Raw genomic sequence first — 72,089 nt, 5'->3', positions numbered from 1 at the left:
CCAATCCCTAAACATATCAGGAGTCCCTTGTCCCTTTTACATTATCACCTCCCTCCTCAGATCAGCTCCTTGCTATTATTAACTTGGACACTCACCAGACTTTCTTATTTTTCTTTTAATTTTGTTGTATTTATCTTATTAATTTTTTAAAAATTTTAATTCCAGTATAGTTAATATATGGTGTTATATTAATTTCAGGTGTATGATATAGTGATTTAACAATTCTATACGTTAGTCAGTGCTCATCACGACAAATGCACTCTTTGATCCCCATCACTTATCTCACCTGTTCCCCCATTTCCCCTCTGGTAACCATCAATTTGTTCTCTGCAATTAAGAGTCTGTTTCTTGTTTGTCTTTCTCCCTCTCTCTTTCTCTCTCTCTCTCTTTTTTTCTCCTTTGCTCATTTATTTGTTTTTTAAATTCCACATATGAGTGAAATCATATGATATTTGTCTTTCTCTGACTGACTTATTTGCTTAGTATTATACTCTCTATCTCCATCCATGCCTTGGCAAATGACACGATCTCATTCTTTTTTATAGCTGAAGAATAATCCATTATTATATGATATCCCATTATGTTATTATTATTCCATTATAGCATTATATTATTATTCCATCATATAGATTATATAATACATTATATATATATTTTTTTCATTATATATATTATAATTATATAGAAGATACGAGTTTCTAAGAACAATATTTTAGTATGAATGTGTACCGTGCGACATTTAAAATATGCTCACATACAAAAATACACAATTTGAAATTCAAATTTACTGGACATTGTATTTTTATTTGCTAACCTGACAACCATAATTATAGATCAACACCTATGAAGGGAAGAAAGAGGAATCAAGATTGAGAAGATAAACAGTTTGAAAGGGATGTGGGAATGGCAAAGCTGTGGCTCCCTCTGTCTCATCACTCACAGATGCAAACTACACCTCCTGTCCCCACCCAGGAGTGGCCTGGCATTGGCAGGATGGCTCTCTGCCCCTGAGACAGACCATGAAAAAGCTGACAGCTGTGGGTTACCTGATGACTACACTTCCTTGTGGGCAGTAGAAGTCTTTCCCTGAAGGGAGATTGAGTGATATATGTTGTGTTCACCAGACTTAGTCTTTGCTTTTGATTTTTTCTTGAACATCTTCCTGCCTTCCCACCTATCTATTCAGTCATTTAAAACAGAGATCACTTGTTTTGACTCCATCTGCATCTTACATACAATGAATCAGTCCCTTTTCTGTGTTACCTTTGGATATGCCTCAATTGTTCCTCCTATTTCTTGAGTTATCATTGATCTTTCCATATCTGTCTTCCCTGCCAGATGGCTAAACTCTTGCATAGACTATACTGTGTCTTCATTAAGAAAATATTAATTGGCAGGAATCATGAACCAGGCAGTACATCAAGCATTAGGATACTACTGCTAGCAAGAGCAACTCATTCCAACCCACCTTGACTTCAAAACTAGATGGAAGATGCATTCAATTTAGATAGGCAGCTACCATAAGTATTAGGATGCATGTTATAGCTTGAGTTCCCCAGAAGCAGACTGTGAGATAAAGGTTTGGGTGCAATAAGTGTATTTGGAAGAAGATCTCTGGGAACCTTGGTAAGTGAACAAGGGGTGAAACAAGAAAGGGAAGGTGGCTAGCACAAGGAGGTGGAGACAATTCCACAGCTGGCCTAGATGGTATTGCTCACTCACTCCTTGGTGAGGAGGAACTGGACATTGCAAGAAGGGCCCACTATACTTACACTTGGTATTTTGCTGTTTCAGTAAGGAAAAGTTAGACTGCGCTGTGAAGACAATCTCTTAAGGGGTTCAAGTAATGAAGACTTGTTTTTCCCTTACATTGTGTGTCTACCATGTGTTGCTGTGAAGTAGGGATTTCTGCTCATCATAGGCACTTAAGGATCTAAGATGACCCAGTTTTCATCTCCTAGGGTGACACAGATTGCATCCCTCCAGGTGATTCCACAGCACAGGAGCAGTCAAAAAGGCCCAGTGAATTATACAGCAGCCCCTAAGGCTACAGACCAGAAGTGATATGTAATGTCACACTTCATTGACCAAAGCCTTGTCTAATTTGAAAGGGGGCACTCAAATTCTACCCTTTTGTGCCCAGAAAAACATCAAGAATATTTGTAACTAGCTCCCATGACCACCAAATATTTGTTTCTCATTTCGTCCTGCATTTTTCTCCCAACAGAGACCATCTTAGAAAATTCCACAAATATGACAGTGACACTAGACAACTGGTACTCCAGAGGGGAGTGGTGGCCTGAGGCTGGCCCCGTTGCTCTCTGCCCTGGTTTTCACATTGATGTAATGCAAGGGGATGAGCCAGACTTTCAGGTACCATCTGCAACCTGTGGAGGAGCCTGCAGCCACTATAGCTCACTCACTCTGATAAAGGCCTTAGCAAAGATCTTAGTCTCTAAAAAAACTCTCTAGAAAAGAATAGAAATTGCATCCCTATTCTCAGTTTGAAAAAATGTGCAGAAAAAAATTTTCAAGTCTTTAAGTCCTAAAAACAAACAAACAAACAAACAAACAAACAAACAAACCTGGCTCAATCCTCAGTTTTGAGTCCTTCCAAGAAGCCCTGGAAGACAGAAAATCCCAGCCATCCATAAGCCTCAAGAGTAACCTTAGATGACTGAACCTACAAGCTTGACCAACACTGACACCAGGGCACACTGGCTGTGAAATGAGTTTCAGCAGAGATGGCTGTCTGTGCTTGCATCGTTCTCCCTCCAAGTCTCTGCTCCTCTCTCAGGATGGACAGAAGTGGCCATGCTGGGGATCGAGAGCTCCACTCATTCCGTACGTGACCAAGTGGCTAAGCGCACTGTTCACACACCAGCCTAGAGGCACCTCATGCCAACAACTCTGATGACTCTGATACTGTTTTCCAACTTTCTCAACCCAACTTTCTGCTGAAGGACACAACAAACTTGCTCCTCCAAAGAGGAATTTTGGAGTGGAATTTTGAATGGAATTTTTTTTGTTTTTTTTTGTTTTTTTGTTTAGGTCTCATGGTTGCCAATCTCACCAGATTCATGATTCGGACAGGTCTTGGTGCCTGCCTTTTTTGACTAGGTTATGATACATAGCAGAAAGACAATGATTCCTTTAATTTCCTCAAATTCCATGAAGGTGAAAACAATCATTACTATTGACAGTCAGGGAAACCAGAACCCGCTGCTCTTGGTGTGGCTGTGTAACACGTATTCCAGAGAGTGCCCTGATTTAAGCACTCTACAAAATGAGCCTGAAATTTTAGAAAACTGCAAACTTAGCTGAAGAATGAGAGCGGCTTTTCATAAAGCAGTGACTTGTCCTGGCCCCTTGTTTTGGCTGAGAATGCAGAGGGTGCATTCAGCCAAATTTTCCTTTAGCAGTTCATAAAAACTTGACCGTGCATAATAACGGCTGACATTTATGTAGCACATTTGCATTTCCCAGGTACTCATAGGTTTATCATTTCAACTGTGGTTCCTAACAACTGGTTTCAAATGAAGCAATTCAAGGTTAGCAGGAATCTATGACTTTCCTAAAGTCACACAGCTAGTAAGTGTCAGACCACAGTCTGGGATCTGGAGCCCCGAGCACTCCCTCATCACATAAGGGGGCTGAGTCCTTGGCATTCTTTCCTCTCATAGCAGAACACTGAATGGAGACCCGTGAGAGTCCAAAGAGGGGAAGAGCTGACCAGTGCTCCCCTGCTGTAAGGAGAGGAAATAACCATCCATGCAAGGTGAGTTAGGAGAGAATCTCTATCTCTGCAAATGACAGCCACGTTCAACTGCTACATATAAAAAAAACCAAGAAAATAAAAAGAGCAAAAATTTAAGAACATGTGTAAAAACACAACAATAACAACAGGCAGAGGCTTGGTCATGGGACCAGGGGATGCAGCCAAAAATTCAGCTTTACCACACAGTTAATGGTGTAAGGATTAAATGAGATGGTGTTATACAAAATCTCAATAAACACTGGTTCTTTCCACATCCCTCTTGGGATCAAAGGCGGCTGACAGACACCCAGACACCAAACAACCACTGAAATGATTGGCTCCATTCATAGGATGGAATTTTGCATCAGCCACTCCACTTATATGCCTACCAATGGCTTTCCATATGCCTTTCTGGTCTCTCAGCTCTGCAGCAAACTTCTGCTGCCAGAATGAGGTCCCCGATGGCTTTCTCTCTTGGACAGGCCTTCTCTCAGATGCAGTCTTGTCCCTAATCCTTTCTCATGGAAACAGGACTCCCAGAGGAAAGACCTAGCTGGAAGAAAAGCAAGAGAGAAGGTCAAGTTCTCGCTCTTCATGCCTGTTCACACTTTCCTATCCCTGTTCAGTCAAGGTATCTTTTCCCATCTGGGAAGCAAGCCCTGATTGATTGGGAAGCTAGAGAGAAAAGGTTCCTCAGGTCCCAACTGTCCTTTGATTAAAATTGTCCATGCTGAGTTTACAGGCAAGCTGAGGGAGAGGCCTATACAGGCCAGAGCCAGTAGGGGCTGCTGTGATAACCAACTGCCAAATGTCAGCCCTATACCCTTGACGGTTCCCATCCACAGGGAAGGAACCGAAAGAAGGGAGCTTGTATTCAAGAACCTTCCAGAGGGTTAAGTTCAGATTTGCTGTGCTCATGAACAGAGAGAATCTACTTAGGGTGGACAGTCAATGCTGGCCTTTAGGATCTCAGTATCTTCTAGGAAAATGCAGTTTCAGCCCCAGGTGCAGTGGTGTCTCTGAAATGAGCTGAGCTGTCAGACTCCTTCCCTCCAAATCCCCTGCACTAGGTTTGTGCTGGGATTTCAGCTTCTTGCACTTTCCAGATGCATTGTCAAAGATGCTGCTTCTTCCTAGATATACAGGAAAGAGGGAAGAAGAGAGGGACCCCAGCTGGTTTTAGTCTGCAGTTCTAAGTTTAAAATGATTTCCCTAGGGCCATGCCACCTAATAGAAATATAACCCGGATACATACATGATTTTAATTTTTAATACCACATTAAAAAATGAAATTAATTTCAATAATAGATTCTATTTAATCTGCTATATCAACAATATTATTTCAATTTTTAATCAATATAAGATAATCATTAATAAGATATTTTATATTCTTTTTTTCATTCAAAGTCTTTAAAGCCTGGTATGTATTGCATAGCACATCTCAATTTGGACCAGTCACATTTCAAGCACTCAGTAGCCATACATGGCCTGTGGCTCCTGGCCCAGAGAACGCCACCCCCACAGTACTATGTCCTTCCACAGGTGGTCATTGATTCCTTGCAATAATCATGACTGAATCTTTATTTATTCATGAGAGACACAGAAAGAGAGGCAGAGACACAGGCAGAGGGAGAGGCAGGCTCCATGCAGGGAGCCTGACGTGGGACTTGATCCTTGGACGTTGGGATCATGCCCTGAGCCAAAGGCAGATGCTCAACTGCTGAGCCACCCAGTTGTCATCATGACTGAATCTTATGTTTGTAGTAGGTTTACCAATCCTCGCACAGTCTGCACGTTCTTCAATCCATTTAACCTCATTTGAGCCACTATTGCCAGTAGAAACTGAAGCAAAGCAATGTGTCACTGGGAAGTTGGTAGCAGAATTAGGTCACCTGACTCCTGGTGTAGTGGCCTTCCTGCCCTGAGTTCACCTGGGGTGGGGAAGGAGAGGTGAAAAGTCAAGGTGGCCAGAGAGGCTGTAAGAGATGGATCAGATCTGTCTGTGAATGTACCAAAACCCACTGACTTGTACATGGTAAGGGGGTGAACGGTATAGTAGGGGAATTGTATCTCCATAAAGCTATTAAAAGAGAGAGGAGAGAGAGAGACCAGCCAAATGGACTACTTGCTTTTCAGAAGGAGTGAGGGAGGAGGGGGGCTGTCGATGACAGCACTATCCTTCACCTGTAAGTCTTTGTATTGTCAAACCATGTTAGCCAAAGGGAAATGAACATTTTCTGTAGGTGAAGTGAGGTGCCCCCAAGATCCTGAAATAAATTGTCCCCAAAATTTGCACTATAAATGATAAAACCAGCACCCAACAAGTAAGCACGCGTATAGATATACCTTGAAGGTCCAGACTGCCCCTCTTCCGTAGAAGGCTGGTCAGAGGGGCTGCCTTGCTCACTACTGTCTCCTGGATATTTAGCCCAGGTCTGGGCACATATGGCGCCCTCAGAGAATATCTGTTGAATGAATACCAAGAGCAGAGGGTGCAGGATTTGTCCCGCTGGGGCTGGGAGCAGAATGTCTCCAAGTTGGGCCTGGATTCATCTTACCTTAGTCTAATGTCAACCAACATTAGACCGCTGGTAATTCGTGAGTCTCCCCTGCACTTGTTAAAGGGAAAGAATGTACAGATGATGTACTGCCATATGCTTCTGAGTATTGTACTTCTTCCTTGGGCTAGGGATTCCCTGGCATACAGATTGGCACCTTTGTCTATTTGTGTCTGATTTTTGTTGTGGTGGCTGCTTGTTTTAGCTGAGCTGGTCTCCCCAAGTGCAAATGAGATGAAACCATGGAAAAGTGCATTTTCACCTGGTGGTATGAGCCCCGGCCCCAAGGAGACCCCTTGGGTTGCCTTGATTCTCTGGGAAGGGCCTGAAGCTATTTCCATGCCTTTATTCTAGTGCCCAGTGACTTCAGTGGAAAAGTGTAACTTTGAGAGAGTTTCTGAATCATATCTCACAAGTAAGAAAGTGCAACATAAGTAAAAACAAAAAACAAAACAAAACAAAAAACCAAAAAATGCACATTTGGAGAGATTGCTGCTGAACACATGACATCAGATACCAGGATGCAGATACCTGTGCCCACCCTGACCCCATGCCTATGCACCCCAGCCAGCCAGAGAGGGGCCTCCAGCACCTTTCCTGCTGTAGCACCCCGGAGGTCAGGAAAGGGAGTAGTGCTGACTCTCCTGGATACACTCAGCACCAAACCTCCCACCCTATGCAAAGGGTGGGGACTAGCGGGAAGCAGGAAGCGCCACAGGCCGGCAGCGCCCAGATAGATAGCAGGAGAGGGCCTGAGTGCTCGCTGCATGCCCCCAAGCCGGGCGGTGCCAGGAAATTCCAGGCCAGCCAATCTAACTGGCCTTTCAGAGCTGCTAAGCTGCTATTTTGAGGGTTGTGTCCAGGGGAAACAACTCAACAAAAGCAAAACAATTGTTTCAGAGAAGGAAGTTCAGGGAGGGCTCAAGAACCCCCTTTGCACCTTCTGGGATGCAGCCAGGAGCTCTGGGTGGGGCAGTCACTATGACACCCTTTGGAACACTGTCCCAACAGTTTGTGATCCCTCAGAGCTGGAGCCAAAGCTGGGGCTCCCTGAAACAACACGATGGAGAGGGCTCACTGTGCTCCTTCGGGTTCTTTGAATCTTTTGACCCCTCATTAGCTGGTTGCTCTGGGCCTCTGCTGGCACCGACTGTGTACCTAAGTCTGTGGGGCAGGTGTCCCTAAAGGAGCCGAACCCCGGGTACTCACTTCTCTGCCATGTCCAGGGATGAAATTTGCAAGTTTTTGGATTCATGAGCAAATGGCTAAGAAAGAATTCTTGAGATCTTTTTGGTGTAAAAAAAAGGTGATCTTGTTATAGCACAGGACAGGACCCTTGGGCAGAAAGAGCTGCACTGGGCTTGTGAGGAGGGACTGACTATACACTCCTTCCTTCCGTAGTGAGGCTTAGGGAGAGCGTAAGTCTCTAAGGACTCTGGCAGTGAGGCTCTCAGGACCTGGATGGGCCAGTTGCTGCCAAGATAAGGTCACCTTTAAGCACGAAGGCATTAAGACAGCCTCGAGTTCCTCGAAGAGGGCCCCCCTCCGCATGTTTCAGGTATCTATCTGCTGTGAGCTGTGAGGGGGTTTAATTTAAGCTACGTTTCTCTTGCCTTTGTTTCCCTCATCATCCAGGGTGATTGCTCTGATTTTAAGGTTATGGTTACCCCACCCTGTTTGCAGGCCTGCCAGTGTGAAGCCTGGGTCCTCCTCTGGTGTCACTCTATGTCACTAATCCTTCCTGGGGCCTCTTTCCTCAATTGTAAAATGAAGTCATGGGTGAATAATATTCCATCACGCTCCAGTGCTGCCACACCATTCCCGGGACCCAGTGCCACTTCTGGCTCCCACTCACAATCCAGCATCCCCTGGGTGCCAATTATAGAGGAGGGGAGCAGGAAGCCATAGGGATATACATCCAGGGTTTATTTCCCTTTTGGTTCTTGTGCTGGTCCATGCCTCCCCTGGGACCATGGATACCCTGGATCCTTTACGACATTCAAGCCCCAAGTATCTGTTAGGGGTTCAAGGGAGCTTCTTATGTCTTTGCTTAGGGGCTGGATTGGGAACCTTACGGAAATGAGACCAGGAGAAATACTGAGCACTGATTCTAGAAAAGCACATCCTGCCCCTACCATGGGGATGGTTAGGAAGACATGCTGAGACAATCTCATGGGAGTTCTGGGGATTCCCTGAGCTGGGGCTGGTGCCACACGGTCTCTTCAAGAGCACGATGGCATTGGGACAGTGAGATGCAAGACTCAGATTCATATCTGCCTGTGATCACTTACAGTCATGTGTCCTTGGAGAAGCCACTTAGCCTCCCTAAGCTATGGCATCTTCATTTTCATATACCTCTGAGGTTGCCAGAAGCCAGGTCATGGGTGGGGCTCCTTTCTCTTGGACACTCTGCTCATACCCAGTAGGGAGACTGATGGGATTGCCCTCCAGAGTTCCATGCTGCTGGCTTGGCACCAGCTCCAGAGGGGAAGTGAGGGGGACCCTCCTATTCCAGGTGGACTCCTGGTCCCAGGCTCCCACTGTGTGGATGGAGGCAGGGATGTGCCAGCAGAAGGTTACTGATCATCTGAGTTTGTGGAAAGAATATTAAGAAAGCTCAGTTCCACAAGGAAGAAAGTGGTGAATTAAAAAAAAAAAAAAAGAAAGAAAAGGAACGAAAAGAGAAGGAAAGAAAAGCGAGGCTTGTATCTTGGGAGGATTTGATGTGATGAAGGAAAGGGTTAGGAAAGCGGCTCACAGAGGTTGGGCCCGCAGGGCTCTATCAGGAACAGGCACACAGGAAACAAAGGAACTGATTGCCTCAATAATGCTGTAAATTGCAGATCATTTTCAAAGAGGCAAGTGGATCTGAGGCACAATACAAATGTAAGCAGTTACTTTGTTCTGGAAAAGCTGACACAAAGATCTCCTAGCTTCCCTCTGACATTCTTGGTGCCCTGTTCTCCCCTGCCTCTTGTGCTTGCAGACAGCTTGCTGAATAATAGCCCCGAAAGGAGGCATGACCCAGGCTGCCCAAACACAACATGTTTGTCTTGGTCTGAGATAACTCACACCATGCTTTGCCCTAGAATGAACCCTTCAGAGGAACGTGAGGATATCACGGTGTGTGGGAACAAGGCTGATTGGAAATTTGGGGGCAAACGTCTTTTTGAAAGTCTGCTGAAGTGGGCTGAACAGAACTTCATATCTTCAACTGGGAAGGCAAGCCAGGATAAGAGAATATTTACTGCAACTGGGATTACTTGTGTTGGGTGATTTAGGAATATGCCCCAGTAATCTGGGGACCCAGATTCTTAATACGATGATGTCATGGTAACTCTTCAAAAGACACAAGAAGAGCTGTTTGCCCAGGAGAAAACAGATACTAGTGTTGGTGAGGTGGCCCACTCTCAGGCAGCAGCTGAGAAAATCAGCCACGGCTCCCAATGGTGGGAGCCTGACCTCTTCTACGACCGCAGGAGCAAAGCCCACCTCAAACCCCATGAAGACAGCATACCCCTGGCATGGAGTGCTCTACTAGGACCACCCAAAGTGGGCAGCTGCTTTGGAAGCCACAAAACTGAGGGAGGGGTGATCTGGAACACCCCAGGGGCTGTAGGTGGAATCCCAAACAGGACAACTTTAAATTAGGAGTGGATGCATTCAAGAGAATGAAAAGGTAGAAGAGAATAAGAGAGAGAGAAAAGAGAGAGTGCAGAGTGCCAGAGAGTGTATAGGAATGCTGTCCTTCTAATGCCCAAGTCACAATGCCCTCTGTTCTGGGGGTCATCGTCTAAAGGAACAGTAGAGTAAATAAGGAAGGACTGTGGTATTTCCCCATTGTTCTGCCTGGTGACAACTTCCTGACTCGTCCATAGGACATTTAAAGATGTAGCACTATGTGCTGGGATCTGGCATGCAGGCAGCTTCATTCCGTACATCTTCTCATTTAATCCCATTTCACCCTCACAAATGACGGCAAGAATGGCATTATTTCCATTTTTATAGATGGAGAAATGGGGGTTCAGAGAGGTTAAATGATTTATTCCAGGTCCCACAGCTTGTGAGTGGAAGAACTAAGTCTCGAGCTTCCTTCTCTGTGATCCAAACCTCCCAATTCCCCCAGGCCAAGCTACTTCTTCCCTGAGGGCAGGGACCTTCCACACTCAGAGGTACCTCCCTCAGTACTTGCATAGTCAATTCAGACTGGCTTCTGTGGTCCAAGCAGTTTAGAGTAAGGCCTCAGGCATTTGTGGTGGGTTAAAGATGGCACAAAATCTTAAGACATCCCTCTAGTGAGGGGTAGGGTCTGTGTCTTCTCTCCTTAAGTCTAGTGGGCCTTATGGAGTCACTATAGATTAAGTAATGCTGTGTGACCTCCAAGGCCAGGTAAGAGGAAGCCTTGCTTCTTTGGCCTTCGTTCCTTAGAACATTCAGCTTCTGGACATTGGCAACCCTCTGTAGACCCAGGCCCTATTCGGTGACAAGCAGGCCATGTGGAGACAAGCAGTACACATGGGTACTTGTGGTGGCAGCTGTAGATAAGCTCCCAGCCAACAGCCTGGGCAGAACCTATCAGGCAAGCCAGTCAGTCACCTTGGACATCCTGTCTGGTCCCCTGCAGATGTCTGATGATAACCACTTAAGAGTTTCCAGGTGAGGACTTCCCAATTAAACCCATCTTGAACCCTGACCCTCAAATCATGAGCAAAATAAAATGGCTGTTTTAGGTTACTTGCATTTGAGAGTAATTCATTGTGTAGTGGTAGGCAACCACAAGGGTGCCTCTCACTATCTGTGTCCAGATCAGTTGCATGTAGGGCACGTGGGATAAGGAAGTGTCAGAGGTGGCTAGACTTGTCTGCTCCACTCAGATAGTCTAAGGGAATCTTCCCGACAATGTCTTGCCTGGCAGGTACTCTGGAACTCATAACCAGCAAACTTCCAGAAAAAGAGTCTGGGAACAAACTTTTAATTGATGAATGGCAAACTTAGAACAAAGAAGGGCAGCAGGATCTGGGAACAGAGATGAGCTCAAAAGCCATCCAGATGGATTTCTAAGACATACAGAAAACCAGAGATGGCAGGAGAAGAAAATAGAAGTCAGGAAAGCAAACACCGTGCACACTGGTGTGAATGGCAGGGTGGCATTTTGCTGTTATTGTTGACAGAGCTTCTCATTTCCCAGGCTAGCTTGTTTGAGGATTTGAGCTCTCCTGGGGCAGGGTTCCTGTGAGTCATAAGTCTTCCTAAGGTGAAGAAATGGGTCTCTCTCCTCTGAAAATCACCTTGCCATTTACTGAGCTGCTTGAAAGTTGGGAGTCTGCTCCAGCCTCTGTAAGTATCCATAGATTGGGGTGTACATTTCAATATGTCATGTCTTGTCCCTAAACATGGTTTAGTATAAATCTGATCTAAAACTCAGCATAGGCTGTGTTTCAAAAATCACACATGTGAATTCCCCACACCTCAAAATTCTTCAAACTTCAGTGTAGTGTCTTGAAATTTGACTTCGTCTGTCCTTCCAGCCAGTGAAAACAGTTGGTGGTCCCGCCTGAGGAAGATTTTGTCCTTTAGCTCTAGGTTTTGGAAGAATCCAAACTTCTAGGCCAAAGTCAATCCCCTGGGCCTTGGCTAAAGTAGAGAGAGAACCAAGGCACATACAAGTCTGTGTGGGAATGCCTTCCTTCCTAGGAAGACGGAGAAACCTCTTCTTGCCCTGTAGAAGCATGCGCAAGGAAGTGGGGATGAAGCAATTGGAGAGATGAACTTTGCTTTCAATTCCTTTATTCCAGCAGGCCTTTATTCTATTTGGCTTGGGACTGAGCTCAGTACTACTAGGTAAACAGCTCAACTTGGTCCATGCTTTTTGCCAGTGGAATGGTTGGGGTTTTTGTTTGTATGGGGAAGAGAATGGCTTGACAAGATCAACGATACAGAATTGTGACATTTGTAGATACACAAATGATCCCTGTTTTCCTTTGTTTGGTCTTATATTTTTAAATATAGGAGTTGATAGTAATATCTTCTTTTCTTATTATCTAAAATCAAGAAATAACACACCTTAAAACAAGCAGAGAATCAAGAATGAGGACAGAGGCTAGCCTTCTCTGTTGTACATAAATATTTTCAGTCAAGGTAAGCTTTGTTCTGGCACCACAAGCTATTTATATGGACAGGCAAAGAAAGTAGAAGAGCCATTCTGTGTTTTCATCTTTTCAAGTGAGAGTAATTGTTAAATGCCCTATAGCTAAATAGTTACTTAATCTACCAGTTGCAAAATTTACAGGTGCCTATACCAAGCATTATTTTTCTTTTCATTTTATAAGAGTAAACACAGATCTAGACACAATATGGAGACACATTTGTCTAGGAGACTAGGAGGGAACATGAGAAGCTCTGAAGAAAGAAGTATCTGGAGAAGGTTGTTATAGACATCGATGAACAGTTCATTTCCCCCACAGCCCTTGAGCTACCAAGAAAAAAGATATCATCTGTGAAAGAGAGGAGCTAGATGAATAAGAGTGATAACTACCTTCAGAAGAGAAGGGGCTTAGAGCACCACTCCTGTAGAAGTAACTGTTTTGAGTAGAGTGTGGAAGAAGAATTAAAGAATTGAGATACCACCCTCATCTCTGAGATAAGGGAAGTATTGATACATGGGGGAGAAAGGGATGGTATGGGTGGGGGAAAAGAATGGTATCTTGAAGAGTTGACAACAGGTTTCTTCACTGAACATTTCCCAATTTCTCTTTGGAGACAGAATACTGGCTTGAAATGGATGGGTTATCTGGTTTAATATGCCAGTTTGCATATTTGCAATAAGTTTCATTTTTATAGAAAATTGAGTTTATTGGGCAAAGCTGGAAATTCCCTCCTTTCTGTGGAGTTTTAGAATTGCTGGTGGACTTGGCAGTCACCTGCAAGTCTCACATTTCACTAAAGAGAAGAGTGGAATGTGATGGAGATCCTTGATAGTAATTACCAGCATTTGTGTGATGCCTACTGTGTGCCAGGACTAGTTTTTCAAATGCTCATTCCAACCTTTCAGAGCAGTTTATTGTCCTCATTTATTGTGCATCTAGGAAGTTATGCAATTTTGCTTAAGCTCAGCCCTAGCATATCCCAGTATTGAATTTTGAACTCTGATATATCCAGATCCTACTCCATGTTCTATCCACCACACCATTGGTTCCCAAATACCAGCCTGTGTACAATCCCATACCTGATGCCAGAGATTCTGGTTCAGCATCAGTTGTTGGGTTGGGATCCCTCACAAAGAAAACGATAGATGATAAGGATCTGAGTGCCAATGGTTGGGGGGGGGGCGGTGATCCCAGGATATACCACTAGGGGAATGGAGGAATAGGGGAATGCGGCAGGAAAGGGACAAAAAAAAGAGAGCGTTAGTGAGCAGATTACTCTGGGCAACTGGGGTTCAATCCTGCTGAAGAATTCTGGGAGACAGTGAGGATATGACTCAGAATTGTCTCCTTCTCAGGGGTAGGAGGATGAGGACTTTTCTACCAACTGTTTCTGGCTGAGTGATAGATCTGGGACATTAACTCCAGGTACTTCTAGATTCCTCTGAATGTGATCCAGCTGTGCTCCCAAGGTAGAAAGCCCTCAGGCAGAGGGTTACAGGTGTTTGGTGTAAGAGAAGCCATCTGGGCGCAGAGGCAAATGGCAGGATACAGAATGTCAACTGCAGCCTTAAGATGGAGGTGAGGGGGGATCCCTGGGTGGCTCAGCAGTTTAGCGCCTGCTTTTGGCCCAGGGCATGATCCTGGAGTCCCGGGATCGAGTCCCACATTGGGCTCCCTGCATGGAGCCTGCTTCTCCCTCTGCCTCTCTCTCTGTGCCTTTCATGAATAAATAAGTAAGTAAGTAAGTAAGTAAGTAAGTAAGTAAATAAATAAATAAATAAATAAATAAATAAAATATTAAAAAAAAGATGGAGGTGAGGAATCGTAGTATCTTTTTTCTTTTTCTTTTACTCTTCTTTTTTTCAGTGGAATCTGTCATTTTAAAAAGCTTTCTACTTTTCAATAAATGGTGTCAGGAAAACTGGATATCTACATGCAAAAAGATGAAACAATATTTACTCAATGTATTACTTCTTTCAATATATATATTTAAAATTTTTTGGCTCCTCATACTTAGGGCAATTTGATTTCTCAGCATCAAGTAACCAGTTGTTTGAATCTTAAAGTGTTTCCTCTTAAGGACACCTGGGTGTTTCAGTTGGTTAAGCATCTGTCTTTGGCTTAGGTCATGATCTCAGGGTCCTGGGATGGAGCCCTGCATTGGGCTCACCGCTTAGTGGAAAGCCTGCTTCTCCCTCTCCCTCTGCCCCTTCCCCAAACCCATGTGCCTGCACACATGCACACTCTCTCTCCTTCTCAAACAAAACTTAAAAAAAAAAATAAATTGTCCCCTCTTAAACTTTGTTTCCCCCACATTTTAGTCTCCTCAAGAAGTGTCTGTATCATCTCTGTACATGTGGGAAATGGTGCTTGGAGCATGAGGAGTACACTGAAATCACAGGCACAAGCAGTGTTTCCACTGTGCTTGGGTGGAGCACTGGCTGGAACCTGGTCAAGCAACGCTTTAAGTAAATACTAGAGAAATGTCAAGTGGAAAATTTGGGCTATCTGGATAATCTTGTGGTAAGCCTTAGATGATGAAGATCTGAGTGCAAATGGTTTATTGGGAGGTGATCCCAGGAAGCACCACTAAGGGAGTGGGGAAATGGGACAAGAAAGGAAAATAAATCAAGATGTGGATGTCAGCCTTGATGTCAGAAAACCTTGGTTATTTTGCCTCCAAATAGATGTGAGCTGGCCACTCCATCTGCACCAATGATCCAAAAGTTAAGTTGGATATTTACCTTATATACCACATACAAAAATTAACTCAAAATGGATCAAAGATCTTAACATAAGAGCTAAAACTAAAACTATAAAACTCTTAGAAGAAAACATAGCAGAAAAGATTCATGACATTGGAATTGGCAATAATTTTGGGGGGTATAATAACAAAAGCAAAGACAACAAAAGAAAAAAACAGCTAAATTGGACTATATCACAAAAGCTTCTATGCATCAAAGGACACAATTCAACAGAATGAAAGCCAACCCAATGATGGGAGAAAAATATTTTCAAATCAAATATTTGATTAGGGATTAATATCCAGAAATATATATAGAAAATTAAATCTTAAAAATAAACAACGAAAAGCAAACAACCTGATTAACTAATGGGCGAAAGACTTTTTTTTAGAATAAATTTATTTTTTATTGGTGTTCAATTTGCCAACATACAGAATAACACCAAGTGCTTATCCCGTCAAGTGCCCCCATCAGTGCCCACCACCCAGTCACCCCCACCACCCGCCCTCCTCCCCTTCCACCACCCCTAGTTCGTTTCCCAGAGTTAGGAGTCTTCATGTTCTGTCTCCCTTTCTGATATTTCTCCCACATTTCTTCTCCCTTCCCTTCTATACCCTTTCACTATTATTTATATTCCCCAAATGAATGAGACCATATAACGTTTGTCCTTCTCCGATTGACTCGTTTCACTCAGCATAATACCCTCTAGTTCCATCCACGTCGAAGCAAATGGTGGGTATTTGTCATTTCTAATGGCTGAGGAATATTCCATTGTATACATAGACCACATCTTCTTTATCCATTCATCTTTCGATGGACACCGAGGCTCCTTCCACAGTTTGGCTATTGTGGACATTGCTGCTAGAAACATCGGGGTGCAGGTGTCCCAGTGTTTCATTTCATCTGTATTTTTGGGGTAAATCCCCAGCAGTGCAATTGCTGGGTCGTAGGGCAGGTCTATTTTTAACTCTTTGAGGAACCTCCACACAGTTTTCCAGAGTGGCTGCACCAGTTCACATTCCCACCAACAGTGCAAGAGGGTTCCCTCTTCTCCGCATCCTCTCCAACATTTGTGGTTTCCTGCCTTGTTAATTTTTGCATTCTCACTGGTGTAAGGTGGTATCTCATTGTGGTTTTGATTTGTATTTCCCTGATGGCAAGGGATGCAGAGCATTTTCTCATGTGCAAGTTGGCCATGTCTACGTCTTCCTCTGTGAGATTTCTCTTCAAGTCTTTTGCCCGTTCATGATTGGATTGTTTGTTTCTTTAGTGTTGAGTTTAATAAGTTCTTTATAGATCTTGGAAACTAGCCCTTTATCTGATACGTCATTTGCAAATATCTTCGCCCATTCTGTAGGTTGTCTTTGAGTTTTGTTGACTGTATCCTTTGCTGTGCAGAAGCTTCTTATCTTGATGAAGTCCCAATAGTTCATTTTTGCTTTTCTATCTTTTGCCTTCGTGGATGTATCTTGCAAGAAGTTACTGTGGCCGAGTTCAAAAAGGGTGTTGCCTGTGTTCTCCTCTAGGATTTTGATGGACACTTGTCTCACATTTAGATCTTTCATCCATTTTGAGTTTATCTTTGTGTATGGTGCAAGAGAGTGGTCTAGTTTCATTCTTCTGCATGTGGATGTTCAATTTTCCCACCACCATTTATTGAAGAGACTGTCTTTCTTCCAGTGGGTAGTCTTTCCTCCTTTATCAAATATTAGTTGACCATAAAGTTCAGGGGCCACTTCTGGGCTCTCTATTCTGTTCCATTGATCTATGTGTCTGTTTTTGTGCCAGTACCACACTGTCTTGATGATCACAGCTTTGTAGTACAACCTGAAATCTGGCACTGTGATGCCCCCAGCTATGGTTTTCTTTTTTTAGTATTCCCCTGGCTATTCGGGGTCTTTTCTGATTCCACACAAATCTTAAAATAATTTGTTCTAACTCTCTGAAGAAAGTCCATGGTATTTTGATAGGGATTGCATTAAACGTGTACATTGCCCTGGGTAACATTGACATTATCACAATATTAATTCTGCCAATCCATGAGCATGGAATATTTTTCAATCTCTTTGTGTCTTCCTCAATTTCTTTCAGAAGTGTTCTGTAGTTTTTAGGGTATAGATCCTTTACCTCTTTGGTGAGGTTTATTCCTAGGTATCTTATGCTTTTGGGTGCAATTGTAAATGGGATTAATTCCTTAATTTCTCTTTCTTCAGCCTCATTGTTAGGGTATAGAAATGCCACTGATTTCCAGGCATTGATTTTGTATCCTGCCACGCTGCCAAATTGCTGTATGAGTTCTAGCAATCTTGGGGTGGAGGCTTTTGGGTTTTCTATGTAGAGTATCATGTCATCGGCGAAGAGGGAGAGTTTGACTTCTTCTTTGCCAATTTGAATGCCTTTTATGTCTTTTTGTTGTCTGATTGCTGAGGCTAGGACTTCCAGTCCTATGTTGAATAGCAGTGGTGAGAGTGGACATCCCTGTCTTGTTCCTGATCTTAGTGGAAAGGCTCCCAGTGCTTCCCCATTGAGAAGGATATTTGCTGTGGGCTTTTCATAGATGGCTTTTAAGATGTTGAGGAATGTTCCCTCTATCCCTACACTCTGAAGAGTTTTGATCAGAAATGGATGCTATAGGGATCCCTGGGTGGCGCAGCGGTTTGGCGCCTGCCTTTGGCCCAGGGTGCGATCCTGGAGACCTGGGATCGAATCCCACATAGGGCTCCCGGTGCATGGAGCCTGCTTCTCCCTCTGCCTGTGTCTCTGCCTCTCTCTCTCTGTAACTATCATAAATAAATAAAAATTAAAAAAAATTTAAAAAAAAAGAAATGGATGCTATATGTTGTCAAATGCTTTCTCTGAATCTAATGAGAGGATCATATGGTTCTTGGTTTTTCTCTTGCTGATATGATGAATCACATTGTTTGTTTTACGAGTGTTGAACCAGCCTTGTGTCCCGGGGATAAATCCTACTTGTTCATGGTGAGTAATCTTCTTAATGTATTGTTGGATCCTTTTGGCTAGTATCTTGTTGAGAAGTTTTACAACCATGTTCATCAGGGATATTGGTCTGTAATTCTCCTTTTTGGTGGGGTCTTTGTCTGGTTTTGGAATTAAGGTGATGCTGGCCTCATAGAATGAATTTGGAAGTACTCCATCTCTTTATATCTTTCCAAACAGCTTTAGTAGAATAGGTATGATTTCTTCTTTAAATGTTTGATAGAATTCCCCTGGGAAGCCATCTGGCCCTGGACTCTTGTGTCTTGGGAGGTTTTTGATGACTGCTTCAATTTCCTCCCTGGTTATTGGCCTGTTCAGGTGTTCTATTTCTTCCTGTTCCAGTTTGGTAGTTTGTGGCTTTCCAGGAATGCGTCCTTTTCTTCTAATTCTAAGCCTAATTTATTGGCTTATAGATGTTCATAATATGTTTTTAAAATCGTTTCTATTTCCTTGGTGTTGGTAATGATCTCTACTTTCTCATTCATGATTTTATTAATTTGAGTCTTCTCTCTCTTCTTTTTAATAAGGCTGGCTAATGGTTTATGTATCTTATTAATTCTTTCAAAGAACCAACTCCTTGTTTTGTTGATCTGTTCCATAGTTCTTCTGGTCTCGAGTTCGTTGAGTTCTGCTCAAATCTTTATTAACTTTCTTCTTCTGCTGGGTGTAGGATCTATTTGCTGTTTTTTCTCTAGCTCCTTTAGGTGTAAGGTTGGCTTTTGTATTAGAGTTATTTCCAGTTTTTGGGTGAATGCTTGTATTGCGATGTACTTCCCCCTTAGGACTGCTTTTGCTGCATCCCAAAATTTTGAACGGTTGTATTTTCATTCTCATTAGTTTCCATGAATCTTTTTAATTCTTCCTTAATTTCCTGGTTGATCCTTTCATCTTTTAGCAGGATGGTCCTTAACCTCCATGTGTTTGAGGTCCTTCCAAACTTCTTGTTGTGATTTAGTTCTAATTTCAAGGCATTATGGTCTGAGAATATGCAGGGGACGATCCCAATCTTTTGGTATCGGTTCAGACCTGATTTGTGACCCAGTATTCTGGAGAAAGTTCCATGTGCACTTGAGAAGAATGTGTATTCTGTTGAGTTTGGATGTAAAGTTCTTTAGATATCTGTGAAATCCATCTGGTCCAGTGTATCATTTAAAGTTCTCGTTTCTTTTGGGATGTTGTGTTTAGAAGACCTATCGAGAATAGAAAGAGCTAGATTGAAGTCACCAAGTTTAAGTGTATTATTATCTAAGTATTTCTTCACTTTGGTTATGAATTGATTGATATATTTGGGAGCTCCCACATCCGGGGCATATATATGAGGATTGTTAAGTCCTCTTGTTGGATAGATCCTTTAAGTATGATATAGTGTCCCTCTTCATCTCTCACTACAGTCTTCAGGGTAAATTTTAGTTTATCTGATATAAGGATGGCTACCCCTGCTTTCTTTTGAGGACCATTTGAATGGTAAATGGTTCTCCAACTTTTTATTTTCAGGTTGTAGGTGTACTTCTGTCTAAAATGGTTCTCTTGTAGACAGCAAATAGATGGGTCCTACATTTTATCCAGTCTGAAACCCTGCGCCTTTTGATGGGGTCATTTAGCCCGTTAACGTTCAGAGTTACTATTGACAGATATGAGTTTAGTGTCATCATGATATCTATTCGGTCCTTGTTTTGTGGATTGTTCCACTGAACTTCTTAAAGGGGAATTTTAAGAGTCCCCCTTAAAATTTCTTGCAGAGCCGGTTTGGAGGTCACATATTCTTTCAGTTGCTGCCTGTCTTGGAAGCTCTTTATCTCTCCTTCCATTTTGAATGAGAGCCTTGGCTGCATGTTCTTCTCATTGAGGACCCTGAATATATCCTGCCAGCCCTTTCTGGCCTGCCAGGTCTTTGTGGAGAGGTCTGCTGTTATCCTAATGCTTCTCCCCATAAAAGTTAGGGATTTCTTGTCTGTTGCTGCTTTAAGGATCTTCTCCTTATCTTTGGAATTTGCAAGCTTCACTATTAAATGTCGAGGTGTTGAACGGTTTTTATTGATTTTAGGGGGGGATCTCTCTATTTCCTGGATCTGAATGCCTGTTTCCATTCCCAGATTAGGAAAGTTTTCAGCTAGGATTTGTTCAAATACATATTCTGGCCCTCTGTCCCTTTCAACACCCTCGGGAACCCCAATTAAACATAGGTTTTCCTTCTTCAGGCTGTCGTTTATTTCCCTTAATCTATCTTCATGGTCTTTTAATTGTTTGTCTCTTTTTTCCTCAGTTTCTCTCCTTGCTATCAACTTGTCTTCTATGTTGCTCACTCGTTCTTCCACCTCATTAACCCTTGTTGTTAGGACTTCTAGTTTGGATTGCATCTCATTCAATTGATTTTTAATTTCAGCCTAATTAGATCTAAATTATGCAGTCATGAAGTCTCTTGAGTCCTTTATGCTTTTTTCTAGAGCCACCAGTAGCTTTATAATAGTGCTTCTGAATTGGCTTTCTGACATTGAATTGTAATCCAGATTTTGTAACTCTGTGGGAGAGAGGACTGTTTCTGATTCTTTCTTTTGAGGTGAGGTTTTCCTTCTAGTCATTTTTCTTAGTGCAGAGTGGCCAACAACAAGTTGTATTGGGAAAAGGAGAAAAAGAGAGGAGAGAAAGAAGGAGAGAAAAGAGAAAAAGAAAAAAGAAAAAAGGAAGAAAAAAAGAGAGAAGACAAAGAGAAAGAAAGGGGAAAAAAGGGTGGGGGAAGCAAACAGAAATCAAAAAGCAAAAAAAAAAAAAAAAGAAAAGAAAAAGAAAAAAGAAAAGAAAGGAAAGAAAAGAAAAAAAAAAACCCACGGGGGAGTATCTTCTGATTCTGTATACTTTAAGTCCCTTGACTTCCCCTGGAACTTGTCCGTCTAGCTGGTCTTCTGGGGGAGGGGCCTGTTGTGCTGATTTTCAGATGTTAGCACTTGGGGGAGCTGCTCTGCCCCCTGCCTGGTGCAGGGCTCAATGGGGGTTGTTTACCCCGTGAGGCCCCTGGAGGAACAGCCACAGTGGCGGTGGCAGCTCTGCAGCCCTGGAGTCAGCTCCCGCAGGAACTCCGGAGCTCTCCGTCTGCAGGGCCTGGAGGCTCTGGGGTGGGGTCGCTGATCTGCTCAGCTCGGGGCAGGAGCGTCCTCGCTGTCCTGGGCCCTCCCGGCCTCTGCCTGTCCCGGGGGGAGGCCGGATCCTGGGCTGTGTCCCGGCGCCCTGTACTCCGGGGCCTGCGCTGTTGGATTCGTGCTCCTGGCCCGGCAGCCCCCTCTCCCCGCATCCGCCGCCCAGTCCCTCCGAGCTGCTCCCGCACCGCAGCCCCCTCCGCGGAGCCTCTTCCTCCGCCCGAGCCCCTCCGAGCTGTTCCGTGTCCGCCGTGCGCACTGCAGCCCTTAGGGAGGTCGGCGCATCTCCCAGGACGCAGTGTCTGTTAGTGTCCCCGGGAGCCCGAGGGCATCCCCGCCCTCCTGGGTCCTGCTCCAACTCCCTGTGAGCCCCTTTCCGCCCGGGTAGATTGGTGCAGCTCCTGCTTCTCCGGGATGGGGCTCTCTTGTCCTGGGGACACTCGCCCTGGCCTCAGCCCGGCTCCTCGCGGGGCCCCTCCCCCTTGGAGGCCTTTTGTTTCTTTCTTTCTTTTTCCCCATCTTCCTACCTTGATAGAAGCGCGAACTCTTCTCCCTGTGGCGTTCCAGCTGTTCTCTCTTTAAATCTCAGGCCGAATTCGTAGATTTTCAGGATGATTTGAAGGTTATCTAGGTAATTTGGTTGGGACAGGTGATTTGGGGACCCTACTCTTCCGCGACCTTGCCCCTCCCCCTGGGCGAAAGACTTGAACGGATTTTTCTCCAAATAAGATATACCGATGACCAATAAGCACATACAAAAATGTGCAGCGATACATTTATGGAAGTATAACTCAAGACCATAATGAGATACCACCTCATGCCCATGAGATTGGCTACTATCAAGAAAAAAATAACAAAAAGTAACAACTATTGCATTTTGCTAATCAGAAAACTGAGGCTTAGAGCATATGTGCGTTGTGGAATGATACACTGAGGCACATCAGAATTTTCAAGAATTTATTTGAGCATACATTGATTTGAGTTGTGCAGTGCAAAACCAAAAGTGGTTAGAGCACTCCAACAATAGGAGCTATGGGAGAGGTTTTTATAGAGAAGAATTGGAAGCAAAGCAAGGAAATTATTTGATTGGCTATAGCTTAAGTGATAACCTTTATTTGGGAAAGCCTAGTATGCTGTTTGTGGTTGTTTGTTTGGGTTTCACTTTTTCACATTCAAGTACCTTGATGCTCACCTAGGTTTTAGTTAATTATGTAGGCCTAAGGCATTACAGCCTAGAGTCAAAGGGTCTCCAGTTCAATTACTCTAACAGTGTTATGCTTAAGGTCACAGAAATTGGTAGGTCATAAAGCTCATATAAGACTTAATTTTGTGACCCTCAACCTCTTCCTTGGTCATGTCATATAAGTTTCCAGAAACAAGGGGAGGATTTGGTTTTTAGCACAAAACATTAAATTCTACCTTAATGATAATTCAGTTTGAGATAAGACTACACAAGTAACATAATCCCACCTGAAGCTAGAACCTTCCTCTAAGAAGAGAGATACAAATGTATGTCCCACGAATGGATGGGATCTCTTCTTCAAGAGGAGGTAAAGTCAGTGTTTGATAGATATTTGCAGAGTTGTTCCAACTTCACCACATCTCCTTATGAAGATTGGGAAAAATCAAAGCAGTACAGAGGAAATAATTTGACCTTTTGTCCCAAGGGAAGATTGTAGGAGGATTTGGAGAAGTGAAGAATAAGCTCGACCATATCTCCCTGAGGCCAGGAGGCTCAGATCCTGCCAGAGTAGGATTTTCTGACAACTGTTCCAGTAATGTTTTATTGAACCCAAATAAATATGAAGGATAAAGGTAAAGAGGTAAAATGAAATAATACAGTATGCTTCACAACAGTGACAAAGGACTTGCTTATAGAAACAAGGACTTGCTTGTAGAAACAATGTGCTTTTGTCTTGTGGAAGGCATCCTGCAAGGTAGTTCATTTCGTGGGCTGTGTGATCCTAGTTTATTCTTTGTTTGAAAAGATAATTTTGGTTGCTCTATACAGAATGATGGAGAGCGGGGGGGAGGGTGAGGAGGCCAACTAGGAAGCCACTTCAATAGCAAGATGTGACCTCGGGTTTCCCTAAGATGGAGATAGCAGCATGAAGAAAAGTGGGTAAGTGCGGGATATGGGCTGAAGGTAGGATCTCTAGGGCTTGCTGCTGGACTATATATGAAGGATGAGAGAGAAGGAAACCTACCAACATAGCTTTTAGCTCCAGCCACTGAGTAAATTTAGATGAATGAGAAGAAGATACTGGGTCGAGGTGTAGGAAAGGCAAGCTCAGCTTGGATATGTTAAATTTAGAATGTCCAGAAGACAAGTAGTTTGGCTACATTCTGATTCTTGACTTTGGTACCCTGAAATAGGCCTTCTTTACACACAAAAATGGAGCAATTTATACCTCCCTGACAGGACTGTTTTGGACTTGGACCTTTCAGAAGTGTTAAAGCACTATGCACATGTAAGATACAATATCTATCAAAAAAAGGAACATGTAATTATCAATCAGTAGGTAGAAATGCTGGTTCCAGATAGTGAGGTAAGTTGTGAAAATAAGCATCCAAATGTAAGCAGTCAGCATGGTCCCCTACAACAGACAATTATATGTGTGTGGTGTGTGTTATTATGAATGTGCACGTGTGTGTGCTTGTGCTTTTACGTGTGTGTTTGATTCAACACAGGAGTAATGAGGAAATGAGAAAGGAATGGGGTGGAAGCTTCTAAATTGAAAGCTAAAGAGATAACACCAGGTTTTGGTGAAAGGTAAGCATGTTCAAAATTCTTCACCCTTCTGATCTGAATCAGCAGGGTCAGTGTGCAGGAACAAGTAAAAGGTAGTACTTTCGAGAAGGAGGTTTTTTTGTGGATATCCAAGAAAAATTGACCAGGAGGACTGTGGGAGTCAAAGGAAATAATAAATGGATTAGAAGTACTGAAAGGCAAGCAGTGACATAAGCACTTCCAAGAGGAATGGCAAATTACGTAAGACAAAATAGTTGGTGCACATTCCCATCATGTCATGGAGCATAAGGGTAACTAATGAATTCCAAAGGAGCAGTTCACTGATGAGTCAGGGGACATGGAAACCTGGTGATAGATATTTGCTTTTTCTGTCAAGATCCTCTCAAGTATACCTTTTTATCTTTCTCTGGGGAGCTTCACTCTCTGACCTCAGGGGTAGGAATATTTCCAGATAAGTCAAACACAAGAGCCTGTAGCCCTGGTCTTGAAGAGGAGACTGTGATGACCTTGAGGCTTGAACAAGAGTGACTTGAGACTTTCCCTAGAACTTTTCTGCTGGTAGCTTGCAGAGAATAGCTACCAGTCCCCAGAGCTACACGGTGACAATTCCATTTGCCAGTACTGCAAGCTCAAACCAGTCATCCCACCACTCGGAAACAAGTCAGGTGATTAGTTAGCTATTGGTATGTAACAAGTCACCCTGATAGTGGCTTAAAAAAAACTGAACTCTTGTCTTTTTTCTGTTTTCTTGTGTGGGGTGGATCCTCTGTTGAACTTTCTTTTGCTTCCTCTTGAGGTTGCATTCATTCAGCTGGTGTTGGGATGGGCCAGCTGATGCTGGGAGCATCCCAAGCGCTTATGCCCAGGCACAGAGCTTAAGGAGCTTCTGTTTGCATCATGTTAGCTGATGTATAAGTAGCCAGACAAAATCACACCCATGACCAAACCCAGAGTAAGAGTGGGAGTGAACAGAGGAGGCACAATGGGCTTATGACAAACTACCACATTAAGGTTCAGACTCTTCTAGTGGCATCAGAGTCCATGGCCCTGGGGGGTCTTTTTATTATTGGAGTCCAATTTGCCAACATATAGCATAACACCCAGTGCTCATCCCTTCAATTGCCCCCCTTAGTGCCCATCACCCAGTCATCCCCACTCCCCCGCCCACCTCCCCTTCCACTACCCCTTGTTCGTTTCCCAGAGTTAGGAGTCTCTCATATTCTGTCTCTCTTTCTGATATTTCCTTTTCTTAAAAATAATAAATTTATTTTTTATTGGTGTTCAATTTGCCAACATAAAGAATAACACCCAGTGCTCGTCCCGTCAAGTGCCCCCCTCAGTGCCCGTCACCCAGTCACCCCCACCACCCACCCTCCTCCCCTTCCACCACCACTAGTTCGTTTCCCAGAGTTAGGAGTCTTTATGTTCTGTCTCCCTTTCTGATATTTCCTACCCATTTCTTCTCCCTTCCCTTCTATTCCCTTTCACTATTATTTATATTCCTCAAATAAATGAGACCATATAATGTTGGTCCTTCTCTGATTGACTCATTTCACTCAGCATAATACCCTCCAGTTCTATCCTCGTTGAAGCAAATGGTGGGTATTTGTCATTTCTAATGGCTGAGTAATATTCCATTGTGTACATAAACCACATCTTCTTTATCCATTCATCTTTCGATGGACACCGAGGCTCCTTCCACAGTTTGGCTATTGTGGACATTGCTGCTAGAAACATCGGGGTGCAGGTGTCCTGGCGTTTCATTGCATCTGTATCTTTGGGGTAAATCCCCAGCAGGGCAATTGCTGGGTCGTAGGGCAGGTCTATTTTTAACTGTTTGAGGAACCTCCACACAGTTTTCCAGAGTGGCTGCACCAGTTCACATTCCCACCAACAGTGTAAGAGGGTTCCCCTTTCTCTGCATCCTCTCCAACATTTGTGGTTTCCTGCTTTGTTAATTTTCCCCATTCTCACTGGTGTGAGGTGGTATCTCATTGTGGTTTTGATTTGTATTTCCCTGATGGCAAGTGATGCGGAGCATTTTCTCGTGTGCGTGTTGGCCATGTCTATGTCTTCCTCTGTGAGATTTCTCTTCATGTCTTTTGTGTGGGCTTTTCATTGATGGCTTTTAGGATGCTGAGGAATGTTCCCTCTATCCCTACACTCTGAAGAGTTTTGATCAGGAAAGGATGCTGTATTTTGTCCAATGTTTCCTCTGCATCTATTGAGAGGATAATATGGTTCTTGTTTTTTCTCTTGCTGATATGATCAATCATATTGATTGCTTTATGAGTGTTGAACCAGCCTTGCATCCCGGGGATAAATCCTACTTGGTCATGGTGAATAATCTTCTTAATGTACTGTTGGATCCTATTGGCTAGTATCTTGTTGAGAAGTTTTGCATCCATGTTCATCAGGGCTATTGGTCTATAATTCTCCTTTTTGGTGGGGTCTTTGTCTGGTTTTGGAATTAAGGTGATGCTGGCCTCATAGAACGAATTTGGAAGTACTCCATCTCTTTCTATCTTTCCAAACAGCCTTAGTAGAATAGGTATGGTTTCTTCTTTAAACGTTTGATAGAATTCCCCTGGGAAGCCATCTGGCCCTGGACTTTTGTCATTTATGCCACTTTATTTATCAGCAGTCAGTCACTAAGTCCAATCCACATTCAAGGGGAGGGGACCCAGACTCCACCTTAATGTGAAGAGTGTCAAAGAAAACGCAGATATTTAAATTTTTCAAAAAGATTTTATTTATTTATTTGTTTGTTTGTTTATTTAAAAGAGAGAGAGAGGGTGGGGGGAAGAACAGAGGGAATGGGATGAGCAAAGTCTGCACTGAGCATGGAGGCCATTCCCAGAACCCGGAGATCATGACTTCAACTGAAATCAAGAGTCAGACACTAGATCAGCTGAGTCACTGACACAGCCCTGAGAGAGAAAATCTTAGGCAAGCTTCGCACCCAGCCTGGAGCCCCATGCAGGGCTCTTATGACCCTGAGATAGTGACCTGAGACAAAAACTGAGTTAGATGATTAACTGGCTGAGCAACCCAGGCACCCCTAAACATTCTTTTAAAACCACCATAGTGGTTTTAGGTTGATAGTCTTGGGATGATGATCAAGATCTGTGTGTGTCCTACAAGTTTTGCCTGCATGGCCCCTGCCAACCTTGCCAGCCTCATTCTTGGTCATACTCTCCTGCTCTCCCTCCAGCAGATCCTACTGGCCTTTTGGTCCCTGGTACTACCAGTGCACTGTGCATAGCATGCTTTTCTGCATAGAACCTGGTTTTCCCCACTTCACTGAGCAACTCCTGGTAGGCTTTCAGTTATCATTTCAGCTTTCACTTCCTTAGGGAAATAACCTTAACACGGCTGATTTCCCTCTGCTATCCCCTCTCTTGGTACTGTGTGTCTCTCCTTTGTAGCCCTCAGCTCAGGTGACATTTTCATTACACTGTGTGATTATGTGTCTCCCTGCTAGACAGTGAACTCCTTGGGCAGAGACTGCCCACTGCTATTCACCAGCATTGTCAGCACCCAGCATATACCCAAAACTTAGTAGAGAGTTGCTACATATTTCCTGAATTAATCTCTCTTGATTTATCAAATATACTCAGTATCTATTTTATCCACAAAGAAAAATATGGAAATTAACACACTTGTACGTCTTTCCACTCTCCATTTTTTTTACTTCTCATTATTTGTTGGAAAATTACTCCACATTGCTCATATTTCCTGGGTATTGCCCTACTTTCCTTTATTATTTTTACTTAAAACAGGTTTGAGTTCACTTCTGGTGCTTCTGTTATGATGTTTTCTTTCATCTCTCAACTTCTGGTTGTCTTCATTTTGTCCTCAAGAAGCATCACTTGCCATCAGGGAAATACAAATCAAAACCACAATGAGATACCACCTCACACCAGTGAGAATGGGGAAAATTAACAAGGCAGGAAACAACAAATGTTGGAGAGGATGTGGAGAAAGGGGAACCCTCCTGCACTTTTGGTGGGAATGGGAACTGGTGCAGCCACTCTGGAAAACTGTGTGGAGGTTCCTCAAACAGTTAAAAATAGACCTGCCTTACGACCCAGCAATTGCACTGCTGGGGATTTACACCAAAGATACAGATGCAATGAAACGCTGGGACACCTGCACCCCAATGTTTATAGCAGCAATGTCCACAATAGCCAAACTGTGGAAGGAGCCTCGGTGTCCATCGAAAGATGAATGGATAAAGAAGATGTGGTCTATGTATACAATGGAATATTCCTCAGCCATTAAAAACGACAAATACCCACCATTTGCTTCAAGGTGGATGGAACTGGAGGGTATTATGCTGAGTGAAGTAAGTCAATTGGAGAAGGACAAACATTATATGGTCTCATTCATTTGGGGAATATAAATAATAGTGAAAGGGAATAGAAGGGAAGGGAGAAGAAATGGGTGGGAAATATCAGAAAGGGAGACAGAACATGAAGACTCCTAACTCTGGGAAACGAACTAGGGGTGGTGGAAGGGGAGGAGGGCGGGGGGTGGGGGTGACTGGGTGATGGGCACTTGACGGGACGAGTACTGGGTGTTATTCTGTATGTTGGCAAATTGAACACCAATAAATATAGATTTATTATTAAAAAATGGGCTTATGGAAAAAAATAAATAAATAAAATGGGCTTATGGGCTCCAAATTCTCTGCTTTTTTTTTTTTAAGTGTTCAATAGCATCTACTTTTTGTTTCTAAAAGAGAAACTACTAGAAGGAATATTTTTGGGTCACACTTTATTTCCCTCTGTATTCTATAGATGCCACATTGTAAGGCAGTTCAGTGGTGGTTTGGAAATCAGATCCTGGATCCAGCTACCTGATTTGAGAGCTTTCTCATCTACTAACTGCACAGTCTTGAGCAAGCTAATGAATGTCTTCATTCCTCAGTTTCCTCATCTGTAAAATGGAGCCATAGTGGTGTCAGGTGGGGTCATGGCAGGACAGAGATGGCACAGTTAAAACACAGTTCCAAGAGAGCTTGATAAGAGAGTACTTGGAAAGTGTGGCTCCTTTCCCTGCCCCCAGACCCTAGTGAATGATGGGAAGGAGCAGTTACTAAACCAAGAGACAAAGATGGCTGTGTGGGCAGGAACCTTCTCACAGGAGCTGAAACTTTAGGCCAAGAGACCAACAAGCAGGGAGGAAGCTTCCGCAAATAACTTGCCACCTTCCCTTCATGATTCCATGTGGTACTGTCCGTGGGGCAATCCCAACTGCACCCAGAGTTGGGTTCTGGGAACCAATTTAACATCATGTTAGTAGTATGTAACTGGCCAGGGAAAGTCTACACCACAGGCAACAGCAAATATGACACACCAGGGCCTTTTTATTGGAGATTCTTTTTTGAATATTTGCCAGCCCACTACTTCCTCTGGAACAGAAATCAGGGTGGAGATAGGTGGGCTGTCTATCTGGTGGGCAGAAATAAAACGGATACCTGGCACAAGAACGCTGAGTATTAATTAGGAGAACACATATTGAGTATCCAGCACAGCACCCCACTCTGTAGGCACCCTGTGGTGGCACCTTTTGGAGCTGAGTGTTGAAGTGGAGAAGTTTCAGGGCAGCCTGATTTTTTTTAAATAATTCTCTAACTCTGCCTGGACGCTGACAGTCTCTTTTCTCCTCCTCTACTTGCCAAGCCAGGATTGGTGATTTTTCATATCAGATTTTTCAGGCACACCTTGTGCCCTTTGCTCCACCAGTTCATTTTCCTTCTAATGTATGTTGAGGGACTTGCTCTAATCTCTTTATTGGGTCCTCTGCTCATATTCCATTTCTTTGTATTCCGTGACTATTATGTTGATTACTTGGTGGGTTTTCTCAGTATCCACCATGATTATCACCAGCAATTCTTTTAGGTTAGCAAGAGGGTGTTCAACTGTGTCCGACCTATTCAGGATGGCGTACGTACCTTTGTTTTTTAAATGGCCTTGAATTTGTTTCCTTGACTCTGATGTATTCTTGCATCTCATTCTGTTGTTTACTCAGGTAACCTTTGCACACTTGTGTTATTGAATGTGCATCACGTCCTTATTGAGATTCTCCCTGGCACAAAATCTTTCCAGGTTTTTTTTTCCCCAGAACATATTCTCTTCATGACTTCTGCATGTCATTTCCCAATCCTCTTTAATCATGTTTCATTCCATAACATTTTATGGTCATCTTGCTCATGTTTTACATCAGCACCTGTCAGACCACCACTTTACTTCATTTAATAGTCAATCCACGCCATTCACCTGACAGAAGTTGGTGTTCCCTGGTAGAACTGAGTTTGGTGCTTGATATACTGTGTGTTCCATCTTCTCTGTACCTTGAGGGCAGAAGTAGAAGTGCAGAGGTCATCTGGAATAGTACTCCCCTTACACGTGGCCAAGAGGGGCTTGGCATCATGCATAGGCAACCCCACTTTTCCCAATCATGCAAAGCAGTTACTATATTGAAGAACAGAGGATATCTCTGTCACTTGGGTTCTGGTACTTAACCCTGGAGCAGATGAACTTACAATTTTGCTCCTCACTCTCCTGACCCATACCAGCCAGCCTCTGGGAAATGCTTCTCTTTGTTTCTTGCTTTCATCTCATGTCTGCAAAACAAATGCAACTATTTCCGGATGCCAGGAGGGTTTATGAACAGTGCTCTGGCCAGTGTTGGATATGAAACTTCCTTTGGATACAAAGAAGATGACCAGTGAGAGGGAGAGCTTAGGCAGAAGAGGGGCAAATGTGTGGAGTTGCCAAGTCCTTCTCAGATAGCCAGATGCCAATGAGTGGGCACCCTGATAGTTTTAGAACCATCCTTCTGTTTCTTCTTGTGTTACAGTGTGTAGTTCTGAGGCACTCACAAGTGTGCACAGGTCTTGCGATGTTTGCCCATGGCAGCTAAGAAAAATGTGCCATGTAAGGCAATTATTATTACCTTTGATTTGTATGTGAATGCGCCTGTGTGACCTCAGAAAATAGCTGCATTGACACCTAAATGGTCAAGGGATGATGGACTTGTGAATAGTTTCATGTTTATGAAAATATTTATTTATAAGTAAATACAATAACAATATTTATTTAAATATTTTATTGCAAATTTAATATTTACTTTTTTGTATTTTTCTTTCATAATTTTAATTTCAAAACTTTTTAATGTTACTTCAATATATACTTTTTTTCAATTTATACTTTTGATAAAAATCCATTCAAGTTTTGGTCAGTGAAATTTTAATTCAGCTGAATATTATTTTTAATCCTTTAAGTCAGGATTTTTCAACTTTGGCATATAGATCTTTTGGACCAGATGATTCTTTATTTTTGAGGGCTATCATGTGTGTTATAGGATGTTTAGCAGCATCTCTGGCCTCTATCCTCTATATGTCGATAACAATTCCTCCCTATAATGATTTATGAGTTATGTAAGTCTAAATTTTATTACTCACCTAAACATCACAGATGAACATTCAGATGCTTGCAATTAATTCAGGCATCTTTGAGATTTTGTCAACTTTCAGTCATATAAAAGTCAAGGGTATTTTGATAGCTTTGTTTTTGCCTTTATGAAGGTATATTCATCAAGGCAAGTAATGGAACATATTTAACAATTTATTGGTTAGTTACTTTTGTTTTTATCTAACAAACAGGTGGGCATATAGTCTGTGGTCTGCCGTTTGCCCCAAGCCCTCAAAGTGTTGGAGGTAGACCTACTCTAGGAAGTAGTTTTGATTGAGAGCCCTGGACTATTTTCTTTCCTGTGTTTTACTAGAAGCCTTAAAACAGTGTTCTCAATTTATTGGAATGCATATTCTATTTTTTTCTTTTTTCTTTTTACCTTTTTCTTGTTTTTTTTTAATAATAAATTTATTTTTTATTGGTGTTCAATTTGCCAACATACAGAATAACACCCAGTGCTCATCCTGTCAAGTGCCCCCCTCCATGCCCGTCACCCATTCACCCCTACCCCCCACCCTCATCCCCTTCCACCACCCCTAGTTCGTTTCCCAGAGTTAGGAGTCTTCATGTTCTGTCTCCCTTTCTGATATTTCCTACCCATTTCTTCTCCCTTCCCTTCTATTCCGTTTCACTATTATTTATATTCCCCAAATGAATGAGAACATATAATGTTTGTCCTTCTCCAATTGACTCATTTCACTCAGCAGAATATTCTAATTTTATTGGAGGTTCATTGTGCTTCAGATTGCTTCTCCAGTCCTAGGTGGAGCCCTGCATATCCATTAGGGATCCATACCTGCTGTTTATGTAGCCCACCCTGCTGACCTCTGCGCAAGCACCACATCTGCTTAGTTCCAGGAAGGGCTGGTTACCAGTCTGTATTATTATGTCCTGGGTGCCTCTACTGTATCAGAGGACATTGACTGATGGAGTTTCTCTTGGTATTTTGTTTTGCTAATGTACTGTTTGTGACTGGAGATTCTTATCTATCACTATTTATGGTTTCCTCTTCCTTCCTCCTCCCAATCTGGAAGAAATGAGAATGTGTGCTTCAGCAGAATTTCAACACTCTTTTTGGGTGGGACCTCTGCTTTAGGGATGGTTTCTCAAGCATAATCTCCTTATTCTTTGTTGAGATTATTTTGTCAATAATCTTTTTCACTCCTTCAACAGGCTTCTCTGAAGAGTAATGTTAGACACTGTGCAAACAGGGGCCCACGTACTTGTTCAGTATGCAGACTCTCGAAATCTTTTGCTTTTCCATGGACTTTCATTTTGTTAATAATGCAGCTTGAAGCAAAAGTCCTACCTTTAAAAAAAAAACTGATGGCTTGGGTTTGGGCTTTTAATTTTTTGTCATAGTTATTACCCATTTAATAATGATAATATTAAGTTTTAGAGGAAGGAAGATTTTGGTTTTTTTGTTGTTTTATTTATTTATTATTTTTTTAATAAATTAATTTTTTATTGGTGTTCAATTTACCAACATACAGAATAACACCCAGTGCTCGTCCCGTCAAGTGTCCCCCTCAGTGCCCGTCACCCACTTCCCCCCACCACCCGCCCTCCTCCCCTTCCAGCACCCCTAGTTCGTTTCCCAGAGTTAGGAGTCTTTATGTTCTGTCTCCCTTTCTGATATTTCCCACACATTTCTTTTCCCTTCCCTTCTATTCCCTTTCACTATTATTTATATTCCCCAAATGAATGAGAACATACACTGTTTGTCCTTCTCCGATTGACTTACTTCACTCAGCATAATACCCTCCAGTTCCATCCACGTCGAAGCAAATGGTGGGTATTCGTCGTTTCTAATGGCTGAGGAATATCCCATTGTATATACATCACATCTCTTTATCCATTCATCTTTCAATGGACACCGAGGCTCGAGGAAAGAAGATTTTGAAATCTGGTCTTACACCCTTCTACTTTACTCAGAAGTTCCAGTTTTTAATTATTAAAATGTTAGAAGTATCACTCCATATTAGTTTTTAGTCAGTGATTAAGAAAACAACAACTATTATTTCTGAGGCACCTGGGTGGGCTCCTACTGTAAGCGTACAACTGCTGATTTTGGCTCAGGTCATGATCTCATAGTAAGATTGAGCCCCAAGTCAGGTTCCAAGCTCAGCTAAGAGTCTGTGTAGGATTGTCTCCCCTCTGCCCCTTGCCCTACTGGCACCTGCTCTCTAAATTAATTAATTAATTAATTTAAAAAATAAATAAATATTGAAAAAAACCCTATTATTCCAAAATACTCAATCTAGTTTCACCTACCGATTTTTTCCTGGTTTAATGGTAAGTGACCAATTAGGAAACTTGTAATACATTGTTATGGATTACTGTGCTAACCAATAAAAAAAATCAGCTTATAGGAGAACATTTACTCAGAGGGGAAAACACTCATGATATATTGATAGAGAAAAAAAAAAAACTAGCTGCAAGACAGCATAATAATATGGCCACATTTTGTAATATTTTACATTTACGTGCACGTAAAAATGTATGCATTGAAATAGTAATGCAAGTCATCTCCAAGCAATGAAATTTTGAGGGATTTTTGATATTTTGTAAAAAACGTGAGCTGTTCTGTTTTTCAAGTTTCATGTATTGAACACAAGTTAGTTTGATAGAAAAAGTTTATTTGCAATACAAAGACAAGCCAAATAATATAGTTCAAAAAGAGTTTCAAAGCTCCACCCTAACAACCTCTGCTGACGGAAGGTACTGGAACCAGTTCCGTGCTTGTGATCTGACAGCCACATGGAGAGGAGAAGCCCTCACTCGGGACTCTCCTAGCCCTATTCTTTCCATTATACATACTCCCCAGCGATAAGGGGACCATCTTCTCTCAGTATGTGCTGGTGGTGCTGACGCACTTCACATTCTCATTGACCTAGAGCCAGTGGAAGCACAGCAGCAGGGATCCCTGGGTGGCTCAGCCATTTAGCAGCTGCCTTTGGTCCAGGGCATGATCCTGGAGTCCTGGGATCCAGTCCCACATCGGGCTCCCTGCATGGAGCCTGCTTCTCCCTCTGCCTGTGTCTCTGCCTCCCCCTCCCTCTCCCTCTCTGTGTCTTTATTTATGAATAAATAAATAAAATCTTAAAAAAAATAAAAGAAAAGAAACACAGCAGCCCTATTTCCAGGTAGACTTCTTGCTTCCCAGGCAGAAGAATTCAGACAATCTGTGGATTTTCAGTGCTACTTGAATTACCCAGATTGGTCTTTATTTGTTTAGGATTTATACCTCTGGTCTCACATCTCCTTCTCAGTAGGGAATTACCCAGATAATTGTGCAGCTGTGCAGCTTCTACCCAAAGGTCACAAGCTTTGGTCCCACTGTTGGGAAACATGTGTTTCTTGTCCTAGGGAAGGATTGTTCTTGGCTTTGAATTCCAGTACTTAGCACTTGTAAAATTGAGATAAAGCACATTGGCAGCTTTGAGATTTCTGTGCGCCAACAGCTGAGACTGGACTTTGGTAAGACTAAACCACTACATCCATTCTGGAATTACATTTGGTATTTTTTCTGAAAGGCTTCACACCACTCACCTGGGGCTTCTAAAGTATCTCAGACCATCAGTCTGTTTTGCAGCCCTGCAGCAATGTTTACTTCTCACCCATACATTCGCAGTTGAATTAGGAGGTCCTGGGGCTGGAAAGTGGACTTGTCTGAAGCATCCAAGAAGGCCTGGGGTGTAGGCCCTTCTTCAGAAACTGGCCTAAGGCTCTGGGGCCATATAGCTCCGCTTTTGGAATGACCCCCGCAACCCCAAATATGTGCTCCCAAGTGAAGGCCACATACCCCTAAATGTCCAGCTCACTCTTCAATCCTGCATTTGGACTCATTGGGAACATGGTGAGGTTTCTAAAAAATATTGGGGTGAAGTATAATCTACACACAATAAAACACGCTTCTTCAGTGTTGATTGGATGAGTTGTATCAGTTGAATATGTCTGTGTATAATTACCACATGCTACAAGATATAGAATATTAACATCACCCCAGGTGGTTCCTTGTGCTTCTTCTCAATCAAGGACCCTCTGTTCTAACCCATGGCAACCAGTCTGAATTCAACAACTAATGGATTATTATAACTTCATATAAATGGAATTATATAATACATGTTAGGTTTCTTTCACTTAGCATGCCCATATTTACCCATGCTGTTGTATCAATAATTCATTTCTTTTTAGTATTGAGTAGAAGTCCATTAATATATCCTGTTGGGAATATCTGGGTGGTCCAGTGGTTGAGCATCTGCCTTTGGCTCAGGTCATGATCCTGGGGTCCTGGGATCGAGTCCCACATTAGGCTCCCCACAGAGAGCCTGCTTCTCCCTCTGCTTATGTCTCTGCCTCTCTCTGTGTGTCTCTCTTGAATAAATAAAATCTTTAAAAATATATATATATATATCTTGTTAAAAGACATTTGAGTGGCTCATACTTTGAGACTATCATGAACATTCTTGTATAAGACTTCTTGTGGATATATGCTTTTATTTTACTTGGATAAATGCCTAACATTAGAATTGCTGGGTTGATGTATACTTAACTTTATAAGAAACAGAATGGAATGATTTTAAACATTGAAATTTAGACTCATGGCTCATATAAGGTGAAAGGAGACTCGGATTCCTTGGTCATTTAGCCCCAAATCATCATTCAAGCTAAAAGCAAATGAGATACAGAGGAGTCACAAGATTCCCTTTCAAGGATGTAGGTCAAATAATTAGCAAAGCAGAGGCCCAATCCCACTCTTCTGACTTTGTGCTTCCTTAGTGTGGAATATCAAAATATCTTATTTGTTCCCACTTGTGAGGCAGGAATTATCTCTAAATGGATGAGCTCATTTTCTTTTCTTGACTCAGAGTGAAGAAAATTTACTCCATGCTGATTTTATCAAACCCAAGCAGGACTATATTACACATGGATTCTCATGGTATCATAAGCATAGAAAGTGATGAATATAGGGTGCATCTACACTATTTTGAGGACTTATCCTTGAATTAAATATTCCCTAATGCATAGTATTGACTGCGCTTTATGTCTTGCTGAGAAAATAAATTTATAACTTTTGACTTAGTAATAATTGTTCCACTTCTAGAAACTTCTCTTAAGGAAACAAATACAAAAGTGTATATTTGTGTAGGAAAATGTCTGCATTGTTTATAATAACAGAAGAAATATCAAACTCAATTATTATAAATCCATATGATATATTATCATGCTGTTACCAAAATATTATTTTATAAATTTTGGAAAAATTATATACATACCTACAATATGCCTAGAAACAGTCTCAGAAAATTAGCAAAAAATAACAAGCAAAATAGCTTACTAAAGAATCTTGTTGATGAGATGGAAGGTGGCTTTTCTATTTTTTCCTCATTTTTCTGTACTTTCTAATATTTTAACACTGGTTTACTGGACATGCTTTCTATGGTAGGCACCCTCCCAAGTATTGGGGATGCAGCAGAGACTGGACTCCATGAGATTAGCATTCTAGTTGTGGGATTGGGGATACAGACAATAAATCATTAAATCAGTGATATATATTATATAATTAGATGGGGACAAGCACTATGAAGAAAAATTAAATGAAGCAGAGGGATTTGGGGAACTGATGGAGGTGGAGAAAAGTCACCATTTTAAGTAAAGTGGTAAGAAAAAGTCACTAAGGGGATGGCTGGGTGGCTCAGGTCGTGATCCCGGGGTCCTGGGATCGAGTTCCCCATTAGGTTCCCCACAGGGAGCCTGCTTCTCCCTCTGCCTATGTCTTTGCCTCTCTCTGTGTGTCTGTCACGAATAAATAAATAAAATCTTTAAAAAAAAAAAGAAAAAGTCACTAAGAAGGCAATGTTTTCACCAGGAACTGAGGAGGGTAGGGTGTGACTTTTACCAACATCTAAGGGAGGAATGCCCTTGACACAGGATCTTCAAAGGAGAGCTTATCTGGTGAGGGATGGAGCACAGTGAGTGGGATGTAGAAGAGAAGGAGGCAAGCTCAGAGGATAAGACCCTGGTCTCACAGGATGACATCAGCGTTGGTCCTGAGTAAAATAAATATTTCAAGGAAATGGTAGCAGAGGAGCCACAAGCAGCAGTCTGCATGCCTGAGGTCCCTCTGGCTTCTCTGTGGAGGATGCACAAGGTGAGGGGTGACAGGAAAGCCAGGCAGGATATGATGAAGCCTGGGTGGTGGCATCAGGGGTCTGATTCTGGATATTTTGAAGACTGAGTCAACAGATTTTGTTGCTGGACTGGATGTGGGGTGTTATGAAAAGAAGAGCCAAAGATGACTCGGAGATTTTTTTTTTAGGTGAACTCTTGAAGAATGAGATAATGACAATAAAGAGAGAGAGAGAGAGAGAGAGAAGATGGATAGGGAGGGGGAGTTAAGCAGTTTTGATTTGGAGATATTAAGTTTAGGTGCCTAGTAGACATCCAAATGGGGGTCTGGATCATCAGTTAGATACACAAGTCTCAAGCTCCAAGGAGAGGTACAGCCTGGTGATGCAAATGTGAGAGTTGCTAGGGTAGGTGGTTTTCAAAGTCATGAAGCTGGATGAGATCACCTGGAGAGTGGGCATGGTTAGAAGAGAGATGCTGGTTGTGAAGAGAAAAGGGAAAAGCCAACCAGCCAAAGTGAGAAGAGGAACCAAGAGGCTGGAAGCCAAATGTGGGAAGTGCTTAAGGAATAGGGTACAACCAACTGCATCTGGTGATGTCAACAGGTCAAAAAGGTGAGGACAGGCCCCAGACCATGCATTTAGTAGAGTGGACTTCATCAGCTGTTTTGCTTCCAGTACCTAGCACATTGCCTGGTACTCTAGAAATATGGGATATTCCATTAGATGGCAGGGGCATCTGAACTTGACTCACAGACTGCTGATTTGCACATGTTCAAGAGAAAAAGAGAGGAGAAAATGAGATTTATTTTAAAGGGGATCAAGGAAACAAGGTGGTACCTGGAAGGGAATACAGGGTTAAGACAGGGATTTCTCAGATGGGATAAATGACAGGATGCTAACATCATGGTGGCAATGACCCAGCAAAGAAAAAATTTAAAATATTCTACCAATAGCCATAACAAATGCTATTCTAAAAGATTGCTTAGGCAAAGACATCTTGATCAGTGCAAGACAAAAATGCAAGTTTAATAAAACAAGTCATGGCAGCGTGAGCCTGTCAGTAGTACTAAGTGAGAAATGTGGTCTCCTGAATTCTGACCTTGGCCTTGCTCCTGGCTTACTGTGAACCCTGGATAGGTCATTCAGCTTCTCTGCATCTCTGTTTCTTTACACAATGAAGGGTTGTGATCAGATCCTTCCAACTCCCACACTCCATGATAACTCACTGAAGGGCCTCCAGGAAGCTGTCATTTTCTCATCATCTCTGTGCAACCCAGAACCCAGGTAATGCAAGCTCTTATCCATATACTAACTATGTAATTGAAGTGGTAATCTTCAACAGGAAAAGAATTCAAGGCCTCTGTACTCAGTTGGAACACAGATCTTTGGAAGCAGGGTATCTTACACAATATCTTGGGCCTTTTTTTTTTAAGATTTTATTTATTTACTCATGAGAGACATATAGAGAGAGGCAGAGACACAGGCAGAGAGAGAAGGAGGCTCCCTGTGGGTAACCTAATGGGGAACTCAATCCCAGGACCCCGGGATCACGACCTGAGCCAAAGGCAGACGCCCAACCATTGAGCCACCCAGGAGTCCCTATCTTAGACAGTTTTTATAAAGATCCTGAATCAGTGTCATATGAAATGCAACTGTCAACTTTTGAGTCCCAGAGAGTTCAGGATGGGGTGAAGTCGAGTGAGTGACTAATGAACAAAGTCCAGGCTGAGATTTTTAAAGGGCTCTTGTCTTGGAGCTATCAAAACTTTCCCCAAGAAGCTTTCATGGTTGATGTGTGTTCCGGTATGAACAAAGAAAGACGGGGTTGGATTGAGGGGGAGGAGAAGGCTAATAAGTTCATTGAATGGAGTTCTATGAAAAGGGATCGCTTTTAGTATACTTTTTCTATTGTTAATACTTCATATGTCATGAACTAACTTTTAATTTATTGCTTTAATTATCACTGCATGATCTTGAACAAATCACCTAACTTGAGATTTACTTCTCTCATTTCCAAAATGGGCATCATATGAATACTTCACAAGACTTTATAAAAGATTAAAATTTGGTGTTTTGTATGAAAAGCACTTTGGGAATTTAAGAGCTATAGAACTGCAGGCTCCATCTTTCAACAAATATTGATTATTCTAGGTGCTGTTTCTCATTAATGCAAACTGAAAACGTTGATTGAAGTGTAAATACAAGTTTGATTTAGAATCAGGCACAAAAGCAACCAAATATAAGGTCTGCATGTGAGCTGAGTCCAGAAAGCAACTTTAAAAAAATATTTTATTTATTTATTTATTTGAGAGAGAGACAGAGCATGAGCATGAGGAAGGGTAGAGAGAGAAGCAGATTCCCTGCTGAGTAGGGAGCCTGACGTGGGACTTGATTCCAGGACCCTGGGATCATGACCTGAGCCAAAGGCAGACATTCAACTGAATGAGCCACCTAGGCACCCCAGTTATCAATATTTTATAGGCATTTTACAACTACTTTGCAAATATATATTTAAAACAGACTAATTCTTCTCAACTTCTCATTATTTTTTCCAAAACTTCTCTTTTATTAAAGTTGCATAAATCACTATAAATTCCAACTTAAAAACATAGAGGGAAAAGCCAAAGTAGTGTTAGGAATAAAACTTTATTTTATAACTGCAAAAAACACAATTCTTAGTTGGTCCTGGAGTTTCTTGGTTTATATTGATATCTGATGTCAGTTTTATCTGTCCTTTTTTTTTTCTTTTTTAAAATTTAAACTCAATTAGCCAAAATACTAGTGTTCAATAATTCATCGGTTGCATATAACACCCAGTGCTTATTACATCCCATGCCCTCTTTAATGCCCATCACCCAGTTACCCTGTCCCTTCACCCACTTCCCCTCCAGCAGCCCTCAGTTTGTTTCTTAGAGTTAAGAGTGTCTCATCCAACCTTTCATTATTTATAAATTGATTATTTCAGGTATTACTCCAATTCATGTCCAAACAATTTCAGTTCAATCTACCCTGACACTAAGCTTTCAGAAAAGATAAGCATTTCTAACAGCAAGTATATTTAAGAATTCAACTGAGTAATACCAAATAATTTTTAGATACTCACTTTGTGAATATGATTTAATAGGCAGGGTACATTTCCAAAGCTTTCTCTGAGCAATTTTATTAAGATTATTTACTTAATATGAGGGGATTTCCCAAATGACTTTAGGGACAATTTGATCTTTTCCAGGTGGGATAGGAAGAACCAAGAGGTCTTATTCTGCATCATCTCTAATCCCACTTCTTAGAGACATTGCTGGGGACATTTTTATTCCTTCAAAGTCTCTTCTCCCTTTTAAGTGCACATCCTTTTTTTCCCTTGATACCCAGCTAAATAACTTGGCTTAAAAAATTCTTCATTCATTCATTAACTCAACATACATCGTATGTTCTGAACACCATGCTAAAATGGGGACCAAAATAGCATTTACATGGTCAGGGCAGCAGGAAGTGACATCACAATGTCCTGCATTAAGATAAAATTGAGAGTGGAGCAAATTGTAAGACACCGGGATGCCTGGGTGGCTCAGTGGGTGAGCGTCTGCTTTGGCTGAGGTCATGATCCCAGGGTCCTGGGATCAAGTCCCACATTGGACTCCCTGCAGGGAGGCTGCTTCTCCCTCTACCTGTGTCTCTGCTTCTCTCTCTGTATATCTCTCATGAAAAAATAAATAAAATATTTTTTTAAATTGTAAGATACCTTGAGGAGTTTGAGGGAAACCTAAAGAATAGGCAGGAATTCAGAAGGGAATAAGGACCAGGATGGTATAGAGGAAGGACAGGGCTTACCAGGAAGAGGGAGCAAGATGTGGAAAGGCTCCAGGGTAAAGGTGAACCAGGCACATGCACAACTGCACAGAATCATTGGTGTGGCCAGTCTGGGGTCTTATTTGGGAATGTGAGGACAAGATACTGGGAAATGGGCAGGGATCAATTCTGGGAGCCCTAAAGTTCAGATTAAAGAGACTGAGCTGTACTCCTGAGGAAAAGGAATTGGAGGAATAAAGCAGGGTGTGTTCACCATAATAAGGGTTGGGAATAACAGTCTAGCAGTGATGGTGGCAGGAGAAATGAAAATAGAGAAAACTAGTCAGTTTAAGAGCTAGAAAATAGAATTGCCATGGCTTGGAGATGGATTGGTTAGATTCATGCCTTGAGTATTGGGTGCCATTCATATGAAGAGGGCAGCTTTAAGGTCCAAGATGCTGTGTTCTGTGATGACCATTTTGAATTTGGTGTTCCTGTGAGTAATAATACAGACTTGGTGGGTAAGACAAGGGACTGTGCTGTCTTATTTGTCATGATACCCCCACCCTGTCCAAGCAAGCAGTCATCCACAGTTGTCAATTAAATGAATGAACAAGTAAATGAATAAATGAATAGACGAATCCAGGTGAGTACAACCAGCTGACATTTTTATACAGCTTGGATATAGAGAGAATCTGAGGCTGGCACACCAGCTGAGAGAAGCTGTCCTGCCCACTCCTGAGTGGCCATCACTGAGAGGGTGTGTATGTGAAAGGAAAAGGCAATCATAGACAGGAGCTGAGAGACTGATATTGAAGGGGCCATCAGAGGAAGGGGAGGGAGAAAAGTAAGAAGTATGGGAGAAGAACTCAAGATCAGAGAATTCCAAATGCTTAAGAAAGTATAGCACAGGGTGACAGGCACTGAGGGGGGCACTTGACGGGATGAGCACTGGGTGTTATTCTGTATGTTGGTAAACTGAACACCAATAAAAAATTAATTTATTAAAAAAAATAAATCATTCCATTATGAAAAAAAAAAAAAGAAAGGATAGCACAGGTAAAAAGTGGGAAGGGGCCATTAGGCTTAGGAATACAGAAGTTCTGATGATCCTTGTGGAAACTGGTTAGGCCAAGGCAACAGAGTCTTGTCCTTCAGATCTGACTTTCCATCCATATCCATGGATAGCAAGTAGCCATCTGTTACAGAAACAATGAAAAAGGAGTAGCCAAACTCAGCTCTTCAGCATACCACCTTTTTAGAGAGAGAACAAGAGAGACCATGTGAGAAAGTAAAGTTTTCTCCTGTGCCTCTTTGTCTGCCTTAAGGTAATGTAGTTGCCTCTGAGTTTCCAGAGGAACCAAGCAGCTCCTACATTCCTAAGCTTTATATAAGGGCTGAGGGCATGGTTGGGAATGTTTTTGTTGTTCTTGTTAATTTTTTGTAGTTGAATCATATTGGCAAAATTGTTTCCAAGTTGCTCATAGATTGAGAAGCTGAGTGTTCTACTGAAGGGTAGCATTCTTCTGCGATGACATCACATAGCTTGTGTCATCAGTTAAAGAATCATCAATAAAGCATGTGGCTAACTCTATGCATATTGAAAAATATGCTTCTCCTCAAAAAAATAATGAAGTACGGAGAAACAAATTTGAGTCTTAGAGACTCTTCAGCAAACTTGATAATCTAAGTTAATGTCTCCCTAGCATATGTCTTAAAAAAAAATGAGGATAGGAGAAAAAAAAGCCTCCATTCTTAACTAGAATTTATCTTTTAGCTTAAGTGTGTGTTTTTTTAAAGTGCTGAAGAGGATTAGTTCTAGAGAAGAGAGATGTAAACGTAGGAGAGAATAATGCCAGCCTTTGGAATGGATACCATATGTCTGAACCAGAACTATTTCAAAAAAATCCTCTCCTGTGATTGCCTATATTTCTTTGTTTCTGGACTACATAAAAGAATGCTTTCTTAAGAGCAAACATGTAAAATGAAACAGGTGAAACCATATAATGTTTATCCTTCTCCAATTGACTTACTTCACTCAGCATAATACCCTCCAGGTACATGCATGTCGAAGCAAATGGTGGGTATTTGTCCTCTCTGATGGCTGAGTAATGTTCCACTGTATACATAAACCACATCTTCTTTATCCATTCATCTTTCAATGGACACCGAGGCTCCTTCCACAGTTTGGCTGTTGTGGACATTGCTGCTAGAAACATCGGGGTGAGGGTGTCTCGGTCTTTCACTGTATCTGCATCTTTGGGGTAAATCCCCAACAGTGCAATTTTTGGGTCGTAGGGCAGGTCTATTTTATTTTTTAAAGATTATAGTTTTTTATTTATTTGAGAGATGGGGGTGGGGAGAGGGAGAGAGACAAGCAGACACCATGCTGACTACAGAGCCTGATGCAGGGCTCAATTCCTGCAGGCAAAGATCATGACCGGAGCTGAACTCAAGAGTTGGACACCCTACTGACTGAGCCACCAATATATCAAAACTTTAAATTTCACTTCCAGGACTCTACCACCCAGGTCGACTCATAGGTGTGTATAAAGACCCCAGTATAAAAGTTTACAAAAGTTATCAAGGATTTACTGAAAAGTGATTCACGAGCCACGAAATCCACACCAGCCCCCTGCCGGTCTTGTGCGTCTGCAGTGGTTCTGCTGCTGGCAGGTATGCGTGGACTTCCACCACCTCACTGGGCATCTTCCATAGCCTCGCTGAGTCCTAGCTTCTATCCCTCCTCATCTCCTGCCTTCTCCTGGACTGACACCCTCCCACCCATCCCGCCTCTCCCTTCCTCCCAGCGTCGTGTATACTGTGCCCATCTTCCAGAAGACAACTTCCCCCTCCCAGAAAATGTATTTATTTTAAAATGAGAGACAGCAAGAGCAGGAAAAGCAAGAAGGAGAGTAAAAGAATTTCAAACAGATTCCAAACTGAGGATAGAGCCAGACATGGGGCTCAATCTGAGGATCCTGAGATTAGGACCTGAGCCAAAATCAGGAGTCAGGCCCACTTAACTGAGTCCCTCAGGCACCCCCCCACCCCCAACCCAGCAGGCACCTGAACATTTTTCATGCACATGTTTACCTTAAGCTCTAATTCTTGCTCCTCTTACAAGTCAGCTCAGGATGATTCCCTCCCAGTCTCAGCTAAGGTCAGCTCCACCCTCTGCCAGTCCCGAGGCCCATTCCACCTCTGCCTCAGGGTACAGCAGTTCTGAGTTTCCTCCCTTCCAGGTGAGTTTTGGACTGACATGGGCAGTTCCAAAGGCCATTCTTTCCCAGCTTATGCCAACACGGTGGGGAAGAAGGGCCAGTGACATGCCCCCCAGAGCCCTTGCAGCCTCCATTCATCCCTCACCCTGCAAACGTCCGGGGAGCTTTACAACCTCCTAAGAGAAGGCTGGACCCCGGGCCCAGTCACAGCTTTCTGGGCTCTGGAGGATCCAGGCCTCCATTGTCAGCAGCACTCCTCCTTTGACACATAGGAGCTGAGCCCTGAGAACCCACTGGCAAGGTGAGCCCACGGAGCCTCCTGCTGGCCAGGAGCTCCTGCTCAGTGTCCCAGGATGTGGGAGGGCAGTCCCAGGTCAGGGGCGTGGTCTGGGTACCCGGGCTGCAGGCCCTCACGCCAGGCCAGCCCGCTCCAGGTCCTGGGGAAGGATGCGGCCCTTCCTGTGGGCCTTCTCCAGGCGCTGCTCTGCCCGGGCCGCCTTTTTCTTGCGCAGGTTCTGCCGCCGCTTATCCTGCCGCCGCTGCATCCTCTCGACCACGTGGGCGGTGCGCTTCTCCTTGCGCTTCAGGGCCTCCTGCAGCAGGTGCTCATTGTCTCGGATGCGCACGCCCTGGGCCTTGTACAGCAGGTTGGTCCACTTCATCTTACTCTCGAGCTCCCGGGCCTTCCCCTCGTCCTGGTCCCGCAGCTCGTCCAGCCGAGCCTGCCGTGCCTGAAGGCGCTGCAGCGGCCGCCGGTAGTTCTTGCCCGTCAGCGGCGTCAGGTTCCCCTTCAGCTTCTGCCTCTTCTCCTTCCGGCGCTGGGCCTTGCTGCTGGCTTGCTCCTCAGTCCCCTCCACCTTGTTGAAGAGCAGCCCTGACTGTGCCTCCTCAGGGGGTGGCTCGTGGGGCTCATGGGGCGGCTCAGCAACCTCCGCAGCCCGTGCCACCTTCTCCTTTGCCCTCAGCTCCTTTCGCTTTCTCTTTTTCCGGTCCCGCTCCTGTTTCCTCCGCCGTCTCTTCTCCAAGGCGGCGGGAGACAGCTCGGCGGTGCGGCCCTGATGCCGGGCCCCCTGAACTTCTTCATGTAGCCGCTGTCGCACAACCTCCAAGGCAAAGAGAGAGTCAGGCTCTGTAACCAGGGCACCTGCTGGGGATCCCGTGGAGCCGAAGGCCTCTTCCTCCTCGGCTACTGCTGGCTTTCCAGCCCTGGAAGCTGGGGGAGACTTCTCCAGGGCCTGGGACTTAGGCTCCACAGCCTTCTCCGCCCGCCTCTGGGATTTCTTCTGCGCCGTCTGCCTCTTCTTTTTGGGAGGCCCAGCAGCTTCAGAGCTTCGAGCTTTACTGGCGGACGCGCGCTTCTGCGGCTCCAGGCTGGGCTGGGAGCAGGTCTTCCTGGCCAGGCCCTGCAGGTAGGCGTCCTTGGCGAGCAGCGAAGACAGGCCGGCGGGTCCGGAGACGCGACCAGGGACCCGGGCAGGTCTATTTTGAACTCTTTGAGGAACCTCCACGCACTTTTCCAGAGTGGCTGCACCAGGTCACATTCCCACCAACAGTGCAGGAGGGTTCCCCTTTCTCCGCATCCTCTCCAACATTTGTGGTTTCCTGCCTTGCTAATTTTCCCCATTCTCAGTGGTATCTCATTGTGGTTTTGATGTGTATTTTCCTAATGGCACATGATACGGAGCATTTTGTCATGTGCTTGTTGGAAAGAGATTATAGCAGAAAGTAGAGAAAATGAGTGGGAAAAATCAGAGAAAGTGACAGAACATGAGAGACTCCTAACTCTGGAAAACGAACAAGTGTAGTGGAAGGGGAGGTGGGCGGAGGGCTTGGGGTGACTGGGTGACGGGCACTGAGGGGGGCACTTGACGGGATGAGCACTGAGTGTTATAGTATATATTGGCAAACTGAACTCCAATAAAAAATACACCAAAAATTAAAAAAAAAAAAAGAAGCAGGAATGATTATTGGCTGACCTAAGAATTTTTTCCCAACACGTGCGTGCACTGGGGCTTCAGACTTTTTAATTAAACCCAAGTGCTAAACCATGAGATCATGAAACCAATTAAAACTTTGTTGTATGATCACTATGTCAAATCTCCTAATTTCTCTTGAGATAAAATGGTGGAATAAAAGGGGAGGATATAAGCAAATGTTGAAGTAGAACCACTTCTTCTGTGGTGCAAAGCAGAAAACCAGAACAGGACTAAGGGAGTGCAGAACCATAGGATCTTTGAGGTTGAGAACAGGATGAATTCATGTGGGTTCCTCAAAATATGTTCTCCTGTTAAGACTGCTTGATGTGGGACTCCTGGGCTCAGCGGTTGAACATCTCCCTTCGGGTCAGGGCATGATCCTGGGGCCCTCGGATGAGTCCCGCATCAGGTTCCCCGCAGGGAGCCTGCTCCTCTCTCTGCCTGTGTCTCTGCCTCTCTCTATGTCTCTTATGAATAAATAAATAAAATCTTTTAAAAAACGACTGCCTGATGCTACATTGACCTGATTCACAGTCCTACATCAAATTGATAGTGGTCAACTCATCAATAAAAACATACTTCCTGGATTTTACTTTCTCAGATAAATATTTCTTGAACACTTTATTTTTTGGCTTTCATGATTAATGATCTCTTCCTGTTGCTTGACCTTTTCTGGCTACTCCTTCCCATCTCCTTTGCTGCTTCTGTCTCCTAAATGCAGAATACCCCCCCCCTTTCATTCTAAATGCTCTTCCTGGCTGATCTCATTCTCCCCATTGGTTTAGGTATCATATAAAGGCTGATGAATCCCCAATCTATCTCTCAGACATTGCCTCTTCCTAGACTTTATATACTTTATATACCAAGATGCAGATGTTATCTTTGATGTCAGAAAATCCTTACTTTACCTCCAAATAGGTGTGAAACTGGCCACTTTATTTGTACCACTGATCCAAGACTTCATCATCTCTCACTTGGGTGACTAAGTAGATTTCAACTTCTGCTTCTTGACTCTTTACAATACAATCTCCCCTGTGGCATTCAGAGTAAATTCTTGAAAATACGGTCTGAAATCAGTCTAAAATCCACCAATGGCTTCTTCTAGAACATAAAGTAAATCCTAACCCCATCCCCCTAGGATATGCACCTCTCTGTGTCCCCCATCTCATCTCACACCACTCTCCCCACTGATTCCATGCTCTGACAATGCTAACCTACCCTCAAGCCTGGAACCTGCCACATTCTAGGCTTGTTTCAGCCTCAAGGTCTTTGCACGAATGGTTCCCTCTACATGCCAGACTTAGCCTGTGCTATTCTAGCTCATTCCATGTCACTCAGAATCAGCTTAAAGGTGACTTCAGAAAGACCTTCTAAAGTTGTCCCTTCCATCATGTCCCTCTTTCAGTCTCTGCTCAGCCCTTATTTTCCCTATGTTCAGTTATATATTGATTCACTATTCTCTATCTACAGGAGGGTGTACTCTGTATGAAGAGGCACCTTGTCTGTTATAGGGTGTAGGACAACCCTTATTGCATAGCTCTATAAATATTTGTTGAATAATTGATTGACTTGCTATCTCTCATGGAGTCCGCTTTCTGGGGCTTACCCAAATAAAATGTTGGAGATTTGGCCTTAATTCAATATGACTATTAAAATTCCAAGGAATTGGAATAAATATCAAGTTACATTTGAAGGTGTTTTCTCTAATTTAATAAATCAGTGTCAGACGGGTGTTTCTGAGCTGAAGTCATTCCAAATTTCAAATTGATTCCATTTTTTATTTGCCCTCACTTCCCACCTCTTGTTTTACGTATCTGAGTCAGGAGAAAATGCATCAACCCTGAAATTGGCTTTCTTTTCCTCTTCATCACTCATAGAAGTGATGAATACCAATTATTTTGATGAAAAATGATAGAGCATAAAAGTCTTTTTTTCTAACACATTGTTATTACTAATTTGACTGAATTTAACCTTTAATCATGCATTAAATCAAGTTTATTGAATTATGTGATAGAGATCAGATCAGTGCTCGCCTGAGCCAGCAGTGAGGTGAAGGTTGACTGTGAACACCAAAAGGACTTTCTGAGGTTATTGAAATGTTAGTTTTATTGGGGTGGTGTTTACAGGAATATAATGCATTTGTCAAAACTTATCAAACTGTATACTTAAAATGTATGATTTTACTGTATGCAAATTATACCTTAAGAAAGGTAATTTTTAAAATCTATAAAAATCACTCTATGTTAAGAACTCTGCCTAGTATCTTCTGTTGATTAATATCTCAGAACTAGTACATTACAGAGCATGGATTTGAACAGAATTGCTCAGCTACAGACAAATCATATCTTAATCCTATATAAAACTATTACTTAAGAAGTCTTTTTTTCTTACTTGAGTTAGAGAAAAAAAATTTAAGAGAGAGTAGTGACAGACAGCAGGAGAGGGAGAGAGAATCTTAAGTAGACTTCACACCCAGAGCAGAGCCAGATGTGGGGGCTCAATCTCACGACCTTGAGATCATAACTTGAGAAAAAACAGAGTCCAACACTTAACCAACTGAGCCACCCAAGGGCCCCAGATGTATCTTAATCCAGATGTATAGTGTTCACTTGAATATTTTTCCTGAATAAAGTATCTATCTTAGCTTGGGTTTTCCATAAAACCCAAGCCTAAGATAAGGATTTTGGTGCAGGTGGTTAATATAGAAAGAGGTCCCAGTGGCTCCTACCTTGGTGGGAGAGTAGGAATGTGAGACAAGGCAGGGATGGAAGGCACTACATTGTAAGCTAAGAATCAGTGGCCATGCTAAGCACATGGGCCTCAGTCCTGGCGGAGACCTCTGCGAGAAAGTGTAGAACACATCTAAGGGTTGTCCCACCTGAAGGAGGAGGAGGCAGGACATTTATCATGACTCCACTAACTAAAGTCTGCCCCCGGGGCAGTAACTCTCCTGAAACTTCCTCTTGCCAACTACATAAGCTGAGCATGCTTTGGGGACCAGAAAAAGCTGTCAGGGAAAGAGTCAAAGCCACTTGCATTAAGAAGCTGCTGGGCTTTGTTGCAGGGAAACTGTATTTAGAGGATGTGGTGAACCAGGACAATGGTTCTGGTTCAATGGCTAAGCATCTATACTTGCAAGTGAAAAAGCCATCTTTGGGTTTCCTTTATTTCCCTTCTCCACTGTAATGGCTGATTAATTCTTTGTGGCACTTTTATTACTTTAAATTAAGATGCCAACATTAGTCATAGTCAAAGGTAATGATTTACACTAATCATGTTTATAAAATCCTTATGTTTACATAAGAGCATCACTCTAATTTATTGAGCTCCTTTTATGTACCAGATACCAAAATCAAGTGCTTTATTGGCTTAATTGTCAAAGCAACCCCAAACTGAGGATGAATATGTTTATTCCTACTTTATCATTGAAGGAATTCAGAGTTTGGAAAGTTAAGTAACTGCCCAGGTTCTGGATTTGGCAAACATGGCCAGACTCCAAAACCAGACTGCCTCTGCTCAAGCTCTCAAGGACTAACCTCCATGTTTGTTCTAGTGTTTAACACAGAAGCCCAGTACTCCTTCCCCAGTGAGCATCCCCGTCTCAAAACCAGAACATCTGTGATTTACACAAACTGTCAAAGATGTTGGTGGGCATGGAATCAGAGCAAAGACAGAGTACTTAAGGAAACAAAAATGTGTGAAAGCAAATTACATAAATCCTGTCAAGATGCTATCCTAATGTTTACAAAGAAAAATTCATTTTCTTCTCTGATAATATGATAAAAAAGGAATTAGCCCACATAACAACCTATTACAATAAGGATAGCTTTTCGCTCACAAATCACAAAGAATTTATTTTTATTTAAACAATGGCTTGTACAGGGACGGAGACAGTAGGGTCTGAGGAATAGGACCCTGACACTGACCAAATGTGCTACAAACAGCTGAGTATCCCAGCTAGTGGACACTCACAGAATTTTTTTTTAATTAATTAATTTATTTATTTATTTATGACAGTCACAGAGAGAGAGAGAGAGGCAGAGACACAGGCAGAGGGAGAAGCAGGCTCCATGCACCCACCGGGAGCCTGATGTGGGACTCGATCCCGGGTCTCCAGGATCACGCCCTGGGCCAAAGGCAGGCGCCAAACCGCTGCGCCACCCAGGGATCCCCCACTCACAGAATTTATTCTCCTCAAACCTCCTGCCCTATCCAATAATCCTGGCCGACTCATTTATCTTCACATTTTTTTTTTGCTCAGTGTTCCCCATGACAGCATATTTTCTTTGATTTTTCTCCTCTTTCTACCTATGGATATTATGATTAATAATAGGACAGGATGACTGAGTATATAGAATAGAGAAGCAGAGGAGGGCATAGGATAATCCTCTTGTTATAACTCTCTTCCTTCTTTCTACTTACAACACTTTGCAATGATTCCCCTTTCCATCCGGGGATGAACAATTAATTGGCCTTCTTCCCTGATTCATTTTCCCATCCTCTTCTTGTGTTTCCTGAAATCACTCAAACAAACCACTTATACTTCTTACACCTGCCTAAGTGTAATAACAATACAAAATCAGGGGTACCTTTTCCCAATTCCACAGATTTTCAAGTTTCTGAGGGCAGGGACCAGCTTTGATATGTTTGTACTATACATACCTAGCCTAGAGCACCATACAATAGATCCACAAATATCTTGTGATTTTATTAAAGGCTCTATGATATTAAGACATTACCCTTTCCACAGCACTTTGGGTTAAAACATCACATCTTAAAGACAGAGCACACCAGCAGGAGAAGCTGCAGTGGGATTAGTAGTGAACTAGTTCTTGGTCACAATCCCATCTAAAACTGAACTGCATTCCAAGTGGGTAATATAAATGACCTGGTGAATAGAAGGCAGCCCTAGAGTATATTATTAAAGGACTACAGTGGTGGCTGTGGGGCACAATTCACTTTTTTGTTTTTCTCTTTGTATGGACTGCTGGGGAACTCAAATCCGCATTCAGCGGTTCATTTCTAGCAGTGTTGACTGTATTCCATATGTTTTTCTACTTCATTTCCAGCTTCTGCTTACTTCTCCCTTTGTCCCATATATTCTGTTCATTTTCTTATCGATTTTTATCCTGGATATGGTAAGATAAAAGGAGCCCCTGTTTCTGACTGTTGGTGATGATACTGTGTCCCCAGAAAAGAGAAAGTATCAAGTCCCAGGGATGCTGATGTGCAGTACTGGGACTCGTTTCTGGATTGTTGACCCACACCACAGGACTGGCCTCTACCATGACCAGCAGTCCATTTTCTGCCTGCTTGGAAATTCCACCTTGTCTGAACAGGTATTGGAGACTGAGAACACATGCAAAGAATGACATTCACATACAACTCAGTCAATGTTAGAACTATCTTGGAACAATCTGGGTGGCCTGTGATTTCATGGTCAACTCTCTTTTGAGAGCCTAATGATTTCCAGCTGTGGTCTCTGAATGCCCAGCCTCTAGGAAGCCACAGAATGATGGATCCTGGGCTTCCAGATCTGCACTTGGCAGTGGATTTTCAAAGGAGGAAATGCTGGAAATAACTGTTCTTGCAAGTAGGGAGAGGCACTCAGAGACACTTCAATAATAAATGTTGTCTGTAACTCATAATCAAGATTTTTTTTAAAAAAAAAAAAGAGAAGAAACTCCTTTGACTAATAAGGATTAATTCTCCTCTCAGTCTTATCATTTTTATTTCCTCAAAGCCAATTTTATCAACACTGACAATATGACCTGTACCATTTAATATGTTCCAAAATTCTTTTTTCTGTCCTTGGAAGGTAACTTCTCATTCACATCATTTATAGCCTGCTTGATAAGTGTTATGACATTTCAGCAGGTTTTAAATGTTCCCTAATATTCAACATTATTTCTTTTAAAAAAATCTATTCTTCCTTTTTGGTATGGCCTGATACCATCATCAAAGGATTTATTGATCTTCATATTGATAAGTTAAACTTGGAAGTAATATTGCCTATTTTGTCCTGAGTCTCTTCAACTGTGAGATTGGAAGTAGGCAGGAGTCAGGTTGCAAACAGAGAAAGGAGTTTGGGTTTATTCTATGAGAGATGGTGGGTTTTGGCTAGGGAAAGGAAGGGACCCAATCTGTATTCAGTAAGTCTTTAATTGACTTATGTGGGTAAATGGAATGACTGGTGTAGACCAGAGTGAAAGCCAGGAAACTAGTTGGGGAGTCAGTGGGAGAAAGAATAACAGCTAGGAGGTGGGCAGTAGCATGAGATAGAAGCATGCAGCTTGATTAGCTGTAAGGCACTTCCTAAAAGAAGTCCCAGAATGTCCAGCCTCCATGGGAATCTGGGCAGCAGCCAGCTTAATCTCATTTTATAGTGCCAGTCACAGGTGAGGGAGTAGGACAGGAAAGGGGGAAGAGAAAATGAGAGAGGGGGGAGAACAAGGAGGTAGAGAGGAAGAGAGAGAGAGGAGGGAAGGAGGGAAGGAGAAGTAAAGGGAGGGAAGGAGGAAGGAAGTGAGAAAAGGAACTGGGAGGAAAAGAGAAAAGAGCAGAAGAAATGCAGGGGAGGGGTGGAGGAGAGGGGAGAGAACATCACAGAATCCTGACCTCAGAAGGACTTTGCAGACCGGCCAATCCTCTCATCGAAGGCTGAGAGGTTTGATGGCTTGCTCAAGCTCACACAGCTACCCAGAAACACACTCATGATTCAGCATTTGGTCTGATGTGAATTTCACTACAGTTCGATAATTCACGTTCTTGGTGGCTTACTTTATGTTAATACTAGAATCATTTGGATTTCCCTGGAATATACACTAGCTAACGAGGGAGGGAGAACCTGCAAGGGTGTTGGCAGAGGAAGAAGGACTTGTAGAAGCCGATCTGATGGGGCTCCATATAGAATCATGGTTTGGAACAATGCCAAGGAAGACTCAAGCCAGAAGAAAAGACCATGTTTCTTTCTCTTTTTTTAAGACCATGTTTTTTACCTACTTCACCCCCAAAGGAAAAGGAACCTGTGTTAGTGGAGGGCCTGCCATCTATAGGCCAGCAGAGACTCATTCATACACATTAGTTTATTCTGTTGTGTTCTAAGATCAGAAAAGTGAGGTCCTATAATTCTCTCCCTGATGATGTGACTAGTGAGGAAATTTGAAAGCTGAATCTTGAAGAGAGGTGAGACATACCCATGGAAAATGAAAGGAGGGGATTAGTTCAGAGTATAAGGGCATGTGGAGTCAGAACCAGAAGGGACAGCTCACTGTTGAATGGTCTTCCTTCACAAAGAGGCCAGGGCCTTGCCCCTCTTGAATCACAAGTCTGGCATGTGGAGATATCAGAGCCAGCTCAGATGGGAGTATTTAAGCTTCAATAATGAGGGGATTCAAATGGCCTGTGAAGTACAAAGATTCCATATTTTGAATCCCACAGCATCACTGAACGACCTCCAGGTGAGACCTGAATACAAACAGAATAAAGCCAGACAACTATTGTGATTTTAAAAAGCCTCATGAGAAAGTGGGATCACCTCAGCATATGTCAAACAACCCTCCTTTGTGACATCATAACTGGCCCTCTGGAAGCAGGAGGAAAGGGTTCCTGACCATTGACAGCTCCCAAGCACAGGTAGAGCACATCCCCTTTTCCTTAGGTGGGAAATCACTGTGCCTCATGGTCTAATTTGATGAGTACAGGGGGTGGGGGCTGTGTTTTTATCTTGACAAGTCACCGTGGCCTCAGGTCTGTGATTTCAAGAAGTCAGGAACAGTCCCTATTCTGCCTTGGAAGAGAAATCATCATGTTTGATTCCCATGGCCAGTTTGGCAAATCTACTGAATTCTAACAGTTCCCAGTGTTTCTGCCTAGTATGGCATGGCGGATAAGGGGCCACACAAGGTCCACCCTACCTCCGCTGCTCCCCTCTCTTGTGTAACCTGTACAGTGTCTGCCCCTCCCTGCCTCTGCCCATCCTCCTCTCCTGAGGATGTGCATACTGACTGCACCTGCCACATGCAAGTAGCGTGAATTTCAAATGAGTGGCATATGTCAGTCTTGGAATAGTGTCTGCCTTCGCAGCAGTAAGCCCTTAGGACTACCAGTGCTGTGCAATGGAACCTGAAGTCAGAGCTGCTTAGAACACATTTGCTATTAAACGTATTTCTTAGACTAAGTTTATTCTCTTTCTATATTATGTGTGCTTGCTTCTTTGTTAGCTTGATTTCATGGAGGCCCACCTGGAATCACTTTCGGTCCTAGTGTCTGAGTCTCAACTCTTTTCAAAGCTTCTAATTTCCCCCAGAATGTAAACGTTTGTCCACAGTATGAGGCTAGGTTTCAGAAATAGGAAAATGTTGGAAAGATATATAGAGCTGCAACTACTCCACCAGGAATGGACAAGTGACTGATTGAATTATTCCTAAGCTAAACAAACTCAGGACAATTTCCTGCAGGCCCATGCAGCACTCAGAGCCAAAGGGAACCACTACAGAGACTAGTAGCAAAGAGAAATGTTCAGACATATCTGTAGAAGTTACTGGAGCAGAGGGAGAAAATTAAGGGTGGTTTCCTCAAAGCTGGCTGCTTAGCATCAGGTTGGGATGGCATGTACGTGCCACCTCACCAAGTCCTCCAACTGGGTAGAGAGATGCATAACATAGAACAGGGCTGGGTGATGTCTGACTCAACTGTTTCTTGTAATCCGAGGTGAGTCTGTGAAGCAGCCAGAACTGACTTGAGTAACCAGCTAGTTGTGCGTTCTGCCTAGATGGAGCTGTGCTCACCTGTTCACACTGGAGTTTTGTGAATAATGAGCTTTGTCTTCTGTGCGCGAGGGGCAGCTGTTGCTCACATGGAGCCTGATGCATTAGACAGCCAAAGAAAGCTGTGGCAGATGCAGAATTAGGCTGAGAGGGGGCTGTCTGACTCAGATTAAGCCCAGAACCCAGTGGCGAACAAGCAGGACTTGCTGAAATCACACAGAAGAGACCGAGTCAGAGCAAATTTCAGCTGCAAGAACTGCGGCAGCGTGGCAAGCAACTCTAGCGAGCCACGGAGCAGCGTAGGGAGAATCTGGGGCCAAGGGCTGGACAGTACCATGGATAGCTCCCCCTGGCACAGCTATTTGAAGCAAGGTGTTAAGAAGGATTCTGAGACTCTGATTGGGCCAGGCTGGAAAGAGGGCAATGATTGATTAATGACGTCTGCCATAGACGTGTAAGGCGATGTGGTGTGATGTTTGAACATGTTTGCCTTTGCTAATTAAATCTGGTCTTCATGTACTAGAAGCTGTGCATTTCAACCAATTTGCACATGAAGGATTTGGGTCTCTGAACTAGACAGGGGTATTCTGTGTGCTCATGATTCTTTCCATCAGCTTCTTCCCTCCAAATCCCAGTCTTACTCTGTTGAACGTGCTTCCCTGGGGTCAGGGGAGATTCCTAAGAACTTAACTCTTAGAGTTTTGATCCCACTTTTCCTAATGATTGACCTCCAGATACTACTGCCTGGACCTGAGTGACCATAACACCTTCTCTAACTCCAGAGCTCAACTATAGATACCTGGACTATGGTTCTGGAAAACTCTATGCCTTCTATTCATCCTAGGCTAGAGGTAGTCAGCATATGACTATCACATAGAAATGCCATCTCTTAAAGACCCCTGTCTACTTAAACAACTTCCTATTGTGTAAGGCTTTCTATGACCTCCAGGACTCAGCATGGATGTCACAACCATGGGGCATGCAAGCTGGTGATGTCACACATAGAAGTATCTTTCTGAACTATGGCAATGGTGTTTTGGCTCTGACACACATTGCATGAAGTCTTCTGTGTTGTGGAAATGTGACATGAGCACACTCAGAGCAAGCCTGTTGCTGGAGGATGTGGAACTTATTGGCTTGGAAATAGCCACAGTCTTTCAGCCTCTAAAAGCATCCACAAGCAGAACATGAGACTCTTTGTCCGCTTTCCCTGCCAGTTGCCCTGCCCATGTAGGAAGGGAGACTTCCAGCTGGGGCCAGACTCCTCTCTTTCCTTCCTGCCATCACCTTGAATCTTAGCCAGTGGTATTCAAACACAGTTGACTTTCTTGGCTACTCCCAGGCATCCAAAATGGTAGGATTTCTTCTTGGGGATCTGCTTCCTCAACACTCCTGTCTGTAGCATTATGCCCCAAAGACCCAGCCTTCACCACCAGCAACCAGCAACACCACATAGTACATATTTACCTTCAGAATGGCCCTACCTTCAATCATTTCTTCATCTTTAACGGCCTGATTCTTCTGAAATGTCCAGTCGCTTTGTGCTGGTTGCTGGGAGAGCAGCTACTAAGTGTTCACCCTGAGTGGCTAATGTCAGACGGTGTAGCATCTTCCAGGACTTTAAATTCCATAAAAGAAAGTGAAGAAGAAATAGATTACTAATGGTGAGTTTTCTAGTTCAATAGCACTTGATTGTGAAAAGGTTTCTTCACTCCTTTCCCATTGCACACATAGAAGCTTCTGTCACATGCTGTGGGTTTGGACATGTAAGCCCTAATGTTTTTCTGAGTGCCTCCCCTGTGTCAGGCCCCTGTCTGGGTTCATTTTTCTATTCAATAATCTTAAGCCCTGTGAGGTAGGTGTAATCATCCTATGTTACAGATGAAATAGGCAACTGGGTGGCAGAATTAGGTTCCACACCCAGATTTCTGATGCAAACACCAATGATGATTCTGTCACTATTGTGGTATCAATGGAAACTCAGCCCTTCTATACAGATCTACTCTCACCACCTGCTGCTCTCTTTCCCCAGATCTCTGCACCTCATTGGAGAGACTGGCAGGAGTTAAGCTTTACTCCTTTCTGATCCCTAATTCCTGGACCATCTACCAAGCCTTTGGTGAATGTTTGCTTAGTAAAACAAAACAACAACAAAATACAGACACACACATGTGCACACGTGCACAAGAGATATTAGAATCCAGTTAGCAAACATGTATTAACTTCTAGTGGCTGTTGTAACAATTTGCCACCAATCTTGTGGCTTAAAACAACAGAAAATTATTCTCTCACAGTTCCAGAGACCAGAAATTCAAAATAAATTTCACTGTGACTAAATTAAGGTATTGGTAGGGCTGTCTTCTCTCCAGAAGCTCTTGTGGAGAATCTGCTCCTTGCCTCTTCCAGCTTCTGGTGGCTCCCAGCATTCTTGTCACACCAATCTCTGCCACTATGGTCACACGGCTCCTTCTCTGTGTTCATTTCAAATCTCCTCCTGTTTCCCACTTATAGAAATACTTGTGATTGCATTGGAGGCCCATCCAGATTATCCAGAATCATCTCCCTTGCCAATATCCTTAATTATATCTGCAAAGACTCTGCCATATAATGTGGCACACACAGGTTATGGAAGTAGACATCTTTTTCAAGCCTGTTGTGCACACAAATCCAGTCTTTAGAGCCTCTGAGGCTGGGGGTGCTGGTCCAGTTACTCGTGAAGTCATTGTTCACACTGGAAGACAAATGACTGATGATCTCACTCCTTTCAGAGGGACGGATGTGCTACAGGCCAGCTGCCCCAGCCTTCAATAAGAGCAGAACCCATGCCTCCATGAAAAAAAGCTCTACTCAGAGTTTCTTCACCACTTCTCAGTGGGATAGTATGGGACAATGATCTCAGCTATCCTGGGCCACAATCAGATAAAGGGCTAGTTTCCAAGATCTATAAAGAACTTCTTAAACTCAACACCAAAGAAACAAACAATCCAATCATGAAATGGGCAAAAGACATGAACGAAATCTCACAGAGGAAGACATAGACACGGCCAACACGCACATGAGAAAATGCTCCGCATCACTTGCCATCAGAGAAATACACATCAAAACCACAATGAGGTATCACCTCACACCAGTGAGAATGGGGAAAATTAACAAGGCAGAAAACCACAAATGTTGGAGAGGATGCAGAGAAAAGGGAACCCTCTTACACTGTTCGTGGGAATGTGAACTGGTGCAGCCACTCTGGAAAACTGTGTGGAGGTTCCTCAAAGAGTTAAGAATAAACCTGCCCTACGACCCAGCAATTGCACTGCTGGGGATTTACCCCAAAGATTCAGATGCAATGAAACGCCGGGACACCTGCACCCCGATGTTTCTAGCAGCAATGTCCACAATAGCCAAACTGTGGAAGGAGCCTCGGTGTCCATCGAAAGATGAATGGATAAAGAAGATGTGGCTTATGTATACAATGGAATATTACTCAGCCATTAGAAATGACAAATACCCACCATTTGCTTCAAGGTGGATGGAACTGGAGGGTATTATGCTGAGTGAAGTAAGTCAATCGGAGAAGGACAAACAGTGTATGTTCTCATTCATTTGGGGAATATAAATAATAGTGAAAGGGAATAGAAGGGAAGGGAGAAGAAATGGGCAGGAAATGTCAGAAAGGGAGACAGAACATAAAGACTCCTAACTCTGGGAAACGAACTAGGGGTGGTGGAAGGGGAGGAGGGTGGGGGGTGGGGGTGAATGGGTGACGGGCACTGAGGGAGGCACTTGACGGGATGAGCACTGGGTGTTATTCTGATTGTTGGCAAATTGAACACCAATAAAAAATAAATTTATTATTAAAAAAATTCCCTCATCTCTACAATGGGAATAAGAAAAGTACCTACTACCTAATTCATCATGAGGATTATATGACAAGGACCATGTGCCTAGAGTATCTTAGAATACTGGCTACTATCATTTTTTTTGAGGGGAGGAAGGGTAGAGGGAGAAGGAGAAAGAGAATTTTAAGCAGGCTCCATGCATGCAGGGCTTGATCTCATGACCCTGAGCTCATGACCTAAGCTGAAATCAAGAGTCATAAGCTCAATCAACTGAGTTACACAGGTGCCCCTACTATTACTGATCTTCTGATTGGCAAAGTCTCCTGGCAGCTCTATGGGGGAATACATGCTTTTCAAAGATTTCCTAACTCATTCTCAATGTCTTACCTGTATCTATGGCCAATCACTGGCCCAGGAGTGAAGGGAAATGAAAGGCCAATAACACTTCCATTTGTGCTCATGTTTGTCTTTTAGTAACTTTGAATTTATTCAGACAAATTCAGTTGACCATGCAGGATACTTTCCTCCCCACTGGGAGCCAAGTAGATACTAAAATAAGGAATGAAGTCTGCTTTCAAAACTTCTAAGTGACCTCGGAGTAAAATATTGAACTCTGACATGCTTGAGCAAAGTAGCCAGGAGAGACATGGGTTCTTCTCTTTTGCACTCAATCTATGTCTCATTAGTTGTTCTCCCTTGTGGGCTGAAGTTGGGGCTTTCTTTTTTAATGGAAAAGAGAATTTGACAGACTAGATTTTGTTAAAACTAACTAAATAAAAGGTGATGAAAGCCTTCATTATTGACATTTAAGACTCTTCCTTGACTACTACCAGCACTTACCTCTCTCTATTCCTTTCAGAATGGCAAAAAAAAAAGTTTCTTCAAATATCATTGATGTTACTGAGAAGAGGTCTCTGTGAAGATTTGCCTTCATTATTTAATCATGTTACTGAGAAGAGGTCTCTGTGAAGATTTGCCTTCATTATTTAATCAGTCTTCATTTTCAAAGTGTCAGTGGACCCCAGAGCAGCTGCTGGTCCCTACCCCTGTTGCTGTCTTAGAACCTTGTATCTTCACTGGCCACCAACTGGCACTGTACTTATCCACGTGTCTGCATGTTTGTGGTAGATAAGAATGCCATTCCTGGGTCTTTTGTCACTGGCTTGTGCACCACCTCACTCCCACTAGAGTGAGTGTAGTACCTATCCCCATCCTCAGAATGCTGGTCTTGGACTATAGAGCAGTTCTAAACCCAATGTGCAGTTTATAAGTGAACTCAGCTGAACCTAGCCAAATGCAGTCAAGAAGACTTGAACCCTAGCCAACCTACAAGTCTGTGAGTGAAGAAAAGAAATGTGTGCCATTCGAGCCACTGAAATTTTGAGATTGGTTATGCAGCAAAACATGACTAGGTCAGTGTTCTTTCATTAGACTGTTGGTGGCCTTAAGGAGAGAAACTGCCCATATTCACGACATGTCAGAACTAGATCAGACACTTCAATAGTCATTAAATGAAGCAAAGGATGGCTATTATTTGATTCAGAATCTTCTTTCCTTTAATGGATGCCATGAGACTGTGACAGGTGGTCCCAGGAGAGCTAGTAAACTGCAAGTTAGAATTGCATCAAGTGATGGTATGGGATCAAGCGTAGTTCCTTAAGTAACCTCTTATTGATCCAGTCACACAGACCTAGAAATCTCATTTGACCCCCAATCAGAAATGTTATGCCCATTTCCATTTCCAGCTATATCTTTGAAGTGGAATCGAACTTGGGTCATAGCCTGGTGGCTGTAGTTACAAGGTGTGCTGGGATTTATGAAAGCTGCAGGGTTAGGGGTTCAAGCTAGCAAGAGCCATAAGAGACAACGGGGATGGACTGATTGTTGGTGGGCATTCCAAATTGGAGTTGGAGGGGCCTGAGCTGTATCTGGGGTGACCATTATAGTGAGCTTAAGAGGAAGCAGGGCCAGTTCTTCCACACAAGGGAGTGGAATTACCTGGTTTGGGAAGGGGCAGGTGGGCATGTTGTGGCTATCTACATTGGAGCAGATCCCCAGGTGCATGCTGGGTGACATTGCATGAAGGAAGAAGAGATGTAGTTTCATTCTTTGGAGACGGGAATTCAAAAGTTTTGTGAGGAGTAACAAAGGAGGAAGACTCCCATGCTCAAAGCTCAGAAGCCCAGCAGGACACTGGAGTTGCCATTAGAAGCCCAAGAAATGGCCTGGGTAAATCCTGTAGGACCCAAAAGGAGGATGTGCCTCAGAGGACACTGAAAGCTCCAGGATGGGAGTGGACCACAGCCATGGCACTTGCATAAGCGTGGCCTGATTGTTTCTCAGTGGCCCTAGAGGGCATGGGACACATCCATCTCCTTGGAGGCTGCCTGGGGATCCAGTGTCTATGGAGCTCCGAAATCTGACATCTGTGAATGCATTCCAGCCTGTCCTAGCCATTCCATCCCTCCCCAGGACTCTCCTGCCCCTGCTAGTGTCTCTTTCTGCACCCTCTCCATGTTCTTTATAGACTTGCCATACTTAACACTTTATATTGATCCATCATCTCACTCCAGACACTTAGCTTAGTGGCAGGAAGGGGTGTGTGTCACAATTTTGGTTGCTTTTGCAGCCTCAGACCAAGATGCAGCCTGATTCAAGACAAACTCTTTTTTTTAATAATAAATTTTTTTATTGGTGTTCAATTTGCCAACATACAGAATAACACACAGTGCTCATCCCGTCAAGTGCCCACCTCAGTGCCCGTCACCCATTCACCCCCACCCCCCACCCTCCTCCCCTTCCACCACCCCTAGTTCATTTCCCAGAGTTGAGTCTTCATGTTCTGTCTCCCTTTCTGATATTTCCTGCCCATTTCTTCTCCCTTCCCTTCTATTCCCTTTCACTATTATTTATATTCCCCAAATGAATGAGAACATACACTGTTTGTCCTTCTCCAATTGACTTACTTCACTCAGCATAATACCCTCCAGTTCCATCCACCTTGAAGCAAATGGTGGGTATTTGTCGTTTCTAATGGCTGAGTAATATTCCATTGTATACATAGACCACATCTTCTTTATCCATTCATCTTTCGATGGACACCGAGGCTCCTTCCACAGTTTGGCTATTGTGGACATTGCTGCTAGAAACATCGGGGTGCAGGTGTCCCGGTGTTTCACTGCATCTGTATCTTTGGGGTAAATCCCCAGCAGGGCAATTGCTGGGTCGTAGGGCAGGTCTATTTTTAACTCTTTGAGGAACCTCCACACAGTTTTCCAGAGTGGCTGCACCAGTTCACATTCCCACCAACAGTGTAAGAGGGTTCCCTTTTCTCCGCATCCTCTCCAACATTTGTGGTTTCCTGCCTTGTTAATTTTCCCTATTCTCACTGATGTGAAGTGGTATCTCATTGTGGTTTTGATTTGTATTTCCCTGATGGCCAGTGATGCAGAGCATTTTCTCATGTGTGTGTTGGCCATGTCTATGTCTTCCTCTGTGAGATTTCTGTTCATGGAAGACAAACTCTTGAAAAACATTGATACAGTGAAAAGGAATGAATGAAGAAGAAATGAAAATCAAAGTAAGTTTACAAAAGCCCAGGATCACAGCTATGCTTCTGGAGTTAGTGACATTGTTCATGCCACCACCCCCCTGCAACTGCCCAGAAAGCATAGTGATGGAATAAAAACAATACCTCATTCTGAGCCCAGGGGCTGCATTCCAGGGCTGCCTCTTCCTGGATAGGTCTAATACAGTGGAGTTTGGGTTTTTAAATTTTTTAAGTGGGAAGCAATCACAATTTTATGGAATAATAAAATAATGGATGAAAAGTGCAATGTTTGTCACATGGTCAGAGGGAAATAAATGCTAGCTGTTTTCTCCTTCCTCTTAGACTTAGTCAAGCCTTGATTCTTGCTTGCAGGAAACAGAATTCAACTTTAAGCAAACTTTAGCAGCAAAGGAGATTTTTTTTAAGGTTTTAATTATTTATTTATCTAGAAAGGAGGGAAGGGGCAGAGGGAGAGAATCTCAAGCAAGCTCCATGCTCAGTGTGGGGCTCAATCTCATGACTCTGAGATCATGACCTGAGCTGAAACCAAGAATTAGATGCTTAACCGACTGAGCCAGCCAGCCACAGCTCCCCATACTCACCTCCCACCTCCCCATACAACGTTTTTTAAAAGATTTTATTTATGGCAGGGGAGATTTATAAGCAAGATCATGGAGTCCAAGGAACCACTAGAAAGCCATATACAGGAGCTGCAGCTCAGGGCCTGACCAGAGGGGCTCCTAGGATTCATTGGAACATTGTCTTCAGCCCCTGCTTGGTCTACTATGACCAAGGGATCAGGGTCTGGAAGAATGAGCCTAGTGGCCAAAAGCCCACTCCCAGGGGAGAAGCTGGTTATAGTCAAGGGACAAAGACAGGGTATGGACAGATAGTGCCAAAGTTTCAATTATGTATCCCCTTCCATGTCACTTCCTCCATGAGATGGGTCCCTGAAACCACAGCTAGTGACATTAGTTCTTTCCTCTAGCACTATTTTATCCTTCACTTTGGGCACTTACCCCAATGTTTGCAATTTAGAACATGTAATATATATCCGTTGTGTCTGCCCCCAACTCTGCATCCTTCAATACAGGGACCTTGCTCAATTACCCCTATATGTCTCTACAACAAGTAAGTGACCTGATATTTTAAGCATTACATCTTCGTATACTTTTTAAATTACCATATGCAAATAAAAACAGAAGAGTAAATGCTCCAAGATGTGTGAAATGAGGGGCACCTTGGTGGCTCAGTCAGTTAAGCATTCAACTATTGATTTCAGTTCAGGGCATGATCTCAGGGTTGTGGATCAAGGTTCACATTGGGCTCCATTCTGAGCATGAAGCTTGCTTGAGATTCTCTCTCTCTCTCTCTCTCTCTCTCTCTCTCTCTCCCCTCCCCTCTCCCCCTCTGCCCAACCCCCCACTTTCTCTCTCTAAAATAAAATAATTGTTTTTTTTAAAAGATGTATGAAATGAAGACTTACCCCTTGATGCTTCACTGCCCTGATCATTAAAGCCCCTAGAATTGAAGACTATCAATATATTCATTCATCTAGGGTCATGTTGCACACCTACTATGCACCAGACACTGTTGGGTCAGAACCCTGTTTCCTTCATCTGAAGACTACAGTGGAGGCTTAAAGGGGTTATTTTTAGGAGAAAGATTCACTTCCAACCCATCTGACACGGCAGCTGGATATAAATTTTATTTCTATTTTCTCCAGTAATTTAGTAAATATTTCATACTTCAGTATAGTACTGGTAATAGAAGAACTTGCTTTGGTCCAGCCCTTAAAGGACAACTCATTCCTTATGTTTTACTCTGGCCTTTAGATCAATCATATTGTCTCATTTCAAATTGTTCAATTGTATCATTTTCCAAGAGTTTAGCCAAATACACACACAAAAAAATTGCTGGTTTGGCAATTGAATGCCAGAAACTGAGAATTCCTAGAAATCTTATTTTAGGAGACTTTGGATAGCAGATTTTTATGAGGGGCTATCATTTGACAATAAATGAATATTTCATTGGATCTGTTGGAAATGTTTTCCTTTGGAAGTTAATTCATGGGTTAGGCTCCTGCTGGTTTCCTCCCCATTTCAGAGTCTAGGAGTTATGCTGGATTCAACTTTTCCACTCCTGGAAAAAAAAACTCTCTAAATTATAAAACCAAGACACAAATTCTTTTTCTTAGTGAAAAAAAATTCTCTAATGGTTGTCTACATTTTTGCTACAAAATGAGAATCAATAAAAATGAACCAAATATTGACAAACTGACAGTATGTTCTATGTTGGTTATTCTGTCTCTATTTAAGCAACTCACCCTTCACAGAACCTGAAGTGAGCAAGCCTGCTTATTTCTGACGAGATAAATTGTGGACGGTGTGCATTCTGTAATTTGTAAGCCTACAGCTTTTGAACTAGATGATCAAGTATAGAGCAGTCCAAGCACCGAATAACCTTCTCCCATTATTCCATCCACCATATCCCAAGGCAGAAGCACACATTATTACCACATATGTGATAGACAACATAAATTACTGCTTTGAGTGTGGGATGGATGGATAGATGTCCCAGGGATTGAGTACCAAACCCTCCGAATATTATACAATCAGAAATGGAGTAAGTCAAAATTGCTCACCACTGGTTAGGATGCAAGAACCCACATTGCTTCTGGAATATTCCTGCCAATGATACATAGTTTAAATCTAATACCAAGGAAATAACAAACAAACCCAAACTTGGATATATTCTACAATGTAACTGAGGCCAGCCCTCTTCAAAAGTACAAGTCAAGGAAGACCAAGGGGAGGTCAGATTGAAGACAGTTTCCAGGACAAAGCAGCTAAATGCAGCTCATGATTCTGATCTAAACCCTTTAGCTACAAAAAATGTTACTGAGACAACTGGAGACATTTGATGTGGGGGAGACAGGTCTCAGGATAAGAGAGTCTATTGTGTTAATGTGATTTCCTGAGTTTGGCGGTTGTACTGTGGCTCTGAAAGTAGTGGGGGTAGATAAGGCTCTATAACTTACTCTCAAATAGTTCAGGAGAAAAGGTCTCAATTTTGTACTTGCAACTTCTCTGGACATCTAAGATTGCTTTTAAATTAAAAAAAAAAAAAGAGGTTGAGTCTTCCTCAGACCATATCATGTAGATATCCCTACCATTTGCTGTGATCCCACCATTCAATAGACAGAAGGCCAACCATGTCCACTTAGCCTCAGCCCAGCTCTTCTGTCTCTTCAGTTAGGCTGGGTATTAGCCTTTCATTTGTTGCTGCTAATTCATATCTAAATGTCTTTCCTTAAACAACCTAATGATTTGTATCTTGGAGAGCCTGTACTTTCAGGCACAGAAGCAGTATCAGCTGTGCCGTGACACACAGGATACCAGCCATGCAGGATCATTGTGTTTAAATCCCGTTTTACAGGTGAGGACATGGAGGCAGACACAGAGCATTGGTCAGGAGCCTAAACTGAGCCTCGAATGTCCCCCTCATGGGCCAGCACACTCACCAATATGGTCTTCCTGCATTTCTCCTCTGGGGTGGAACCCTTAGTACTGATCATTGGCAGGGCTTTCCTCCCCATGGCTCTGAGAGCTGCATTCTTGTTCTAAGCACTGACAGATCATCCTCAAGGCTTCGAGTAAACCAAGAGGGTACTAATGGAAATAGAGAGAGAGAGAGCAAAAAGTGAAGAGAAATGGAATATATTTTGGTGACTTTTCCTGTCAGTTAGTTGTAATGGGTCAGTGCTGTGAGCAGCCCAGAGGGAGTGGTTCCTGGAAAGGGTGACTTTATGGTTAGGAGTCTGAACTTTGGGTTTAGGTTTGGTCCAGGGAATAACAAGCACCCTGCATCCCACTGGAGTGGACCACATCAATGCCCAAGGAAAGAAGACATTATACTTAGTCCTAAAGACTAACCATCAGTGCTGCAAAGGTAGGCAGAGGAGAAGAGCAAACTCAGGTTTGCCTGCCAATGACCCAGTATGTCATGTTATTATAAACCCCCCAAGATGGCCGAACAAGCAATGTACATTGGGAAACAAAAGGCGTACATCGATCTGTTCTGTAGTAACATAAAAACTTTAGTCTTTTATAATACATGTGGAAAAAATAAAATAAAATAAAATAAAATAAAATAAATGTGGCAAAGAAAACAGGGCAGCCTAAAGCCCTTTCTCAGACACAATGTTCTCCCAAGTAGGTGCACATCCTCAAAGCAAACCTCAAGACAGCCCTTTGCTTGAAAACAAGCTCCAGAATGTCTGAGTCAGGCTGCAGAAAATTCTAGGAATATGTTGCATGCCATGGGGGGCAGGCAGTGAGGCCAAGGGAGGAAACTTACAACTGTGCCGTCTTTGCAAAAAGGATGCTCTTACTTGGGCCAAGGGAGGAACAAGTACAGCTGGGGAGGCCCCCAAAGTGCTGCTGGTGTTGGTCAGTTGGAAAGGATAGAAAGAGAACTCCCTTACACACACAAAAACCTACGACCTACAGGGCTTCAGAATGAACCTGGAGACCTTTGCTTGCCTGTCCAGACTAGAGATGACAAAGGAGCACATTTAGTGCAAGAAACTAAAATCAAGTTTCCTCCATCCATGCAGGCGGCTGGGGGTTGCCAGGCAGCATCATGGCCAGCAGCGGGGACACAAGCCCTGAGTCCTGAAGGAGACTTTGGGAGGCACAATCCCTTCCCCACCATCATAAACAATCTAGCCAAAGAAAGCCCATTTGAAATAATGAAATGACTCCTTCTACTTTTGTATGTGAAGAAAACGTTTACAGATTTATCTGAAGGGGAGGCTGATGCCCCAAACAATATGTTCTGCCCACGAAGCGACCAAAAAGCTGAAGGGCTGAGAAAAAAATGTGTTGGCTGAAGATCAGGTCTCATAGAGAAACCTGACTGGTGTCTGGTTGAGGAGCTCACTAGGCAAAATGGAAGAGTTTGACCTGGTATTCCAAAGAAGATGGTCCAGTTGTGTGCACTAGGACCACGTATGTACCGCTGAATAGAATGAGGGAGGGAACAGTTTTGTGGGTTGAAATTGGACTACTTTATCCTCTACTCATAAACAAGATCTCCACTGGGTTGGGAATGATGCCATGGTCCCTGGACACTGTTGAGTCCCACTGAGAATTGTGGGAAGGCAGTTCTGCTCCAGAATGCTTTCATCTACATAATGCCTGGCAATGTGTATTCTTTAAAAGAAGGGGAATAGAAATGCCCCTAATTTGAAAGACACAAAAAAACAAGGGAACCAATTAGGATAAAATTTGGCTTTGCATAAGTATTGTACATAAAGGAAGAATAAAATAAAAAGGCAAGATGGTTATGAGCTGTCCAGCAGCTTAGCTCACTTTGATGAGCCAAGAAAAGAATTTAAGGAATATGAACCAGTTATTAGAGGAAAACACTGCATCAGCTTTAGTTAGCAAGAATGAAAAGTTGGCTAAAACACAGGGGAAAGAAATTCAAATGGACCCTCATTAGTGCTTGGATCAAGTTCGTAACATTCAATGGTCTTTTGAGACCTACAGGAAAAAAATTTGAAAAATAAATAAGAAAGGGGAAGAGCATGATCCAATTGAGATCATGCTTATAGAGATGATTTACAATTATTTAAATTCACACTCCATGAAAAGGAGGCCTGAACAGGATTTTTAAAATATATTTGGAAAATAAAATAAAAACAAAAATTAAAAAAAAAAATCTTTGGTACATGCTTTGAGGCAAAGTGCAAAAAGACTGTGCCACTGTCACAATTTCAGGGACAATGGACTTTTTTCATGGCTCCAAGTTAGTTTATTAATATCCGTAAGCCAGACACAAAAGATACAGATAAGACAGCACAAGAATAATCTTAAAATATGTGAAGTGCAAGGGAAGTTATATCAGTTAAGATATAGGTGTGGTTGCTTTAAAAGAGAGTGAATGTTAGGGGAGCTTAAATAAAATAGAAGTTTATTTCTTTCTCACAGGTAAGTTCACATGTATAGGTGGTTCAGTAGAGTAGAATGGCCTTGGTTTCCAAATGGTCCAGGAAGTAGACCCTGTGTGGCCTTGCCCCACCATTCTGGCCTTTGCCTTCATCTTTATGGTTGAAGATGGTTCACCATGACCATGTCTGGCTTCGAGGCTGTGGGGAGGAGAAGGAGGAAGTAGAAGGTATGCAGCTTCTTTTTACACAGATACCAAGGAATTATGCTTATCCCTTCAGCTCACCTCACTGGACAGAACTTTGTCATGAGGTCACAAGCAACCACCAGAGTGAGACCATCTGGCTTTCCAACTTGAAAACACTTCATGTATTCTTAAAAAATAATGATGATTTCTATTAGAGGCAATAAAAAAACTCAAATGGTATTTTTCAGCAATTTTGTTTGAATCAGAGAGGCTTACATGTAAGGACAGTGCAAATCCAGGAGGCTTTCCCAAATGGTGTTTTGTGTATGTCCTGTGAAACGATTTTGGAAACCAGATGCATAACATCCTCCCCTTGACAGTTTTGTGGTCCTTGTTGCACATGGAAGTCTAATAAGTCCTTCGGGAAAGAATCTGCCTCACTTTCTTAATCTAACATAAGCCAAACTTATTTGATCACTGAGCTCCTATTACAACAACCATCTTCCTTTTTTACACAATGAGTGCTTTGTAGGACACATTTTGAGAAACATTTGCTAGCATGGTAGAAATAAGCAATAAGAAACAAGCAATGTGGTAATAAATAAGCAATATACACGGTGTTTAATTTCTTGCCTATCACAAAGGAAATGGAATCCTCAGGAATAAGAATGAGCTCTCTGATTGTGAGACACGGAGCACATCACCTGGCTCCTTGGGTCTCAGCTTTTTTGTCATGATAAGAGAGAATCTGGCCAGGTTATACCTAATACTAGGGATTAGAGAACATATCCCTTCTTTTCCCATCACTGAGTGCTGATGGAATCACGCTATTAGTGAGAATAGTTTGTTGGAGACAAGGACTGTCTTCCACTGTAACCCAACAACTCCCTTGGACAGGCTCTGAGTGAGGGCATGAATGAATGCATGGAGCCAATTCTAAGAGAACAGGTGACCTGGCTCCCTCTTAGGGAAATGATGGATGACTGCCCCCCATGGAGGAAGCTACCAAGGTAAGAAATCCCAGTTGATTTGGTCACTTAGCTAGAAAGTTACAGGAAAGGGCAAGGACCCTAGGCACCTCCCCCAATATCCTGCTTTCCCCCTCACATCCTGACTTCTCACACAGTGTAGGGTCCAGCTATATCTTGGATGCAGAGCGGCACCAAGACACAAAGGCTATACATCAGTATTTGCAGAAGCCAAACTTTTTTCCCCATTGCTACTTGGAGCAGAATCCAGCTCTGATGAGAAATCCTTATCTGTCATGGGAAAATGCTCATTAGAATGTTAAGAAAAGCAAGATTTGAATCTGTGGATGGTGCATACCATCTCAAGCCTATAAAAAAAACAAAACAAAATAAAGCAAATTCATGTAGACATAGTCATGAGAAAACCAGAAGGGAATATACTGATATGCTAGTAATTTTTATCCCTGAAAGTAGGGTTATGAGTGATTTTCATCATTGTCATCACTGTTTTGTTCTTTCAAGGAGTAACCTGAAATGCATGCATGCTTACCATCCATGTCACTTTCACACGTAATTTTCACCTCTGGCCACTGGCCCTGGGCCCCCAGTAGAAGCCTTTACAGCCTGCTTGGCTGTCACCTGTCACCAGCTGCAGACTGTTTGCTGCTGAGCCAGACTGAAGATCTGACAGCTAGAAGGCCCTGCTGAGCACACTGGCACCCACCGTCCTTCTTGGAAGGGATCTGGGCACCTCTGTATCAACCACAATGCCTGAGGAACCAAAGTCCCCAATACCAGACCCACCACAATGCCTTGGAGCTGCCCTAAGGTCTCTTGCCCCTTCCTGGGGCAACAGATAAGCCAGGAGGCCAGAGGTTGCAAATACAGACATCCCCTGTCCCTTGTGAGAGAGCTGGACTTCCACAACACAGAAATGACATCACTGTACTTAGGTTTCCAGGTTACAGCAAGCACATGCTCTAACACAAACCAATTTTAAAGGTGTCTTTTGTGGAACTGAAAGAACATTTTTAAAAGGATCTTTTTGGCTTTATATCAGGGAATAGCAGGAACATTCCTCCCAGGAGTCTCTTAACTAAATAAATGAGGCCATAAGAGGAAGAGTTGCTATCATTTTACATTTCAATGGAAGAAGAGCACCCTGCTGTTAATTAAGGAGGGCTCTGTGTGTGTGTGTGTGTGTGTGTGTGTGTGTGTGTGTGGTATGCCTGTACTCCATGAGTTCCCAAATACATTTAAAAATGAACAAAAGCCAAAGTGAAGCTATGAAATGTGTGGCATGTTTTAAATACACATTGAGTTTTTTATGGTGACTCTGAGTAACATCATTTGGAGATTATCTAAAAAGCCTAAAATGCGTGGCCTGCGGGACCCAACAGGCCCCTGTCCTGCAGAGTTTCCTTAGAGTATTTGGGACCCTGGGAGAGGCCCATGTGTCATGGGGGAAGACACTGCATGAATTCCCAGCTGCAGGGACCAGATGGCAACAGGAGGACGGCCACAGGTCTGGGAGTGCTCTCAGGCATCCTGAGCCCGGGCACGTTGGCGGGGTGTTTCCCACCCTGGGCTGACCCACATGTGCTTAGAGGGAAGAGAGCAGACCAGATCGCATGATACAGACCATGTGGGCTTGACTGCACTGATCTCTTGAGCTTGGAATTTCCCCTCTGGGCATGGGTAGAGCCAAGTGCCAACCCTCCCACGGTACCAGAGCCAGAGCCCCGCCACTGCAGACAACCCGGGAGCTCCACGCATGGGAGCAAGCTTTCCTGAATCCCCAAGCGTGAGATTCAATTAGCTTTATTGAAGTTACAGAGCACAGCAGTGGTTCTACTTCTACTCTGTGGCCCCTGCCTGTCATTCTCTCTGGTGGCCACAACACTGCACATCCCGGTCACAACAGCTCAGAAAGCTCCCCAGGAGGATGGGCTCCGGCAGAGCCACGGGGCGTGGTAACCACAGAACCTGGCCCCCAGAGCCAGTCCTGCCAGGAGGGCACAGTGGCAGAAGGAAAGGGCATGGGGCTGCTTGTAGGGTGCAAGCTCTGCATACGGGTGGGGGTTTGCAGATACCAGGGAAATTTCGTGCTAAGGTGGTAAGCGTGCAACATGTGGAGCAGCGA

The 72,089-nt window shown here is 43.1% G+C and overlaps 1 protein-coding gene across 1 annotated transcript; it reads right to left on the bottom strand.

The window, feature by feature from the left end:
- Window positions 1–44,267: 44,267 nt before the first annotated feature.
- Window positions 44,268–46,215, bottom strand: LOC485740 (surfeit locus protein 6-like; the record flags this gene model as incomplete). The annotated part of the gene is made up of 1 exon (XM_038571419.1): window positions 44,268–46,215. A coding segment is annotated over one exon (1,095 nt), but the record flags the coding sequence as incomplete, so codon positions are not given.
- Window positions 46,216–72,089: the final 25,874 nt, after the last annotated feature.

This window comes from Canis lupus, chromosome 24 (assembly GCF_011100685.1).
Source record: "Canis lupus familiaris isolate Mischka breed German Shepherd chromosome 24, alternate assembly UU_Cfam_GSD_1.0, whole genome shotgun sequence".
In the NCBI taxonomy this organism is placed as follows: domain Eukaryota; kingdom Metazoa; phylum Chordata; class Mammalia; order Carnivora; family Canidae; genus Canis; species Canis lupus.
Note: the sequence above shows the minus strand (reverse complement) of the source record. Positions and strands in the feature narration are given on the sequence as shown.